Source organism: Poecile atricapillus, chromosome 1, assembly GCF_030490865.1.
Source record: "Poecile atricapillus isolate bPoeAtr1 chromosome 1, bPoeAtr1.hap1, whole genome shotgun sequence".
NCBI lineage: Eukaryota > Metazoa > Chordata > Aves > Passeriformes > Paridae > Poecile > Poecile atricapillus.
In genome coordinates, this window is record NC_081249.1 from 102,232,440 (window position 1) to 102,304,528 (window position 72,089).

Genomic DNA, 72,089 nt, shown 5'->3' on the forward strand with positions numbered 1-72,089 from the left:
ATTGCATGATTTCATGATTCGTGGTTTGGCATGTTGCCATGGCACAAGGAGGAAATATGTAATTTTTATTATATACAAATTACATACAAATTTTTGAGACTCAGATGAAAAGGTAGGATCCATTCAGTATTAAAGTCATGCTATTACAGAGGAATATTAAAGATTTTTTAGACTTTTTTGTAGCAATGACAACTCCACTTGAAAAATAAAAAACTGCACTATGGTATTTGAAGGCTTATAAAAGACTAAAGCCGATAGTGAGAGAAAGAGAAAGATTGTTTAATGCATTTTTTTCTGGAATTTTTAGTCCGCAGAATTTTTACTCTTTTGTAAAGACAAAACTTGACATTGTTGAGAATTAAGCTAGAGAAGTCAGTGGACCTGAAGAGTTAATAGGTTTCCACAAGCTTGTCAGCACTATGAGAGATGCAGTCTAGACATATGCCTAAGAGAAAGGTATGTTAGATAGATAATAAAGGGGGCTTACTTGACATTCTGAGATAGAGTTCACCAAATTTTTCCAGCTCTTTTTCATCTCTTTTGCTGTATTTTCTTTACCCACACAACTTCCCACCAAAGTGAATAAAGTTTTGAAAGTATTTCCCAATTGCAATGCTGCATCAGCCCCAGCATAGTGTATGATAATGCTCTAGAATGGCAAGATCCATCACATTGTATTTATGCACAACATTTTTTTCCTTTTACTATTATTGTCAGCCAGATCATCAACATGTTTTATAACATATATCAACATGTTTTGACCCCTTGGAAATCTTTTGTTTCTTCATACCAAAATTATTTTTTACCACTTTTCATGGATATATAAACAACTTAGATATATATGTGTGTGTTTGTGTCTGTGTGTGAATGCCCCAAACTGAATTATTGAACTCTCAAGAAGTCCACTACCTGCTGCCAGCAATAGCTATGGTCTCCTTGAAAAATTTGTCAGCATCTGGACTAAACAAAACTGGCCTAATCCTCAAATTAATAAAGAAAAGTAAGATAAAAACACTAATTAAGAGGCTGATCAAGTGTTGTGTTTCAGCATATAGACTCTTGAAATGGGGAAAATGGGAGAACTGAGGATTTGGAAAAGACTCACTGAAAACGATTCCTACATAAACTGGTCTTGGAAAGAAGGTGATCCTGAAACAGTGAAGATCTTTGCTGGAGGAGAGATCCTGTAAGTGAAGGAAGATCCTGAAAATCAGGGGGCTGTAAGAAGAACAAAACAAAAAACAAACCAATAAAAAACAAAAAAGAGGGATGCCTGGAATTTTGAGAGGAAACAGCTGAGACGGTTAAGGATGAGCAACAGCACAGAGGGAACCAACCCAGTTTTCTAAAGACCTTCCTGGGCCAGGAGGGACGTCCTGGAGTGAAGGGATGGTGAGACCTTAGGAGCACAAGAACTGCAGGGGAGGGTGTGACTGAATGTGTGAGGTAATCTAAAATCCCCTCATTGCCCTTTTCTTAAATAAGCTCCAGTAAACAGATCCACTCTGGTCTGTCATTTATTCTGTCTCACCTGCAGCACTTGGCACTGTCTCTTCCATGTTCACTTCTGCCCTGGCTTTCCCTATTTTCCTAGTACCTGCAGTAACTTTTTAATCTTTTTTTTTTCACAGTGGGAACAACAGCAGCTGGGGCAGAAACCAGTTCAGGTCTGCTGTCATCTGTTTGGCTCTGGCACAGAGCAGTTCCTAGGATAGTTATCCCTTTCCTCTTTCTTTGGTCCTCTTTAAAGTCCTTATATTCTTTGTTGCAATCATGTCCTGGCCATTCACCTGCATCATTATCAGCTGCTACGTGATCATGCCATGTGGCTTTATCATGAAGGGAGTGAAGCATGCAAAAGTAACTTTACACATGATATTAAAAAAATTAGCTGGTTGTTCTTTTTACCCTGAAGTGAAAAAATATAACACAGAGCTTTTGTTTCCAAGTGAAGGCCACAAGGACAAAAACTATAAAACCATTTGTAGCAAATAACAAATCCAAATATTCTAAGAGACCATTCATCTGAGCAATTTTCTGAGCAAATCAGAGTTAGTTTTGCTTTGACGGTGTCCTGGTATACATGTTTAAACAACATCTACTCTATTTATTCTGTGCAAATAGTTTAACTGGCTATAAGTCTGGGCTTTCAGTGACCTGGCAGTGACCTCTTGCTAATGCATGCACTAAAAGCAATCATGGAAGGTACACACAGAGAAAAATAGTTCAAAAATTCAAATTAATCTACTAAACAATTTTTTTTACATTCTGTATGCATAAAAGGCCAAATCAACAGCTATGACCTTGTGAGCCTCTAAATTTTCTCTATTTTTTCATAGTACAATTAGATACAACCAGTACTTACATTCCACAGAACTTCAGATTGAGGATAGCATAAAGTATATTAGCAAAAACACATAAAATTGAGTACCTTTGTTTTTCTACTTTTAAATAAATTCAATACTGTAATAATTCCAGACTGACATTCTGTAGAAATTTCAGGTTTTTGCACCATTGAACCAGAAGGCTGCAACAAGAACCAAAAAGAGAGTACAGCTTTTGGTTGTACTTTTTTTATACAGGTATGTGTCAGTACTATTTCCTCATACAGCTTTAACACCTGAGACATTCATAGTGGGAAAAAGAAGGGTGTGGATATATGAATACATGTGCATTGCAGACCACAAAGCCTGATGAGGCAGAGTAACCTCTGGTTACTCTCACTTCCAGATGTTTTTTTCTGAGGCCTGAGCTTGCTACTCTGGAACAGTTCAGGCACAACTGCTACTGTGCAATCTACACAATACTCACACCCATATTTTGGTTTTTTTTGTCCTGTGCCTAGGACAAAAATGAAGTTCATCCTTTTTGTCTCAAGCCTAACAGAAAAGAAAAAGGACAGAGGAATAGCTATTCTCACTCATTACAATCCTGTTTCTAAGGATTTCTAAGTTATTAGAAATGCCTCTGCCGAATTAAGGTGCAAATGAGACCATATCCAAAGTCAATAGTATGGATTTTATTTGATAGTAAATGTGAGAGAGAGAGAGAGAGAGAGATGAAAAGAGAGAAAAAGGAAGAGAAAAAAAATAGAAAAGAGGTGGGGGGACAGGAAGCTAGACAGATTAAAGAAAATATCATCATTCTGTGGATCCAATGGTGTCCTGATGATCCTCTCCAGCTGGTCTTGTTGGTGGTGAGGGTTCTTTTTCTCCAGAAAACCAATGGATTAATAAATATAAATATAAAATCCAATGGATTAATTTATGCTCAGACCAGGTGAGAATGCCCAAGTACCTCCCCTGCCCGGGGCAAGGGGAAAGTTTGAGACTGTCTTGCAGCAGACTCTGGATCTGTTGCATCACTTTGCATCACGTACAATGCTGTTGTTCAAGGCCTCACAAATGAGTCTACGGAGGACTTTGGGGATCTTTGATGAATTATGACACTCCCTCAGCTGCCTCTCACATGAATGTCACACGGATGTGACCTGTGGGGTTGGGGGTTTCACAGCTGGGCAGGTTTGTGTAAGGGAGGATGGGTGTTCACTGCCTCTGACCAGAGGTTATCCATCCAAAACCTTCTCTTCCCACTGCAGCTGTGGGGGAGTCTGTGTTAACCTGGCCTCTGTGGGCTGTGGTGTCCCCCACCCCAAACTCAGCCAGGGATGATTCTCAGTGCAGCTGGGTTTGGCTTTCTTGTGGATGCATTCTTCTCCCTCAGCCTGAGATGATTGAACAAGTATCCCCTTTATCTTATCTACGTGGCTTAACTCACAGTCAGGCATCTTCAAGGAGGGATGGGCTTCTGTAGTTGTAGCTTTTTGGTACAGATTTTCTTACAATGGGTAAAACTCCTTCACAACAATTTTTAAAGCATGAACCATTTGTCTCTGACATCACTGGAAAATTGAAACATGAAAACTCATTATGAGTTTTGAGTCCCAGAAGACTGTGAATTCTAAAAATACCTGTTATTTCAGATAGCATGATAGCCTGCTCATAAAAAACTGTAGCTCATGTAATAAATAATTCCAGGAATCTGTGAGCATGATCCAAACCACTGTATAAAGCTGTATAAAGCAATGCCCACATGATCTCATGATCATTTCATGTCATGAGACACAGAGACTCTGGCATTAGGTAATTTCCTTTAAAGTAGATAATCAAGCATGCATCAATTTAAAGTGAAAGTACCATCACACTCATCAAGCTCATTTTGTCCAAAAAAGTACTGCCCATTATTTGGAGACATCAGTGGCAGAAGGTGACTTTGACCCTCAAGCTGCCTGTAGTCTTGATGTCCACACTGACTGCAATCAATTTGTAGCATCCAACAGCAGCCTAGGCACAAGGGGAGAGTAAAAGAAAAAATATTTAAATTTTTGATTATAATTCATCCTTTAATGATATAAATGAGGGTTCTATGCCCACACAACTTCCAAAATGAAGGGCTATTATATGAATAGCCTATATCTGAATGATTTTTGTGATTCTTATACATCTAAACAAAAAGCTACAGATGTGAAACTCTCCTAATAACAAAATGGCATCTAGGCAGAAGCTGGATACTACCAAGCGAAAAAGAATATATTGGCAGGTTGTTGTTAAAAATTTGAAAAATTTTACTCCTTCAGAGGAAACTTTGAAAGATAAATATACAAACTTATTCAAATAATTAATTTTTATTCCTTCACTAAAGACTATAAAAACCTTTGAACTATAAAATTTAGTCAAAAGAAAAGAGGATGGTTAAAACTCCACATGTATTTATCAAGACTGTGAGATAAGCATTAAGATGTATGTTTCAATTCTACATAGAATTAAGCATGAGAAACAAAATGATGGTATATGTATGCACCAGAAGTTCAAAGAAAAGCTCATTAATGTCTTGTTGATTTTGAAAAGACAGTTGATTAAACCCAATAATTAATACATATTTTTGAATGCTTCATGGTCACATGAAATATTCAGCTAATGAAAAAAATGAGTACTTGGGGAGACAGAAGCAATGCAAACAGATTGTGAAGCTGCTAAACAGTGTAACACCAACAGAGAAGTATGCCAAGGTTGCACACTGTATATGTAACTACTCAGCACAGATGCAGAAAGTATAACAATATGCAGAAGCATCAAAAACATTCTAAATGAGACATCTGAATGAAGGAAGTGAATATTAACAGCACAGTGGGTGCTGCTGAATGTGTTTGAGTATCATTGATAGAGTAGAATTCAGGAATTCCCTGTGAATGGCATCTCAAAGGGTTTCAGAGGAGTGAAAAATGTTAAGAAAACAATAGCAACAACATGAAAAAATGCCAACTGAATAAAATCCTCAAGAGAAATTCCCAGATCTTGCTGGACTGACTGAATAGGTCTCTCTATTAATAATAAAATGATAAAAACATAAGGAAAATAACTTGACAAATCTCAAAAGGCTCTACAGAGTAAAAAATCTGATGTCCACATCTGCTTAGGATTGCCCTTGACCACGTTGTATGCTTCTGAAGATGCTTGTGAAATAAAAGCATTTGAAGGTTCTTCTAATAGGTGTGTTTTCTAGGTATTGATGTTAAAAATTGTACTTCTTTTTGATGTGATTGGTCTTATAACTTCTGGCCTCTCTCCTATTAACATCTTTACCAGAGTGCTTTCTAAGAACACACATCTTAACTGAGAGTTCTATGTCTTCAAAATATTGCACTAAAAATGGAATCTTCTCTTCTTACAGACACTGATTCAGAAATTTATTACTTTGGTTGGGGGAGGGGAGTTGTTTCGTTTTCTTTTGTTTTGTTTTGATTTTTTTGCTTTTTAATTTATGTATTATAGTGAATACCAGTGTTCTCATCAAAACTGCAGAGTGTTCAAGTTGCCTCCACAGTCCTAAAAATGTTATTCATTTTATTCCTTTCCATTTGATATTTGCCCTATTTATTAATACTACATAGTAAGAAAAAAGACTCTCTGAAAATCCTTATATTCACCAGTTTTTTTTCTTATTAATCTGTGTAGCTGCATTCATCAGAAGGAAACTCATGTCTAAATAAGCAGGATTCTTTTCAAATTGATGTTGAGACTAAAATCTTTAGATAATCTAAATGTCATAAATACACACTCATACAGCATGAAAGGCTACAGTAGCTGCACAAAATTTTACTTACTTGTCCTTCAGATTTCCATACAAATTTAGTTACTACATCTGATTGTAATTTGCCATAACTACTGTGAATAGCAGTTTCAACAGACACAGAAGTCAATTAGTTGAATTTATCACTTGGTGTACTTGGGAGCCGCAATTTTGCTTTTTTTCTTTCTTGTCCCAATCAAGCTTTAAGCTTGGATGTTTACATGAGCAGGTTCATTTTTATCAGTCTGTTTGGCTGAAACTGTAAGAGCTGAGAAAATGGTGCTTCTCCACTTGCTAAAGCCAAGTGAAAAATAAACCTTGCAACAATGACAATTTATATTAATGATTCACATAAATATCTCTATTATTAAATCAAAAAGTACAGTTGGCTTCATTTTACTGAAAAGACAGGAGGAAAATGGCTAGAAAAGCTATTTTAGATACAGTACATTGAAACAAAAAATATCCTATTGCAAAGTCAGATAAAAAACAGTGCTTTAATATTAAACAATTTTCATCTGAACATCTATAGTTGAACACAATTATTGCCTTATTATGCAGTATGTTCAATTCATGCAATGAATAGATTGACTTTATGCAGAATGAATCAGGAAGTTAAATTTGAGTATGGGAGGAAAAAATCTTACTCCAAATAAAAACACGTATTCAGGTACTTGTTTGCAAGCCTACCGATATCAGGGGTGGGTGTTTTTATCTCTTTCTTTAGTTGGCTTGGGGTCTTTTTCATTCTTTGTAGTTTAATAAATGAGATATATAAAATAATCTTGCCAAAAGGAGGTGGACAAAACGGAGGAATTTTGTAAAATCTATTGTCAAAACTGATCCATGGTATAATACCCTCTTGTTCAATTTCTAAAGGAGCAATTTGTGAGGCTCTGTTCATCTTGTCTTTCAACATAGTGCATATTTTAAGAAAATACTCTGTACTCTAAAGGTAAACCCAAAAATTAGAAGGAGCAGTTCAGTGCTCTATATATAAGAATTCAATATATATTTTTTAATACAGCTTTATTTAAAATCTTAAGAAGGAGGATAAAACATGAATAACTTCAAAATGTGACATAAACACTCTGCTTCTATTCAAATACATTGGTCCAGGTGATGTCTCCTTGATTTAAATATGCACAAAATTTATGTAATGAAAGCATTATTCTAGTCTATTTCTAAATCTATGTATCTCACACATTTATAGTTACATGTCAATTCCCAAGGTCTGCTAATGCAATAACCAAAACACTCTTAATGAGTAAAAAGAAAAAGAAATAGCAAAACACCCTACCCACAACACCCTACTTCCATAATTTAGTTTAAAAACCCTGTAAGCCTTGTACTAATTTTGAACCTATTTTTCAGGTATGAAGTGGAATTTCAAAGCACGAATTTTCCAAGTGATTTGTAGTGTATTATGTTCTGAAAATGAACCTTTCTGCAGATTAATACACAGTTTATAAGAGAGTGGCCTTAGTTTAGTTAAAATCCCAAATTCAGAGCACAACACACAAAGCTTGCACTGAATCTGTATTCACTATGGGACTGAACTAAAATTCATGATAAAATGAAAGTAATTTTACAGGCAGTGAGTCATTAAGTTATTTTAATTTTCACCCTCTAGTGTAGTAGAAAAACATCTGAAGCAGATGGATTTTGCAGGTAGTGAAACAGTTTAAAGGAACAAGGGAATTTAGGCATAAATGCTTTTGAGGGAGAAAAAGAAGAAAACAATAAAATTACTATGAAGACCAGAGACAGAAAAGAAATGAAGCAAACAAAATTGCTAGATTTCAAAAGCTGGCAACAGTGAACCGATGAAGAAACACATTGAATTTTTAAGACGTAGTACCAGCAAAGAAAGGCAAGTGTTTTGGGGAGGTGTCTCTCATGAAAATTTATTTTGTTTTCTTTTTTCTATTCCCCATTGAAGGAATGTTGAGTTGGCATTGAGATGCTTTTTGCAAGCTTCTGCAAGCAATTACATTACGTGTATCAAAAGTTGATAAAATCTTTTCACTTCTTTCTAATGAACACATTTCTCTTGTGGGTTTTTGTTTATGGAATTAAATTGAAATATTTTATTCCCTGGCACTCCCTTTATGTGTTTTGAATAATGCAGTAAATTCTCACACATTCTGCACAAGATTTCTTTTTTTTTTTAATTTCATATGAAGAAATCTTTCATTTCATATCCTTTAAACCACTAAAAATTAATTTAGGCAATTCTTTACTACTTAAGTTATCTGTCATGTTAAGATTAACTAAGCGAGTCTGCCCTTAAAACAAAGTAATCATTGGCAAAAAGACTATTTTTTTATTCAAAGCACAATTTCTTGTCATTGATTTTGGGAGCTAGAAAGAGACAACATCAGACTTAAAAACAGTTACAACTTTAATCTCAATCTCTCTCTCTCTCTCTCCATATATATATATATATATATATGTATCTCCAATCTAAAATTTAATACATACTTGGATAATTCATTTGTATAGGTTTCACTTTTGCCAGAGCACAATGCTGTCATGTCAAATCTGCATGTCAAACCATTGTATAATACGGATGCCTCTTTCTGTAATAAAATAACCTATAGCAATCAAAAGGATATATTCCAAATTATATGAGAAAACTTGATGACTTTTTTCATAATTCTTTCCTTTTACATATAAAGAGTGCAATAATTTGTCTTCTTGCATGAAATTTTCTCAAAACTCTCTACAACTTCAGAATAGATGTCATCTTGCAAAGAGGATGAAAATATAAAGAAGGAATTGAGGACTTTAGAAATCTTCAGTACATCTGTTCCCATTTCCTATCTGATTTGATACTGCCTCTTGAGATTTGGATAAACATTCCCTTGAGACTCATTTCCACTGAGACAATTTAAGAGAAAAAAAAGGTGTTGTCAGATAAGAATATCAATGCAGAGTTTAATTAAGCCATAAATTACAGCTACAGTTTGGGATTTTAACCTCAGTCTCCTTTTTCCCTCAGATTTCAATTTTATCTTATTTTTCAATGACGCAATGATGACATTTGATTGATTTTTTCATTGTGACTTATTGAGTATATAGAAAGGGAATTAGCAGCTATATTCAGGGTCAGTTCTATTTTGGAAGGACACATTTGTCAGAGTACATCTGTGCAGCTTGACAGTGTGTGGGCTGGACTATTAGCACAATGAAAAATAGGGTGTATTTCAGTCTAACCTCCAGCTCTCTGTTAAAAGGAGGGAAAAGAAAATATTGTTTGAGCAATAGAAAAGTAGAGAAGAAACTGTGAAAAATTAACTGTAGGCATTTCAGAAGCAGATGGAAAAGTATTTTAGCTATTTCTTGAAATCACTAGGAAGTTACAGAAGAGAAGGATGTTTGGGTGGATGGAACATTAAATGTGTCAACACATACGATTTTGTCTACCTTGCTTTGGTTTGGTTTGTTAGGTTTGTTAGGTTCTTTTGTTTCTTTGGGTTTGGGGCTTTCTTATTTTTGGGGGATTCTTTTATTGTTGTTGTTAAGTTGGTTGTTAGGTGGTGGGTTTTTTTCTTTTCTTTTTTTTTTCTAATTAATTAATTTTAATTTTTTTAATTAGTTTGACCATTTTTAGTTATGTGAAAAATACCTGAATCATTCCATCTGCATTTTACAGTAAGTCCAGTACCGAAGTCAGCAGAACACTAATAAGGAGCACAACAGTAATAATCAAGAGGCAATGGAATCAGGAAACAGCAGCTCAGGAAACTATAGGAGATATAGGTCCAAAATTTTGTATTTACTAGCTTGAAGTGGTTTAGGAAGAGACTGGGAGGAAGCAGCCCCTCATGGCTAAAGGCAGTGGGTTCCTTTTCAAGCATCTCCTTGATATACAAACTCTGAAAGCAGATAAGAAAAAAAAAACCATGGAACTGGCAATCACATAAGTAATGAAGGGTAAGCCCATGATCATAGAATTGGTGTGGGTTGAAATGGACTTTAAAGATGATTTAAAGATGATCTGGTTCCAAGTCCTCCTTCCCTTGGACCAGGTTGCTCAAAACCCCATCCAACCTGATCTTGAACACTTTCCAGGAAAGGGGCTTCCACATCTCTGGGCAACCTGTTCCAGTGCCTCACTACCCTCACAGTTATTACAACCCTGTCATGCATGATTTGCTTCCACCAATAAATACTCAGGCTTGTATATGTCCTGAGAAGCTGCTCAATCTTGTCTCTCCTTTGAAGAGCACAACTAAATATGGACAGGCTACTATAGGAAATGCTGCATATGATCAAAAGGCTTCTTTTTGCTTTTCAGAAGGAAGATGGGAAAAGAGCTTCTCTCTACACAGGGCATCTCTCTACGTCTTTCTACACTCTTTATACATTTTTCAGACTTGTGTAAAATTTTGATACTCATCAGTAAGGTCTTCTACAATTGGCTGGCATTCTCTTAGGCTTTGGATTATCTACATGACTTGGACAGTGACACTTCTATTCTGGTCAGTAGAAGAGGAGAATAAAGAGTTCAGTGCCCTTCTTGTGCATTCATCCCTGGAAGTGTTTAAGCCTAGTCTGGACAGAGCTTTGAGCCACCTGGTCTAGGGGAAGGTATTTTTGCCCACTGCAGAGGGCTTAGAACCCAATGATCTTTATGGTGCCTTTCAACCCACACAATTCCACAATTCCATGGTTGGGATCTAATTCAAGTTGTAAATACAAAATTATGCTTCCAGAATACCATTTCAGATTCTTTTTCCTAAAAGTAACAACAAACAGATATCTGAATTAATATAATAAGGTACCTTTCCAGATATAAACAAGTACAGAGGTGAATGCATAGTTTTGTTTTGATCAATGCATTGCTTCAAAATAATCTGTAGAGAAACATTTAAAACTTGCAGATTATCTCTCTGCAGATCAAGACATGATGTTTGAAAGTGCATGGTAGGTGCCTTGGCTTTTGGAGAGCAAAAATCACTTGATTAGCTGCACATTCCATTACTGTGTGCAACTGTTCTGATCGCAGTGAGATCCCTGGTCACTCACTTTAAATTAGTGTCATCAATAAAGGAAGTAGGTCATAAGTGTCAACTAGGAGCAGTCTAAACTCTGGAGACAGTAGTTAATACCTACCTTTCCATTCAGCTTTATTTTACCCAGTAGTGCAAACTAAACTGGATCCTGTTCATTCCACTTTCAAGTGAAATGCACAGCTGTTACTATTTTAAAGTAGGAAATAATGAAATAAGGAAGAACAGTTGGGGTTGATTCTATTGCGGGTGGAAAGAGCTGTAGTAGTAAATAATAAAATAGGAAAAAGTTTTGGGGCTGATTCTGTTGCAGGTTGAGACAGCTCTGAGCTACCTTGGCAGCACAAAAAGGTCTAGAATGATTTTAGCTAAGCACTGAGCTCATTAAATAGGCAGTTTTATTGGGATGGAAATATATTCACACAGGAGTTCTGGACTATGACATGTCTGCAAGCATTTTAAAATGTGTGCCTTGAATCACTTATCTATTTTTTACTTCTTTTCCCACACCATTCTCTTAGAGAAACAGGCTATTCATGGCTTGGACAGGTGCTATTTGCTGGGTAAAAATCTGTCTGAATTGCCAGGCCCAAAATATGGTGGTGAAAGGATCTAAATCCTATTGGTGGCTGGTCACTAGGGGTCTTCCTCACAGCTCAGTATTTGAGGCTGATTCTGTTTAATATTGTTATCAACTGTCTCAAGAAAGGAATTGAATGACCCCTCAGTCAGTTTGCAGAGAACACCAAGCTGAATAGGAATGTTGATAGGTTAGAGGAAAAGAAGGCTCAACAGAGGGATCAGGACAGGCTGGATCAATGGGTTGAGGCCAATTGTATGAGGTCCAACAAAGCCAGGTGCTGGGTCCTGCACTTGGGTTAGGACAACCTGCCTACAACCCAGAAAGCACTACAGGCTGGGGCAGAGTGGCTGGAAAACTGCCATGGGAAAACGGGCCTGGAGGAGGTGGTCAACAGCAGCTGAACATGAGCCCAGATGGCCAATAAGGCAAATGGCACCTGGCTTGTATCAGTGATAGTGTGGCAGCAGGATCAGGCCAGTGATTGTCCCTTTTTACTGGGCACCAGTGAGGCCACACCTCAAATCCTGTGTCCAGCTCTGGGCCCCCCACTGGAACAAAGGCATTGAGGGGCTAGAGCGTGTCCAGAGAAGGAAACGGAGCTGGGGAAGGGTCTGGAGCACAAGCCTGATGAGAAGCAGCTAAGGGAGCTGGGGAAGTTCATCCTGGAGAAAAGGAGGTTTGGGGGAAGCTTCCTGTTTTGCAGAACAATCTGAAGGGAAATTAAGGTGAATTAAGAGATTTGTCCATTCTCTCAAGTGAAAGGACAAGAAGAAATGCCTTCAAATTACACCAGGGGATTTAGATTGGTTATTAAGAAAAAATTCTTCATGGGAATGTTTATCAAGCACTGGAATAGCCATGCCCAGGAAAGAGGTTGGGTTGCCATCCCTGGAGGTATTTAAAAGACCTGTGGACATGTTTCTTAGGGATATGGTTTAGTAGTAGACTTCACAGTGCTGGACAGTTTGACTCAGTGATCTCAAAGGACTTTTCCAACCTAAATTATTCTATGATTCTATGACTGAGTCATTCTTACTGACAGAACATTCTATTGGGTCTATTTACAGATACAAAAAAACCCCAAATCTTTTAATAACTTCAGAATCAGGAATTTCAAAGGGACTCCTTCCCTGGAGCTGCATTTCATTTTCCTTCTCTATATAATGAGATGGGGTCTATATATTTATATAAATTAAGACATTATTGTAACCATTTTTTCTTTGGGATTTTAAAAAAAACAAAGAAAACAAACACGTCCAATTGGAAAACTTTGAAATTGTTTCTGTTTAAAATCATATGTTTTTAAATCTATTGAAAGTATATAATAACTTGGCCTGAAGAGGTGAGTATAATCATGTTATGAATTCTTCTCTATACTGGCATCTGAAGTTTTCAGTGTTCTGTGTTTTATTCTCACCTTTCCTTTGAAGTATTCAAGTAATAAGGCCATGCTTTACAGAGACTCAGGCAGAGATCATCAAAAGGTCTTGGGGTATGTTAATTAGTTCCCAAGTGGGTTGTCATCCTCATTTTTTCTTTGGAATAAATACTATAAATCCCCTTTTCCTAATGGTACAAGGTAACCACATCTATGGTTCTTACAATCAAGGGATGTCCTCTCTAACTGAACCTATTGCTCATATTATTATTATTATTATTATTACTATTATTACTATTACTACTAATAATAATATTAATAATAATAATGAGAGATACAAATATATGCAAGGGAGGTGAACATCCAGCCTCAACAGAATGGGTATGGACTGTGGTTTGAAGACTGCACTGATCGAGCAGTGTCAGAAGTACACATGAAAATAGCTAGTCCAGCCTGCTTCCACAGGAAGCAGAAAAGGAAAGAAATACAATGCAAAGCAAAGCTGCTTGATTGATTAGACACATCTTTGAAATATTTGCCAGAACAAGTGAATATTGAGGTTATCACTAGAGGTCAAAAGATTATACCTTATGAGTATGTTTTAAATCTTCTGTGACTCTTGACCTTTCAGGCAGCATGCTAAAAGCCAGTAAAGAGCATTCTCCTAAATTGTTTCAGTAGGAGATGTAAAATGTTATTTATGCATCAACAAGTTCTGTACCATTAAAGCAGAGGGCTCCCTCTGAATTTCATATTTCCTAGAGGCCTGAAGCTACTGCTTATTATTTTACAGGAAAAATTGAAGGAATTAAAGATGTTTCAACGAATTATGACTACTTCAAGTTTTGCAGGGAACCAGTGTTCTCTCTGTAGCTGTAAGGAGCTGGGTTTGTGCGAACTTTATCCCTTTATCTCTCTGAATGCATCATCTGCTGGTCCAGAATGCAAACTGAGACACTATGAAGGCAAAAGGCTCCAGTTCATGAGCTCATGATACACAGGGACTCATAAGCTAATGAGCCTAAATGTTAGCCTTAGTTTTACTGTCATTGAATCTCAAAAGAGAACTAATAATCAGTGAATGTCATCCCAAATAGTTAATACTGAATAGCATTTTAAAAACCCAGGAAAAAAGAGTGAAAATTGGTGTAATTAAAGTAAAAATGAATCTTAGCAGCAAAAAGAGAAAAGAACAATAAAAACACATAAAGAATTTTACTGATAGCTTCTTTAGTGCTGATAAAAACTATTAGACAAGATTAAACAGCTTTAAAAAGCTACTAAAAACGGCATGTTTAAAAAATTCAACACAAAAACTTCAAACAGACCTCACTGAAAGCTGCACTCTCATAAATGTTGTCACTTAATTACCCATTGATAAGGTGCAGTATTTCTTAGGAGTCTAGAAGACAAAACTGTTCTAGAAAATCACAAGATCCATGCATGGACACGTTGTCAGTAATTTCTTTTACTTCTGATCTTTCTCTCTTATTTTTTAAAATAAAGATTTTTAAAATAACTCTTCTGAGGTTCCTGCTTATAAAATTATTAATATTTCTAATTAAAATTAATTAAAGCCTTAAGTGTAATATTTTAAATGTAAATAAATTTCAGATAGTGATTTAAATGTATCTTAGGATAAAGTTCCATAAGAAAGTACTTGGATGTTCTTGCTTTTAGGTTTTTTTTTTTTCATATAGTAGTTAGAGTTGTTAGCAATGAAGTTCTGTTTCAAGAAATTGCTTTGTATTTCCCTGCCAACCATCTTTTCAGAGGTTCTAGAGACCTTGTACAAAAATCAAGACAACTGAACACAGTGGTAAGATTACGAATTTTATCAAGTGCAACATTACTTATCTCTATGTAAGGTCTGGATGACTGCTTTATACAAGGGCTTGAAAAAAGTGTTGAATCATAAGTATTCTAAAAACTAATCAACCAACCAAATAAAAGAATCCAACTGCCTATTTTTTCAAATGAACAGTTTTAGATTTCAGACTGACAAGAACTATACCTCATGAAAATGTGAACATTGTTATAAATGCCTATTATAATATTGGCTTTTTGCAAAATATTGAAACGGATATTAAATGTATAATGTTAAAGTAACTTTGCTATAATTTTTTCTGCTATTAACTAAACTTAGGTGCAGTAGTGAAATAGCTGTTCTTGTAGTAATTGAACTGCCTGCTTGGTTGGGATAACATCCAATGATTGTATGATGAAGACCCCTGCTACCGAAATGCCAATTATCAGCATCTGCCATCTGAAGAAAGTATGGACCAAAACCCAAACTGGAGGTGATAATAAGAATGGACTAAAACCACAGCCAAGGAATGTGCACACTCTAAAAAGGTGGTCCTGAGGAGGAGTCATACTAAACAGTTCTTAGAATATGTAAACTAGTGTGAGGAAAGGTTTAAATATGTATAATTGTTTATGAATATGCAACAGGCTGATGCAATAGAAAAGGTGTTGGGGCTGGTTACAGGGGTCTGTCCGACTCCCAGACACCGACACATTCCTGGATAGGGGTCCCATGAGGAACAGCCATCCAGGAGTCTCAGGCAGTTTCCAGCCAGGGGTAACCCATATGAGTTCAGCCTCAGGCTTCAAGTGATCAGCTCTTTTAGATGTGATTTCAGCTCTGTAGTGATCAACTCTTTTAGATGTGATTTCAGCTCTGTAGTGATCAGCTCTTTTAGATGTGATTTCAGCTCTGTAGTGATCAGCTCTGTTAGATGTGATTTCAGCTCTGTAGTGATCAGCTCTGTTAGATGTGATTTCAGCTGTTAGATGTGATTTCAGCTCTGTAGTGATCAGCTCTGTTAGATGTGATTTCAGCTCTGTAGTGATCAGCTCTTTTAGATGTGATTTCAGCTCTGTAGTGATCAGCTCTGTTAGATGTGATTTCAGCTCTGTAGTGATCAGCTCTTTTAGATGTGATTTCAGCTCTGTAGTGATCAGCTCTTTTAGATGTGATTTCAGCTCTGTATTGATCAGCTCTTTTAGATGTGATTTCAGCTCTGTAGTGATCAGCTCTTTTAGATGTGATTTCAGCTCTGTAGTGATCAGCTCTGTTAGATGTGATTTCAGCTCTGTATTGATCAGCTCTTTTAGATGTGATTTCAGCTCTGTAGTGATCAGCTCTTTTAGATGTGGTTTCAGCTCTGTAGTGATCAGCTCAGCTCAGCCCAGCTCCGCTCATGGGTTACCCCAGCCAACGCGTAGACGAGAGACAGGAGGCCGTGCAGCGTTCATTCCACAGAGTCCTTTAATAGCAGGCTTCTGTGAAGGGGGACAGTGATGGTCACATCCCCTGAACTGGGAAAAAGCTGGGTTTTATAGGGAAGGGGAGACTTGGGAAAGGGACCAATGGTTTAATACCGGGTTAAAATGATCAATAGTTTCCAAGGAGACAACATGGGGTCCCAAAGCAGGAAGGGGCCCACAGCTTAGTCACCATAACTAAGTACTTTTGTTTTATTTTAGGGAACAGATCTCCAAGGCAGAAGCCTTTTGGAGGACTGGCCTTCCTCCACAAAAAGGTATATAAAGGGTGCCTTCAAAATAGCAGGTGTGGTCTTAGCAGAACACCAAGCACACAACCATTAAACTTTGCTTTATTATCTTTGTCTCCTATTGTCCTTTATTAAACTTTTAAATTTTATAAGGAAAGTGAACCTTGTTTTTCACAACATGAAAAAGTGAATAAAAATAGAGAATAAAAATAAGTATGTAAATTAAATTCTATTTTTAGTACTTTACAAGTTAACAATTATTGAAATTGCAGTTCTAAATGAAACTTCAGATGGTGTTGGGATTTGTTCTATAGTGTTACAGGAAGTGAAGACTCGTGAGTAAAAGCTTGGATGAGATCATCAATTCCACAAGGTCACGCTAGTGGAACGGCTGACTGTTGGATCAAGCTGTACAGGGAGGTTCCTGATCTCAGGAAAACCCATGGGTGTGAGTCTGCTGATGCTTCCCCACAAAGAGTTATCAGGGCTGAGTAATTTGTGAAGAAAAAGGAAATACTTCTTAGCTTTGCAGGGTTGCCTCTTCTCCCTTACCTTATTTAACACCCAACTTGTAGCCTTGAGTGACACTGGTCAACTACTGCAAACAACTCAGCATTAAGAGTTCGTCAGAAATTATGTAGAGGGGAGCAGAATACAGAGTTTGGTTACACCCACATTGTGCTCAACTGACATTCTGCTCCATGACAGACAGCTGGTTCCAAACTCCAGTGGTGAGGAAACCCCAGAGGCCAAATATTCAAGCCCAGCACGCATGTAAAGGAGGGAGGGCATTAACACAGAAAGTTGGGAAGTAGGGAGAAAAAAAAGAAAATTAACAAAAGGAAGAGGAAGAGAGCAAATAAAAGGAAGAGGTTTCCTTCAAAGCCAGACATTTCCCCAGAGACGACCATCCCCACTCAGAACTGCTTGGTAGCTCTGGAGGCTAAGAAGACAACACCCAGCACACTGGAAGAACAGTCCAAGCTAACTAGAAGAGCCGTGAATAAAGAAATTAACAATTAGTGCAATCAAGAAAAGGTGCCATGTAATAGTAATTGATGACTCCACTTTAAGAGGCACTAAGGCACTCACCTGTCAACCTGATTCACTTTTGAGGGAGGTGTGTTGCCTTCTGGGAGCACAGATCAAGCATTTTACTGAAAAGCTGCCAAGCCTACTTAAACCTACCAATTGTTATCCAGTATTAAGTGTTTCATGTGGGTGCCCCTGAAGAAAGGGAAGGAGAAAGCCCAGGGAACTACAAACCAGCCAGCTTTACACCTCTGAGCTAGGCAAGATTCACAGTACAAATTCTCTTGGAAACTGTGCTAAGATGTACGGAAAAGGTGATTTGTAGCAGCCAACATGGCTTTACAAAGGGAAAATCATGCCTGACAAATTTGGTGACATTCTAAGATGGGTCTGCAGTGTTGGTGGATGGGAGCAGAGCAACTGAAATCATCTACCTGGACTTATGCAAGGCATTTGACACTGCTCTGTCCTGTTAGAGATATCCTTGCCTCTAACTTGGAGAGACTAGGATTTGATGGATGGACCACTTGGTGTATAAGGAACTGGCTGGATGATGTCACACAAAGTTGTGGCCAGTGGCTCATTGTCCATGTAGAGACCAGTGATGAGTGGGGTCCCTCAGCTTCAGTACTGGGGCTGATTCTGTTCAACAGTTTTGTTGGTGCCATGGACAGTGGGGTCACTGATGACACCAAGCTCTGTGGTGCAGTCACATGATGGAGAGAAGGGGTGGATCTAGAGGGACTGGGACAGGCTGGAGAGGTGGGAAGCTCGTGAAGTTCAACAAGGCCGACTGTGTCTGGGCCTGGGAAATCCAACACAAAGATAGTGTGGATGAGTGATTTGGAGCAGCACTGGGGACTTGGGGTTGTTGGTAGATGAAAACCCAACATGAGCCAGCAGTGAGTGCTCATAGCCCAGAAAGCCAAACAAATTGAGGGCTGCATCAAAAGCCCCATGGCCAGCCGGTCAAAGGTAGCGATTCTACCCCTCCATCTTCTCTTTTGAGACCCCACCTGCAGTGCTGCTTCCAGCTCTGAGGTTATCAGCACAGGAAGGACAGGAGACTGTTGAAGCAAATCCAGAGGAGGTCATGAAGTTAATGAGGAGAATGGAGAACCTCTCATATGAAGGTCAGCTGAAAGAACTGGGGTTGATCAGCCTGGAGAAGGTCCTGTGGAGATCTCAAAGCACATTCTGGTATTGGAGGGGACCTCCAGGATCTGTAGTGACAGGACAGGGAGTCATACATGCAAACTGAGAGGAAATTTCTGTGAAATATTAGGAAGAAATTCTTTACAGTAAGGGTGGTGAGACCCTGGCACAGGTGCCCCAAGGAGGTTGTGGATGCCTGAACCCTGGCAAATGTTCAAGGCCAGGTTAGATAAGGCCTTGAGCAACCTGCTTTAGTGGGAGGTGTCCCTGCCCATGGCAGGGGAGTTGGGACTAGGTAATCTTTAAGGTGCTTTCCAACCCTTAATATGCTATGATTCTATGATTTGTGCAGACTTTCCTTTTTGATCTCTTAGGACTGTCCAGAGGACAGCTAGAATGGGAAAACAAATAGGTGGGCTCTACTTCTTCAGTGCAATAGTGTCCCAGTTTGAAAGACAGGTGTCTGGCAAGGAAAGCAGGAACCTCCCTTGGAATGGAAAATGTGACCCCCACCCCTTCCCTCTGGATTATTATAACTTTGAAATTAAGGGGCTTTCAGGCAAAGATATGGAAAAAGGAATAACAATTACTTACTAGTGAATATACATATATAACAAGGCAAACAAACAACAATGGCAGCAACAACAAACAAAACAGCCTTCTCTCGGCTGTCAGGCACTTTCCCTTTGGTGCAGTTACAGCCAACAGAGGCACTGGTGGCTCCTGGCCAGGCACAGCAGGTGCCATGATTCCCTCACATCAAAATGATCTGTGGCAGGAACCCTGGAAGCAGCAAGCTGGGACAAGAAGATCCTGGAGCAGCAAATTAAGTGTATCAGAAACTCCACTGTAGTAGGAGCCATGGGATGGCCATTTGTTGGGTTCCAGTGTCGCAGGAAGCCCTGAAGCAGCAGCAGATGACAGGGGCTGGGTAAGGAACTGCTCCTCTGGGTGGCTCATCAGCAATGGAAGATCCTGGGGACGGGGTGTGCAGAGAGGGACAGCCCCCAGCAGTGGATGGGGTGTTCCTGGTCTGGGATCTCAGTGCAGCACACACTGGCTTTGGGCTCCCCAGCAGCGGAGAAGCAAGACAGTGGGCACAGTCACAGAGCCGAAGGAGAAGAAACAAAAAGAAACAGGCAGAACCCAAGACAACAGTATCTTTGGTCAGAGACACCACATTGAGTGGCCTTTGAGCCGAATCTCCCACTCAGAATTGTGCAACTACCCCTCACCTTCCCCAACTCTCACAGGAAATCCTGGACTGGCTTTCCCCCATCGCAGTACTCCTCTAGGTGGGGGGTGGGCCAGCGACCCACCAAGACCCAAAGCAATATAACTGAAAATGGTATGGGAAAAAAACCAAAACAACCCACCTCATCCCCAAGTCAAATAGCAAGGACGAATTGCCAGTGTGAAGGAGAAAATTATCTGTTCCTGATGGCAACACTCTCTGTAGAGCTGTTTGTATGCACTTTCACTGAGGTCAGAGTGTGATTTGAAATTTATTTATTATGTATTCTGAATATAAAGTTATTTTCCATACCCAGATTCAGATCAGTATTAAGCACACTTTGAGTATTCCACTAAAATCTCTTACAGCATCACTTTTATAGGCTGTTATTTGCTGTGAAACAATTAAAATTCTAGGTTGCTCCCCTTGCTTTAGAGATATAAACTATATTTATATTTAATGATCAGTAAAAAGTTGAATGACATTTTACAAACATAAGCATGAACACGGTGTAAGTCTTTCCTGTGTTAATTATAGCCCATACCTTGTCAGTCTCATCTGCTACTGAGACTAATTGTCTGCCATATAAAGAGACATGCCTATTGATTTTGTAAAGGCTGAACCAGACTAAACTGTACTCTCTTTCTATGGATATAAAAAGCATTGCCTGCCTGTATTGATTGCTTACCCCACAGAGCAATAGCAAATTGCTGTTGTGGAAACATAACGATGCTGAACATTTGTTGCACAGATGACAGGGTTGTGTTTAAATGCTGTGTGTCCTGTTCTTTGTAGATTTACTAACATCTTTAATCATCCCTCTTCAAAGTACAATGGATCCTGGAGCAGAGGCTAACCTAATGATACAACATCGTTTATAGACCATAGGATTTCATAAATTCAGAATGAATCAAATGAGCTATTTTTTTCATCATCAAGTAGACCGGATGCCAATTTTGCATAATATTTCACAAGACTTGGGTAGGAGTGAAATAAATTAGCTACAGCAAGATTCTTTCATCTCCTTTTATATGTAGTACTTACTTGGCATATAGTCTACCAAAAGCAAAATAATTACTTGAAGAATTATTAATTACATACTGTGAAAAAATACAACTGAATCTGCTCCTTGCATCCTTCTAAGGAAAAGTTTTATAACATTTTTTACTTAATTTATTTGGCATTGGTATTATGGCCTGATTAAATGATGCTTGATAACATTGATAAGTGGCATGAATTTTACTTAGCTGGTGTTAATTCTTAATATTGGAGTAATGAATATTCATTTGTACTGAACATCCAGGTAAGAACTATCCATTTTCTAATATTATTGAAGAATCACAAAATGGTTGGGGTTAGAAAGGTGAACAGGGTCACCTAGAGAAGGTTGCAAAGGATCACATCCAGGCAGGTTTGGAATATCTCCAGTGAGGGAGACTCCACAACCTCACTGGACAGCTTGTTTCCAGTGCTCTGCCACCCTCAGAGTATAGAAGTTTTCCTTATATTCAGATGGAAGTGTCAGTGTTTCAGTTCTCATTGCCCCTTGTCTTGATGCTGGGCTCCATTGGAGAATCTGGCTCCTCCTAACACCAGCCTTTAAGATATTTGTATGCACTGATAAGAACCGCTCTCAGAAGTCTCTTCACTAGGCTAAACAGGCTCAGCTCCTGCAGTCTGTCCATAAGAGAGATGTGCGATTCCTCATCTTCTTCATGGTTTCCACTCAACCCTCTCCAGTATCTCCTTGTCTTTCTTGTCCTAATGAGTATGCAGTACTCCAGAGGTACCTCATCAGGGCTGGGCAGAGGGGAAGGATCACCTCCCTCAACCAGCTGGAAATGTTATTCCTAATGCACATCAGGATCCCATTTGCCTTCCTGGCTGCAAGAGCACTGCTGGCTCACAGATAACTTGTCTACCAGGTCCTCCAGATTCTCTCCCCAGAGCTGCTCTCCAGCAGGTCAGTCCCCAGCCTCTGCTGGTACCTGAAGTTGTTCCTCCCCAGGTGCAGGACCCTGCACTTGCCTTTGTTGAACTTCATTAGGTTCCTCCCTGCTCCCTTCTCCAGCCTGGCCTGTGGCTGAATGGCAGCACAGTTTTCTGGTCTATCAGCTGCTCCTCACAGTTCTGTATCCCCAGCAAACTCTGTCCCTTCATGCAGGTCACAGACCAACAAATTGGAGAAGACTGGTCCCAGTACTGACCCCTGGGGAACACCACTGGCTACAGGCCTCCCACCAGACAGTGCTGCTGATCATAGTTCTCTGAGTTCTGACATCCAGACCGTTTCAAATCACCTCTCCCTCCACTCATCCAACCCACACTTCCTGAGCTTTCCTATGAGGATGTCATGGGACACATTGTCAAAGCACTTGATGAAGTCAAGAGACAACATCCACTGTTCTCATCTCCTCTGCCCAGCCAGTCCTGCCACAACAGAGGCAATTGGATTGATCAAGTACTGGTGAATCCATATTGACTATCCCAACAACCTTCTTTTCCTCCACAAGCTTAGATATGATGTCCAGGATGAACTGTTCCATCAGCTTCCCAGGGACTAAGGTGGAGCTGACTGGCTTCTTGTTCCCTGGGTCCTCCTACTTGCCTTTTTTGAAGGTAGGAGTGACTGGCTTTTCTCCAGTCCTCAAGCACCTCTCCTGGTCTCCTTGACCTTTCAAAGATGATGGACAGTGGCTTAGCAATAATATCTGCCAGCTCCCTCAGCATTCATGGGCACATCCCATCAGGGCATATGGATTTGTGGGTGTCAGGATTGCCCAAATGATCTTTAACCCAATCTTCCTCAAGAAAGGGAAAGCCATCCTTTCTCCAGACAAGGGAAGAGAGATCTTGACTCCCAGGTGTGGGATTCCTGAGGGCTGGCCTTAGCAGTTGTATTAGTTTGGCAACTGGGTAAGTAAGCGACTCTCATGGCTGCTTGGCATTGGGCCAGTGTAAAACCAACAGTTTTACCTCAGCAGTAAAGACTGAGGGAAAGAAATCATCCACCTTGTCGGTATCCTCTGTCACCAGGGCACCTTATTCAGGAGCTGCTCTACTTTTTCCCTGGTTTCCCTTTTGCCACTGGTGTACTTGAAGAAGTTACTCTTGTTGTCCTTGACATCCCTTGTCAGACGTAATTTAAAGTGCACCTTAACCTTCCTTGTCTCATCCCTGCTCAGGAACGTGACAACATTCCTATATTTCTCCTATGTGGCCTGTCCTTTTTCCCATTTCCATAAACTTCTTCTGTCTGAGTTTTGCCAGAAGCTCTTTTATCACCCATGTGGATCACTTGCCCCTTTGGCTTCATTTCATACTCATATGATGTATGATATCACTGATATGACTCAGTGATGCACTGACCTTGAGCTTGGAGGAAGTGATGACTGAATATTCTGACTAAATTACTGAATTCCCTAACCTATGGCATTATTCCATGGAGGTCTTTGAGGAGGCTGGTGTTAGCCCTGAAGTCCAGGGGTTTATTCCTTGTTGTTGCAAAGACAGAGAGTACTTTGGACCTGATTAGCATAAGAGAGTTGATAATCAGGATGCCTTGGCAAGAACAAATGGAGCTTTGAAGATTGCAAGAGGATTGGATCAGACTGGTGACAGGGAAGAAGATTGAATAAATTTCTGCAAGTAGAAGAGATGTTGCAAAAATTTATATGGTTGGTTGTATAATGTTTAATCCAATCATTGTAGTAAAAAATTACTAGCCTTCCTAGAATGGTATATAAACATATGTATCACACAGTAAATCTGGATTCTGATCACTACCCTGTCTCTCTCAATCACCGACAATTACTACTTATTGCTCTGATTCCTTCATGCAGGGTTCTAATCTCCACCACCTCATGGTCACTACAGCCAAGGTTGCTCCCAAACTCCAAGTCTCCAACCAGTCCTTGTTCCTCTGTTCATTCAAGGTCCAGCAGCACACCTCTTCTTGCTGGACCTTCACCACCTGTGTCAAAAAGTGATCCTCAATGCCCTGCATGTGCCTTGCTGTGCTGCCTTTCTCGCAGGTTTCAGAGAGGGTGAAATCTGCTATGAGAACCAACACCTGTGATCACTAGGCTACTTCCAGCTCTTTGTAGAGGACCTAATTGACCTTATCTTCCTGATCAGCTGGCCTGTAGTAAACACACACAACTGTGTCAGCCATGTTTGCCTGACCCTGAATTCTTACCCATAAGCTCTTGTTCTTCATCTACCTCTAGGTAGAGGTCAATACATACTCTTTGTTGTCTCACATAAAAAGCAACTGCACAACCTCACCTTGCTAGCCTTTTCTAAAAGGTTCATTAGCCATCCATGACAGCATTCCACTCATGTGAGCTGTCCCAATATATCTCTCAAGTCCCAATGACATAACAGCCCTCTGACCACACCCAGTTCTCTAATTCTTCCTTTGTGGTCCCCATGATGTATGTGTTGGTTAAATTTCAGAGAGGGAATTGAGCATGCAGGTTTCTGAGGAGGGGTCTGAGAGGATTTACCACGGCCATAGACACTTTGAGATGCTTGGCATTCTGGTTCTCGCCTTGGGAGGCAATTGTTTTGACAAAGATGAAGAATTCTTGACATGGCATTTATAAGCAATATAAATCCTGATATAATGAAGCAATTGTTTAAATGTTTTTTCTTGTTTTCTAGTTTACACAGAACCAAATTCAGGGTGTTCCTCCACTGCACTACCCTTTTCCTTTCTCCCATTTAGGAATGCATTAAATTTCATGTCTATATATTTTATTTTTATTTCCCTTGAAACACATATCTTACTAAAGAGTAAGATATGTATTTTATTTTAAAAAATTCACCCCACTTTGAGGCAAATTTTTTGGAATATAAACCAAGATATAGATTGCTAGAAACAATGAAAATTACATTTAGTTCTTCAGAGCAGTGCTAAATATTTATCTTTTCTACATTTTCTTTTTTTTTTTTTTTCTGTGATATATATCCTTAAAAAACTAAAGTAAATTTAAATTCATTCCCAACATGGTCTTATAAAGCATGAGTTTTCACAGTGAATTATTTAAAAATGTAGCAAGGAAACTATCTGGATTCTTAATATCCCTGGATCAGACAGCAAAAAGGTTCTCCATTTCAATGAGAGTCATAAGAAAAGACTTCAAAAAAGTGGAAGAGGGAAAGTGGATGACAAGACTGACAAAGCATTGCACAGAGAACGCAAAGATGTCCCATCACTGTGAAGCAGTAAAATCAGGGAAAAAGGACTAACTTTTTAAAGCTAGGGAGGGTATGTTTATTATTATTATGGCTGGACAACGTGCCGGAGCCATCTCCCAAAGGTGCACGCCCCTCACTGCCCATTATTCTCTATTTATTCCCCAAAGTATTACATATGCATAGGATTACACAATACACTATATATACATACATATATATACACTATACATATTCATTGCCTGACTCCACTTGCTCTCGTCTTGTATGGCAATGAGCTCTATGCCCCTCTGGGCATTCTCAGTTCATCTTTTAAAATAGGTCTGGGGTCTTTTTAATGAAATCTTCTTTTTCTTCGGGCTTAAACTTTTCAACTGTGTCCTGTTGGCAGCTTTCCTGGTTCTCTTGGACACAGTTCAGATCTCTTGCTTGCAGGTGTAGACATGGTTCTTTTCTACAATAGTCAATCCTTCTTGTCTCCTAAAATACAACTTAAGACGAGTGGAATGATATATATATATATATCTCCTCAGATAATTCATTTTATTTTGACAATTGTTGGCTACATTGTATTCTCTCCGTATAGGCTTGCCTTTAACAAAGCACTTGACCCTACATTGTTTCTATCTTAATGGTTTTTTTTTATTTCTTTTACTTTAAATTTTCTTATAAGCTGCTCTTACTTTAGTAAAAATCTTAATTCTCATATTTTTTAACTCAGCTGTTTGAATTCTAGGATCCTGCACAGTATATATTTATATGAGTCTTTAAGGATGACGATCTACCATGAGATAAAACAAAGAATCATAGGCATCCATTCTAAAGTGGTTTTTTTCCAGTTCCCAAATTGATACCAGATGAAGTCTGCTTTTCAGATTTTCTGAGCAATCCACTAACACAACTTTTTTGTATTCTGAGCATCTGCTGTAAAATATTTAGCTGTTCAAAATATCCAGCCATTTCAAATAGTCATGCCAATAAAATAATAATTTTGGACCATAATCTGCTCTTCACGTTTGTTCAAGAAAATCAATACTATTTTTCCTATTATGGAAATATACATATTAATCATAGGATTAATACCACTTAAAACAATTCTGAGGAAAAAAATCACATGCAAAAACCTTATTTGAAAATAACAGATCACTATTCAGTAGAGGGTTTTTAATATCCAGAAACAGCATGCAGGCCTTGTATAAAATGACAAGCTAAAAAAAGTAAAAAGTCATTCAGTAAGGACTGGTGCTTGCTGTCTTCTGAATGCTCGTCCTTGCAAACCTGGACATTGTTTCCCAAGGAATTCACACAGTGGTGGCTTAAGATTTTGGGTTGGTTGTTTTGCAGGTTTATTTTTGTGTGTCTGTTTTGATTAGTTAATTTGCTTCTGGTAGGGGATAGAATACTAGTGGCTTATTATCAAAATAGGAGGTGCAGCTGGATTCTGTATACAGTAAGAGATTGTATTGAAAGATGGTATGAAAGTCTAAAAGTTATGAAGACACAGATCCTTGAGACACTTTGATAAATTCAGTTAGATATTTTGAATATTTTTATTATTATAGTATACTATGATACCATATTATATATTAGTATCCATTTTATATATTTGATATATTGTTCTTATATATCACTGTATATATTGAATTTACCAAAAGCACACAGTGACAGGACAAGGGGCAATGCCTTCAGACTAAAAGAGGTCATGTTAGGACAAGGGGAAATGGCTTCAAACTGAAAGAGGGCACATTTAGATTAAATATTAGGAAATTTACTGGGAGGGTGGTGAGGCACTGGCACAAGCTGAGAAGCTGTGGATGTACCCTCCCTGGGAGTGTTCTAGGCCATGTTCTTTGAAGCTCTGAGCAATCTGGTCTAGTGGAAAGTGTCCATACCAATAGCAGAGGATTGGAACTAAATAATCTTTGAGGTTATTTCCAACCCAGGAAATTCTATGACTCTATGATAAGTTTAGCTCACTCATGAAGTCAACAAATAATGAGGACAAGATTATCTTATTTTTCTACTTCCCTGCAAAATATCATTCTACCACTATTACAATGCACACTTTTTCTCTGAATTCAGTAGATTTTCAAACAAAGCAATCCTTGTTGATTTAGTTTGCTCTTTAGACCTACACTGGCTCATACCTGCTTTCTGACATATTTCAAAGGAAAACCTGTGTCATCTATACAATCTTGCACTAAGTATAACAGCATAAAGGAAAAAGATTTACAGTTAATTGGATGTTTGCATCCAACATGCTGTTTCTTGCATTTTCATTTAGCAACTCTATCTAAAGCATGGGTGCTCTTAAACAATCTACAGCTTTTATTTTTTTTTAAGTAAAAGAAAGATACAAGATAGTTATGACTGAATTTTCTTTTCATTATGAAGAAGGAAGTCAAGCCAAATAAAATGTAAATTGACAAGAGTACCAAAACCTTTGCAACACTGGGATCTCTTTGTAGTAAAATTCAACAACCATATCCAGCAAAGAATTTCAATTTAGCCTCCATCTTTTGGCCACATATATATGTTTTGAAAAAACAATAACCTGTGTCAGAATGATTATTTCAGGTATAGATCTGGTCATATAAACAGTGCCACAAATACTCTTCCCACACATAAATTTCACCTGTTGATGCTAGCTCTACCAAGGTTTTTTAAGAGCCTGTGCTAATACAAAAATTCAGGTTTAAAATACCCTTTATGCCACATCTGTGCACAGGATGAATTTCACCCTTTAAGTTAAACAGCTTTCTTTGTTCTATCTTTCTTACTTTTTAAAGTATGAGTACTCATGAAAACTTGAAAATTAGAAATTAGGTTGCTCCTTCATGAAACAAGTTGATAAACCAGGCAGTTTTTAAATTCAATTTTTAACTTTTTAATGTTTCTAATGGTCTTCCTCCTTCAAAAAATCACCTTAGAAGATGTTTTAAAAATTGGTTTCTAAGCCATTTTCTCAAATTGCTTTGTTGCTCAGTTCCTAGTTAGCTCAACATTGTCTGAAACCTTGAGATTAAATTTATTTTACACTCTAGAAGTTAAACTTGACAAAAAAAAATCCTGAAGCTCTATTCTAACTTTCCTTTAAATTACAAGGTATTTCACCTTGTATGCATTACCACTCTTTCTCCCTGTATTTTTGTTTTTATTCAAATATGTCTTTAACCAAAAAAGTAATTTTCTTTCCATCTCCACCGTTATTTGTTTATTTTTCATTTGGTGTAGACTTGGTTTGTTTGTGTCGAGAGTTCATGAGGATCACTGGGTCTCAAGGACACAAGAGCAGTTGTTGGTTGCTGGAAAGATGTTTATTGTATAAAAGCATCAGTCTTGAAGGCAAGGAGTTCAGAGAGTTAAAGTCCTTGCTAAAAGAAGTCACGAATTTTGAGCAGCAGTTCTCTGGTACAAAGTCTCGATGTCCTGGGCAGTAGCTTCCCAACAAGTCTTGATGGTCCAGGACACAGAAGCTGTTGCAGCAGTTCTTCTTCTTGATGACAATGATGATGATGGTGCTGCTGTTCTTCTTTTTTGTGTGTGTGTGTCTGTGTGTATGTGTGTGAGATCCTTAATACAGGGGATTAAATTCGTAAATCATCTCATCAGCTAGAAACACCATTCTAAAACAATACTTTCTACACCAATCTAAGCTTAATTCTTAACTCAGGAAAGCAGTATTAGTTTTACTTGCATTCTACATACAGACACTATCTGCTTACATATATAGTTCTATCTATTCTATCTAGAAATGTAAGCTATGTTCTTACTATGTTTTCATTATGTCTAGGACTAAGTTAAATCTGTAAAAGGTAATATTACTGAACTTTAAACTAGGCCTTAGGGCTACCTAACTAGCTAACACAGACTCTTAAGGCACCTAAGCGATATTTTTACCTACTTAAAACTAAAACCTACACTCTTACTCTATATCTTTGGCTTAATATATTTAAATTTCTCTAAGGGCTTTAATTCAATACCTGCGTTTCTCTTCTCTTCCTGAGGGACTCAGAGAGGCTTTTGTTTTGGATTCCAACATGTTTGCTTTAGATTTTCCTCACCACAAAAAAGCTCTAAATTAAATTTAACAAATCATACCACTCTTGTACTTTTAAATCTACAGTTTAAATCCTGGATCTCATAGAAAACAAAAATATTGAAGAAGTGTAGATGCCAAATTAACCTTGGGTATCCTTCAGCTGTTAAAGGTGACAGTTAGAAAATATATTAATTTTTTCTTATATGCATTAAATGACACCTCCATGCACGCAGTGTCTCTCTTGCCACAGAGATCAGCTAGAAGTTTTGCTGTAAAAAAATATATTTATCTTTGACGAAAATATGCACAAATGGCAATTACCACACGCAGAGCAAGGAAAGTTTTCCCCAGATTTTCTGTTACCATGACTTCAGTTTTGTACTGAAAAATAATAATAAAAAAAATACATTGTCATGAGGTATTTTTTTCTGTTTAATTATCTTGAACAAAGGATCAAAGAAACTAGAACACTGTAGGTAATTAATCATAATAAATCACTATTGCCTCAATGGAAGATTAAAGGTTATGTTTTTTTCTTATATGAGGATATAGGTCAGCAGATGTAATACTTCTGAATATATGAATAGTCATTCAATATTTCAGAGTTTATTCTTCATCAAGAAATTCTTCTTTATCTTAGGTCCATACACAGCATATTTTGGACATCTTAAAAATACATAGGTTCATTGTGAATACTTTCAACTTGATTACCATAAAAAACAAAACAACTGTCATTTCTTCAAGGTATTTGAGATTCAGACAAAGCAGGAAAGTATTTATGAAATATTAGCCTCCTGTTAAGGTGAAAGAATTATTAATTATTCTGGCGGTGGGGTGAAGAGGGATGACAATGACACTGATATGCAGGGTGCTGACCTGAAACCTTTTCCTTTGTAATTTCTGACTCCCTACAAGTTAAGATATAAAATCTTTAATCCATTGCTAGAGAGTGAAGGCTTATCCATGCTGCAGACATGTGAGACCATCAGTAATTCTGTCTGTATTCTCAGGAGTTCCTAAAATGTATTGATGAATGTCATGTAGCAGGGTGGGAAGAGTTTTTGAAGAACAAAGCCTATTTAATTAACCAATATTTTATGGTATAACTTCTATATTATTACTGGTCAATTATGATTTTCTTTTTTGTCTGGGTTTTGAGAGGCAGGTGGGGAGGAAGAGAGGAAAAAAATATTACCCAGATGGATGTTTCTATTGGGACTGACAGCTACTTTTAAGTATTTTTTAAAAAATTATAAATGCAAGACTTATTCATGATGATTCCCTTGGAAAATGAGATTAAAGATAATTCAGACACTCTTTACCACTTTTTTATTATCCCAGAATGTCCCAGTTTTTCTTTCACTAGGACCTAATTAATGTGTTTACTTTGGGATTAATTAAATCAGTTACATTATTTGGAATAAACTTCTGAGAAGTGATTTATGGTTATTTTAGGACTTAGAAAGAGCAGTTTTCTTTATTATCTGGCTAAGCTGCCATTGCTCTCATTTGAGATATTATAGTGATGCTATATACACATATATAAACCCAAACACAATAATTTATCATATTTTTACACTCTATTTGAATATAAGAATGGAATGCAACTCCAGAATAGTTTGCATAACATCACATTTACAATAATTTCATTTAATCATTATATTTGCAAGTTGAGGGTGGAGTACTTGCTACTTTAAATCAGGAAGAGAACCACCATAGTGTTGGTGGATATTATAATGTGCCTGATCTCTTTTTGCAAGGCAGTTAGAACTACTTAGCATTAAATCAATGTTCATACTATGTATCTTCAGTGCACTGGAAGAATACTATACTATGAGCTGGGATGAAAGTACAAACATTAATTGAGGTTTGAAAATATTATCTTTAAGACAACTTTTAAAACTGATTGCCTAATAAATATTGAAGTCAACTTTTTTCAGACTGCTTGTCTAGTGAACCTGGAGGAAAATACTTTGATACTTTAAAATAGTTTCTCATTTCATGCGATCTATATTACTCTGATTTGGAATTTCTACCGAAACTGGGAGAGACTTATATTTCCAACCTGAAGGGGGAAAGAAACTGCATACAAACATGCATGCAGTTCTATAATTTCTAGATGATAAGAGGAGTAAAATTTCATTCTCCAGGCAACAGACCTGTTCAAGAAAAAATAAAGAATCATTCTCAAATTTGTCTTTCTGGAATAGCCAAATTTATGAATTATTTGAGTATTTTACTAGTAAGTCAGAAATCTGCTTGGAAGAGAAAAATTTGTTTCTTGACCAACCATTAGGTAAACAGGAAGTGCCAAGAAAACCCCAGGGCAGGCAGAAGGTGTTCCTAATTTAAAACACCAGGAGTATTAAAGCATTAAATGACACATTTGACCATTGCATTAATGTGTCCTATGAAAAAGGGGATGAGGTGGGAAGCAACCACAGGTATACACTGTTGATTTTCCTTATTTTTATTAAATTCATATTTTGTCTATTCCTTTTATGACATGTATATAACTTATCCAAATGTTTTTCAATATCTCCTGATGATATATTATTTTGCCTAATGAACACTAATTGTCATTCCAAAATGACACTTGCCTCTTACTAGGATGTGATGGTTATTGTCTTGCACTCTAATATTGGAAGGAAAATTTTCTCACTAAGACCATTAGAAAAACCCTAGATGTGTGCTGCTCTTCCCAATTTATCTCAGAATTTTTCTTTTCAATTCAAATTTCCTTGATGTTTTCATAGCAACCCACATGAAATAGAATCTAGTGATATAAATGTCCAACAAAAATCAAGAAGGAAAGAAATTAATACATAAAATGCTCTAGTAAATCTTGTGAGTTTCCTTATCATTACATTTTGAAAATACTCTAAGAAATGAAATTGAAACAAATCCAATTTGTATTTCTATGTTTAAATAAATAAATAAATATCTTGCACTATATTGTCAATATAATACTTCCACAAAAATGAACTTCATCTGGAAATTCAAAGCACTTTACAAACACCCCGTAGTTCATTATTAACAGCATAATAATTTGGTGCTGCAAAGATAATTTCCTAGAGAATTGTGAGAATACTGCAAACACCATAGTTACCATAATGAATGTTAAGAATTACCAACAAGCTGTACTGAATGACAAAAAAATCACCAATGTACTGTAAATTGTCTTTTGATTTGAAATCTAATGTCATCACATTTTTACTGTTTCTAGACCATACTATTAATTTGTTATGTTTATTTGAAACTAAATTTAAAAGAATAGGCATATATCCTCCCCTCTATCTCTGAGTGCCATTTTATAGAAGTGCAATTTTTAAAACCTGGATCAAGGGAAGAATGCAAAATATTGCACAACATAGTCACAGACATTGTGACTGATAGAGTCAGTGCAGATATAGAAGTATGCTAGAAAAAATAAGCCTTTTTAAAATTTCTCTCAGGAGAGAAAGAATCCAAAGTGCATGGTTTCCTTGCATTGTATCTTAATCTCAATTTAATACTTAAACAAAGTGTAATGCAGTCACTTCATTTGCAACATTTGCAGTTAGTGTCTTTTATCAAAGATTGCCCAAACCAAAGAAAGTTTATTTTCTTCTGGTTTTGGGATTTTTTTCTATGGTATGTTATTTTGGTATTTTTAATTTAAGATGGTGTACACAAGAAGTATTTTTTCTCATTGCTTATATATACAGTTTATTTCACTTTATTTTTTCAGTAAGTTTATGTAGGTATCTATCACCTGTAAAGCTACCATTGATTGACCTCATTTTAAACAATAATTTACTTTCTACACAAATCTAAATTTATTTTCACTTTCATCATTGTGAATTAAATGTAATCAAAACACTGAAATATGAAACTGATCACAGGCTGCAGACCAGTAGTATGAAAAATTAGTCTTTTTTATATAAGAAAGTATTTGTCACTGTGAATTCATGTTGTACAGTCTTGACATAAAACCAATATGCAATATTTTCTATACTCTGTTGTATATTACAGATTTATTTTTATTTCTTAAAGAATATCTACTGCCTGACTCTTGAGTTACATAGCATGAAAAAAATTAATAATAGCTAAATTTCATTTTTTAGACAATACACTGTAAGACATATTTTCAAAACACAAATCTATAGACAACATTCCATATAGGTAGCATGGGAGTTCTAAATCATAATATGATTAACAGAACAATTACTTCTGTGATAACTATATGTGAAATAATTTCAGCAGCAATGAATGTGGTAAAACTCTTAATATTGCTTCCATTATATCTATAAAATTAGCTCTCAACAAAACACCCAAAAATTTATATTGTCAGATATTTTATTTTTAAAATATATTTGATTTTAAAAGGTGCACTGAAAGTAGTATTATTGCCTGCCTCTCAATTACAGAATGAGTGATAATTGAATTCTTATTACAGTCACTTTGATTATATTCACTCCTATTTTTCTGCAACAAGTCATTCTGTCCTTTCATGAAAAATGTCAAAAAACATTGTCCTGTTTTCTCCTTAATTCCCATATGAAACTTTTGAATAACAAAAGAGAAAACAGGAAAAAAAAATGAAGATGTCAAATGTTGCTTAGATGCTACACCAAGCACAATTTTTCAGAAGCAAACATCTGCAGGAAAGGAAAAAGAGGAACGGTGATGGATTACATGAATAATATTATTTGCATTTATCAGTCTCTGTCCTGCTCTTCCCATCTGCAAGTATTTAAAATGAAGCATCTCAGATACAGAAATATAATATTTTCTGCCTGCATTTATCATCAGGGGTTGGACTAGATAATCTTTAAGATCTTTTCCAACCCCAACCACTCTCTATGATCTCCCCCCTAAATCCCAAGTGATAGTTGCATCTACACTAAAATCCACTACTACAGAGCCCATGCTCTGCCAAAACTACTCACCAGTTGCACTACCTGCCAGGTGTGCAGTCACAGAGGGGTGCACTGGTGAATACGAGGTAGTTAGTCACAAAGATCCTTGTGACCTGTAAAAATATGTTCAACTCCTCTCCCTTCCTTGCTTATACATGACCATTGTGGCAATCAATGGCATTTCTAGCTGTGTTTTGTCAGTCTGCATGGTAGTTCTACCAACAGACTTGTAGGATTAGGTGAAATTTGCCGATAAGAAAGAAAATTTTTACTGCCTTTCACAATAATTTGATTCTGCTCAATGAAAACAGAATTTTGGAGAGAATGAAGGATATGGCAGGTGGAAGAGATTTGCAGGAGTGAGCTGGAAAACTATAGCTCCTCTGAGAAAGATGTTTGAAAGGAACAGAGAAGGAGATCCGTAATGAGGAATCTGGAACTACAGAAACAAAAGCTTCACATGACGCAGGGGAAATGGAAAAGAACAGCTCTCAGAGGCACTGAGGTTAGTGAAACCAAGCTTGGGAAAAAAAGAGCTTTTCCACAAGGAAGAGGATGATAAGCTTGCATAAACCTCTTTTTAATTTCTTTTCTTATGTAGAAAGAATCAGCTAACCCAGTTTTGTACTTTTTCTCTTTTATCTCTATAAATAGCTAAATATTATAGCCAATATTCTACAAAAACGTGTTTTCTTTGAAGTTAAAAGCTTAAGGTGACTCATTATAAGAAGATGATTTTGGCCAACATTTCACATCAAAACTGTGATTGTCTCAACTATTCAAAGATTGTAGACACACCACATACTTGGAAGAAGCTGTCTTAGCATAAGAAGAATCTCATCACAGAACCTCAGAATGGGTCAGTTTGGAAGGGACCGCAGCACGTCACCTGGCGCGACCTGTCTGTTCAAGCAGGGTCATCCCAGAACACATGGACCAGGATTGTATTCAGATGGTTTTAGAATGCCTCCAGTAAAGGAGACTCTACACTCTCTCTGTACAATCTGTTCTACTGCTCGATTACTGCACAGGAAAGAGGTTTTTCCTCATGTTCAGGTGGAACTTCCTGTGCCTCTGTTTCTGCCCATTGTCCTTTGTCCTATTGCTGGGCACCACTGAGCATGGTGTCTGAGAGCCCATGCTCTGACCCCTCCCTGCAGACACTGACACTGACTCCTCTCTCTCATCCCTTCTCCAGGCTGACCAGGCCCAGCTGCCTCCTGCCTCAGCCTTTCCTCATAAGAGATGCTCCAGCCCCTTCATCATCTTAACAGCCCTCAACAAAACCCTTTTCAGTAGAAGAATAATATTTTATTCTGGCTATGTCTGAAGGACGTTTCAACAGTACTTTGGAGTATAAGCAATATAAGCAGTTCTGTTGCTTTTTCTTTCTGTTGGATCTGTTTCTTTGGACTAATTGAATAATTCAGACTCTCCAGAAGGTAAGTGTGATTATTTATCCTCACCTCTCTGTAATCTGTTTGTAGGTTTAAAGGACATGCACTCATATCTGGATAACAAAGTATGTTTTGAACTATAGTAATAAAAGTCTTACATAATTGTATGCCCGTCGTTAGAAAAAAAAAATACACACTACTCCAAAAATAGAGCAAATGTTCAGCAGAAAGATGCATCTATTGAATAAAGGAAAGGAAAGCGTCAAGAAAACTTGCAATGCAGTGACATGCATCAAACTCTAAAAGAGTTTTAAATATTTAAAGCAGTTCTTATAATACAAACCTTCATCTATGATGTATTTAACACATATTGGTACATAACTTAATCATTACCATTATTTTTAGACTGCACTAATATTCCAATTCCCAAAAGCTGAATCAAGAAACAGCACATGCATTGACTTGCAGATCACATTCCAGGTAAGAGAGACTTCTCGATATTATCAGTGTTCCTCACATAATTGGAAAGCTACTGGAGAAAAGAAGAATCAGCTGCTAGGAGTCAAGAAGCCTTTACTGAGATAACCTCTAAAATCCCTATAATAGTCATATATTAATAAAGTATTTAAACATAATATTTCATGTGCATCTTCTATGTTTGCAGCATTTGCATGGTTACAGCAGTATGTTTGCTCTCACAAAACTTACAGCGTTGCATTCTGTCTGTCATGTCCATGGTGCATGAAAATTTCTTTAGTATCTATGAATTTTCTCTTGTTCTGAACTCAATTCACAATGACAATTTTATATCCTATATTGCAGAAGAAGCATTAGAAGCATGTTACTGGCTTTCTTCATTTATTAGGTGATTTTGGGGTAGTCCTGGTTGCCAAGAGGGAGCAGAGAGTGTGGGCATGGCCAGATTGTTATTCTTTACCACCCACATCATCTTGGGGAGCATAGTTTTCAGGGGAAGAAAAGGTGAGCACACCCTGGAAGACTATTTGTGTAACTTAGGTAAATATGCAGTTTACCATTTAAACTCTTTGTGCTCTTCCATTCTGTATCCATGACTAGATAAAGCTGTTGTATATCTACAAATTTCAGTGCTAGACTACTTATATTTTTACATCTGATATCTTACAATCTGTTAGAGATATTATACCGGTATTAGACCATATTTTCAGGTTTATATCATCAAATGGTTATTAATTTCTTCTCAGCTGTACAATTGAGGAGCTGTCATGTCTTTCCTTAATGAGAAAGATTGAATCCCAAGTTTCTTTGTGATTAAAAGTACTATACAAATAAAAAAAATTTTGCTTTAATCTTGTCTAAAATATTTGTTCTAGTTTGGTGGATGTTTTTGGTTTGTTGGTTTTCTCCCTTAAAGGGAGAAAACATTCAGACAGGAAGAAAATGGTTAAAGATGAGATAGTGCTTACTGCATGTGTGTATATGGTTTTTTACATATCCTCACATGCATATGTACAGTTTTAAGAAAATGTAGGAGCTTATTCAAATGTTCGGTACTATAATTAAATCACATATAATACTACATGGTTTGGTGCAAAATTGTGCAGATGCAAAGTAATGTGAATAGCTTTTTGAAACCTTTCCAAAAGTTGTGGTGGTTTCACATTTATTGACATTTGAGGAAAAATGTAAAAAAAACACCCACGGAAGTGATTTCTTTAAGAGAAGCTGCTGGGAGCTTCCTCTGTGCCTAGAACAGGCCAATAGTTGGCTAGTTCTGAGAACTGACAACATTTTGCACCATTTAGAAATTAGATCTGCCTTTGTGAATTCCACATGTTAAAAACCACAAACCCAAGAACTTTTTATCTTGGCTTTTGGCCTCGAAAGGTAGCTGAGCTCTGCTGGAGCTGGCCCTGCTCCCCCACAGCCTGTTCAGCCGCGGGGAGGCTGTGCTGGACCCCTGTGGTGCCCAGGCGGGGGATGGAGGCTGTGGGGACCTGGGCCCAGGCTGGGCTGGGACACGGCTGCTGACATCTTGCTGACACTAAACCTCCCCAGCCTGCACGGAAGACTCCAGGCTGAGCCAGGACTGTCCACTCCACCCCTCCAGCAGCTGCCGGGCAGATGGAGGCATCCAGCATGGCCTGAAATGTGACTGTGACTGCTGTGGCCTCTAGGCAAGATATTAACCTTTTCACTACACAGATGAGAACTGCAGACCTTGTTCCTCTCTCCAGGGAGAGAAAATAAGTGATGACACATAAAAAAACAACATGAAAACACCGAAGTCAGTAAAAAAAGAGTCAAGCCTCAGATAAAAAGAGTATGATGCCCTAATAAGGCTTTTAAATTCTTTTAGTAGTACCATGGAGATAGACCATGATATACACTGTAAATATGAGCAAAAGCATCCATTGATGAAACCAAGCAGATGTTAAAGTAGCTGTGATCCCATGAGAAGCTTGTAGAGAGAGAGAGATGAGAGCAATAAAGGCTCTTTGCCCCCAGGGAGAAAAGAAGAACACGCTGTTCCCAAAAATGATCACTGAAACAGATAAAAAAACTCCTTTGCCTTTGAACAACTCATCCTTAAAATAATACCACAGGAGTTCATAGCCCATGGACACACCTCTAGGAGGGCTGTGAAAATGAGAGGAATGTCATGATGCAAAATTTTTCGCCCGGACAGCTGCTATTCATAGAAATGAAAAGTCATGAAAAAACTGTTTCTTATAGAAAAGTCTCCATAGCATGACAAAAAAAAACCCCAAACTCCTCTCCCTACAAAAACTGATGAAAAACTATTGTATCGTTAGTACTGCTTTAACATCCTAAGTTTTGTCTCTACATAGTCAGTTGGAAAAAGAAAAAGTTAAGTAAGGGGAAGAAAAGTATTCTGGAGATTTTATTCTAATGATTCTCATTCTTGTAATCCTGTTAATAAAGTTTCTTTATACCTTTTAAGTTTTAAACCTGCTTTGTCCTTCTCCTAACCCATATATCACAACAAGAATTGAGTAAGTGCCCTGGTGATTCTAGCCAGAGCTAAAACCCACCACAGAGTCGTGTGTATGCAGAATATTAATAAATACACCACAATTGAAACACCAGTGTCTAACATTTATGTCATTTAAACACTGGAGAATATAAAGTAAAAATGCATAATTTTTTTTTTTGGCTGTGATAGTTAGGAATTTTCTTGAGTTTTGAACTGAGTAAAAGTCAAGTGAGGTCATGTTGGAATTTGCCTCTGGACATGCTAAAATGCCAAAAGCACTTCAACTGTGATTCAAAACGCTGGATAGCTCTTTAGGTTTTAAGTTTGAAGCAATAGAAATAATATTTTATCAGAGATCCTAATTTTTTATCAGTTAGTTTTCAAGATAATTTTGCTACCATAAAAATTCACAACATTAATAAAAAAAGTAAATTTAATTAAAATAAAATAAATAGTTACACTTGAAACAATTCCAGAGAAAGACCAACTTCAATTATATAGCTAGAAATTCAGTGTGATTTACTAGGACCAAAACATTTCACATCAGTGAATAATTAATCGGTTATTGACAAAAATTGTATTGTGCAATCCTTTTATACATCTGACTTCAATTAAATTGGCTGTTTGTAGCTGCAGTGTTTTACCACGAAGTAACATTTAACACCATAGGACAAATCACTTTGGTCATGTTGTGAGCAGCAATTATTTTTGATTTCTTTTATTAATTCTGAAATACATATAGCATTATTTTAAGTAGTATTTGTATAAAAAGTGCCTATCCCATAGAGGTTTCTGTTTATTTATAATTCTTCTATCTTCCTTGCCTTGATCACCATGTTTAGATATTTTAGACTAAAATAAATGTCAAATAATATTTGTCTGTTTAAAAATTTCCAGGGTTCTTGTCCCTCTAAAAGAGGGAAAATAGGAAGAAGAGAAGGACATTTGGAGGGTTGACAAAGTCAGGTGGGTCTGACTTAAGGACAGTTGTCAGAAAGGAGTCTTAATTTATCTTCTGCAACTCTCAACCCCTTGGTAACACAATAGATGAAAATTGCCTGAAAAAGCCAGACTTACCAAACTCTATACCAGAAAATTATAAATCCTTAAATTAAAGTTGATGCTTCTGAAAAATACTTATCTCTTCATATGTGTTTATGAGTGTAGAAAATGTGAAGAGTTCTACAAAAACTTTTGAAACCACTTTGAAAACTGGCCTTTTGATCTTCTGTCTACTAGGAATTTAATACTAACATTTCCTAGTATTTAAATCTGGACGCCAGCTGTATACAGACATGATGTCCAATTTTATTTAGTTTCTCATTATTCATATATTAGTTTGCTGATTTCCAAACACTTAGAAAATACATGCAGTGAAAAACTGTGGTGTCAACATTGCAGTCGAACTACCATAGACTAGCTCTACAATATTTCACAGCTTTGTAAGATAATTGAAGTCCTAATGACTTTCATAAAGCCAGGATTTCATTCCATGTTTTTCATAATCAAAAAACAAAGTGTTTAAGTTGCAGTTTGACTGTGTTAGGCAGATCTGGTCTATACATTCAAACACCAGAGGAAAAAAAATACACTTAATCTTCTAACTTTTAGGGTTTTTTTTAATTAATATACTGGTATTGCAACTGTGTTTACTGGCTAAGTTCAAAAAAAGGGAAGACAGGTGACTATATTGTGCCTTGGTGTTATGACTATTAGATCTTTATTTCATGCCCCATTATAAGTTTTTCATTAAAAAGGTTCCAGATATGTTTCCTTACATTAATCTATATTTCTCCCTAATTTTCTTGGGTAGCTAAATACCTGAATTGCAGAGAAGTTAAGGACCCTGAAAGGTCTTTATTGTCTTTATTGTGAGTCTTAGAATTTTTGTAGAATTCCTAACTCTTTTGACTATCAACTAATTATAACTCACTGCTGTTTCATTTTCCTGTTATGATGTATGGACTCTAGATATGAGTCATGTCCTGAGTTAATAAAATATCAGTATACCTGAGAACATGATTCATGACACACTTTCCTAATTACTTTCCTTGCAATTTGTAGGTATATAACATATTTTCTGTATCATATTGAAGTGTGGAAAATTAATATTTTCATTTTTTAATTATTCTTGTCTATACTTTTCAACCTCTTAAAAATACTGTCATTTGTGGAGGGATGGCAGACATATCTGAGGGTGAAAATAATCCTGTAATAAATTTGTTGTAGAGCTATAAATCAGCTTCTGCCTGTGCACAAATAGCCAAATAATGGCATTAATGAGATGTCCTTAGGCAATAGTTGTTCACTTTCACCCATATTTCCCACTTTGGATTTTACCTGTCCTGTTTTTCCAAGTCCCCAGATTCACTTCTCTTCAGTTTCTTAATTCTTCCTTCTACAAACATACCATTGGTATTGTTTTTTTTTAATTAAATTTTAAGGATTGCAAAGAAATATCATTCTTGGTTCACAGCTTGGCACACAGCCTAATCACCTTGAGTAATTTTCTCAGCTACACTGATATTTTTATTAACTCAGGACATGAGTCACACCTACATTCAGTAAATCATGAAAATGAAAATAAAAAATCAGTGAGCTGTGATTAGTTGATATTCAAAATAACTAGGAATACTGCAAAGGTTCTAAGAGTATCAGAATAAAGGCTTTGCAGGGGTCCTGGTCTAAGCCTGTTGCCCTCAGCCTTCCCTGCAGTAGAGTCTATTTCTGGCAGCATCTGCTCCTTCTCCTTTTCTTTATCATGGCTCTAGCAAATTTATAGTCATTAAGAGGACAGGAGGCTGTGACTCCATATTCCCTTTTGACACAAGGTTTACAGTGTAATTTGTGGAACACAGGATGACACATTTTTTCCTGGAACTACTGACCCATGACTTTTTTACGACACTAGGAAAATAAAATAGAAAGCAGAAAAAACCCCACCTGGAATTACACTGCTCTCCACTGACTACTGACAGAGTGTGAAGGGTTTGAGGTTAATTTTCCAAAATGCATTTATTTCTAAATCAGAGCCTCTCAATGCTATGAAAATATATGTACCATATCATTTTAAATGTCTTACAGTAACAGTGATGACAGTTTAAAAGAGGATATAAAAAGTGAAGTAAAAATTATTAAAGGCTTCAAGTATGTCTCTATATGTGTGTATGAACCTACTACCACAGTTAATTGAACTCATACTGATAAACTGAAGAGGAGTCTTCCTTCAAGGTGCATGAAGACCGAAGAGTGAAACACCAGGGGTTATATCTACCACACTCAACATAAAAAAGTTTCTTCTTGAAATAAATGCTCTAAATTTCCCAAGCTTCTTGTGATTCTCCTGTTCCAGCAGCGTCATACACGGGTCATCATACCAACCAGCTGATAGAGTAGCAGTGATACTGCATTAGAAGTACTGATGCAAATACTCTGCTAAGTCCCATAAGAATCAAATAGATGCTGATTTTTCTCAGAAATGGAAACATGTTGATATCAATTAAACCATAACTTTTTTGCAGATGGGAATCTGCATTTGAATGTGTGTTCAAGAAGAATGATTTGAAGTATTTTTCACCGTCCCCTGAAATACTCAAACTACTTTTCAGTTGTTTTGTTGATTTATTTTTTGGGAGATCCGTGTATCGCTGTTGGTGTCATAAGTGGTAAAATTAATAAAGAAGATTTAATTCTTTCTTGGTTTTTGCACGGCCCGGATTTTGGTAGTGGGGGGGGTCACAGACGTGGCTTCTATGGAAAGCTGCTGGAAGATTCCACCATGTCCAGCAGAGCCAATCCCTGATGGCTCTGAAAATGCACATGCTGCTGGCCAAAGCTAGGCCAAAGCTAGGCTGGTAATGCCTCTGTGATAACCTATTTAAAAAGAAAATCAAAACAAAGTGGGGTACACAGTTTTAATTCCAGCCAGAGAAGATGAGGAGGTCAACCACATGAAGGAAACAACATGGAGACACCAAGGTCAGTGGAGAAGGAGGGAGAGGAGGTGCTCTGGACACCAGAGCCGAGACTCCTCTGCAGGCCGTGGTGAGGACCATGGTGAAGCCATGGGGATCCATGGAGGATGCAGAGATCCACCTGCAGCCCATGGGAGAGGTGCCCATGCCAGAACAGGTGAATGCCTGGAGGAGGCTGTGATCCAGTGGGGTACTTGGTGGAGAGAGGGCCCCTGCCCCCAGGCTGGAGCAGCCTGTCCTTGGAGGACCACACCCTGTGGATGAGTGACTCACGCAACAGCAGTTTAGGGAGGCATGTCTTCTTGTGAGATTGGAGCCATGCTGGAGAAGTTCGCAGAGAACTGTCTCCCTTGTGAAGGGACCCACAGCCTAGAAAGGGAAGGAATCCTCTCCCTGAGCAGTGGAAGATGATCTTGGGTGACAGCTGGCCAAAACCCCATGCCCTGTCTCCCTGTGGGGTGGGTGAGAAGGAGGGAGGGATTGGCAGAAGAAAAGGTGTTTTTAAGGCCTTATTTTACTTCTCATTCTCCTCCTCTGATCTTGTTAGTAATAAATTCACTTTTTACCTCTAAGTTGAGCCTCTTTTTCCCTTGGAGTGTTTTCTCCCAGTCCATACCTCAACTCATGAACCCTTTGTTAAATTTTCTCTCCTCTGCCCAGCTGCAGAATGGGATGGTGAGTGATCAGCTATAGTAGGTGATCATTTGGCCAGTGTCAAACTACAACAGCTATGCCAGTCAATTGAATTGCATTAAAGTAGTATCAGAAAAACAAGATGTCATTTCATATCAATATTAGTAAACTGGAGTGCCAACTATTGGCACAACTAAGCAGTAACAGTATTGCCTCTGATATTCTGTTTACAGCATTTGCTTTAGGACTCGTATACTCTCAGGAATATTTCCATCAGATAGTTTATCTTTTTATGTTATATTTGACACATTTTACAAAGGACATCTTTAACCATATTACTGAAGAATAAGATTACTTCAATTTGTTAATCTGTATATAATCAATCAACATACAGCTCAACAAAGAGCAATGATTTTGTTCAGTAGAGTTCCTCCATTTTGTCATATACTTCTTAAGCATCACTTATTATATATTACATATATACACATTTCATGTACTTCTCCTTCTTAAGCCTGACTATTATGATAGAAATGAGAATATGTGAGCAATCCTTTTAATATCTCCAGCTTTTTCTTCATCTAAATATTTTGCTCTTTGTAGGTGTGAAAAACACAGGCTGGTGGTGAGAGATTTCTCCAGGGTCAGGCTGTTCAGGTATAAGCAGTTTATTATTTTGGTAGAGAGTGAAAGAGATCTGTTTACGCTGACAGCCACAGCATAAACGTGGTCAGAGAGGGAGAGAGAGTGGAGCGAGGAGTCTGGGAACATGAGGGAAGAAGGTAATTGAGGGGGTAGAGAGAGAGGGGCAAGAGGGGGTAAGAGTGGGGAGTAAGAGAGAAAGTTAAGAGAGGGGAAGAGAGCAAGTTATGAGATTAAGAGAGGAGCAGTATTCTTGTTAGTTCTTGTTACATTATATCTTTTTCTATAGTGAATATTCTAATTCCTAGTGACCAACCAGTATACAACACACATCCTATAGAATTTACATATAGCCTATAAGAACTACTACATTACCACACAGCGTTACATTTTAAACTCTAAAAGCTACCTTTCAAATTCTTCACTTGCTGCTTGACCTTTGGATTCACTGTCAGCAGAAGGGTATTGTTCAATCAACAGGGATTCTCCTTCAGCTGGCTAGGCTATTGTTCTTTGATTATATAGCAACTAGCTCTCAGTATCCTATAGCTCAAAGCTAGTTTTCAATTCTACTTCCATCCTAGGTTTCATATTTTCAGAATCTTTTGCTAAACAATCATATTCATAAGATTTCCCTATTTCTGTTATCTAAGAATTTTGTCCTTTTTTTGTGCCTGCACCTTTCCCTGTTCAAAACAATTATGATCTCACACAAAATTATTTGATCCTTTGATTAACTTTCACCATCTGACTACCCTAAAATTATGTAAAATGTGAAAGAAAATCAGAGTGAAAGGAGCATACTTGGATTGTGGTAGTATTACTAAGTGGAAAGTAAAACATTATCTTTGTATGGCAGAACTCATGTGCACTATCCATATGATGATATTTTTGCACATCACCTTTTTTGAAAGACACATTGAATACTTCATATGTGTGGCAATAGAAACTGAGAATACGTATTGCATATCAGATGAATTATCTTAATAGGAGGGTGAACACAGGTCTTCTATAGTTGCAATATGAATACTATTTTAGCTACATATTAATATTCTGTTCATGAAGTTTAATTAGTAAGAAATAGAGCTGGAGAGTTTTTCATTACAACCAGTTGTTATTAATTGTCACCAAGGTTTCTTAATTATTCACTTTGGCTAGAAGTTAATTAATTTCACATTTTATATGCTAGTTAGCAAAGAAATATGTTTTCACCCATATATACCAAAAGGGAAGAAGTAAATTATTATTTAGAATTAATTCTTAGCTTTCATGGAACATATTTGTTTCAAAAATCACAATTTTTTTACTGGTTATTGAAAATCAATGCTTGAGTAGTGTATCTTGAGAAGGGGATGGGATATAGTTCTTGAAATATAATAAACAGTTTATAAAATTTTTCATTTCCCTTTCTTTTTGTCTTGAAGATAAACTTTTCTTATGCAAATCATAAAACCTTATCTCCTTTCCCACCTTGAGAGAGTTGGTTATTTAAAGAGAAATTGAGTTGCGTAAGAGCCTTTTTTGCTTCATATTGGATCATGCCAATGTCTCTCATTTCACACTGCTGTAACCAAACTTCATGTTTTCCTAATTTCTTTTTATTTTTACAGAAGGATTTATTCCTGTTAAATTAATAGCTTGTCACTTAAATAAGTTCCAAATTTATCTAATTACTTTTGAACTTGAAGTTCAAATGTTTGACTTATTTTGTAGGGTGTTCTTTCATGTCCATATTTCTTTAGGAGTGCATGTACCTTAGCAACTCAACTCAGAGATATTTTTGTGTGTGTGTGTGTGTGTGTGTGGTGTGTATGAGAGAGTGAGAAACTCCTTATGGTTTCTAGTTGTCTTCTGTTTTTCCTTTGGTCTCAAAGTGGTTTTGGTGTATTTTATTTAAATTTCTTTTGGAGGAAACTTTTTGTATGCATTCCAAGAAACCCACTAGAATGTGGCCCCCTACATACCCCCAATACCACCCATTTACAATTGAGATCTTACAGGTCATTCACATCATGAAAGTGTTCAATGTTGCATCTTCCTTTTGCATGCAACTCTCAAATCTTTTTAAACCTCTATTTCTATGTCATTCTGACCATATATTTGTTCATCCTTGCCTTTACTTAAAATTCCTAAATAACTGTAGTCTGTTTGTAACCTGGTTTCAGCACACAGCCCTTAACAGACTCTTCATCATCTTCCAACTTATTCATAGCTTTTAGTCTTCTTTTTTGTCGTTGTGTTCCAGATTGTGTAGAGGCAATACCAGAGAGGAGCATCTTATGCTTCTGAGCAGAATGCCATATGGAAGTGCTTTCCCATTAAAGGGCTCAGCATTTCTCAGGGACACAATCATCTCATAGCAGCTTTAAGAGGCAGAGAATCTTCCTTATGCTGTGAGGCGTCTTGGAGCCAGTAGTGGTTCAAATTCAAGATGCTGATGGCAGTCTTTTTGTGTAACAGTTACTGGTGGTGGCAGCTGCACAAACCTATTTCAAGATCTCAGTTAGATGTTTGTGCAAGAGGATAACCAAGAAGTTACCATTTTCACTCCAAGGCATACATAGGACAGTCTTCCAGGAAAGATATTGCACTCTGTTGCACCTGTTGGAGTGAATCCAGATGAGGCCACTAACATGATTAGAGGGATGGAGCACATTTCCTTTGAGGAAAGGCTGTGAGAATTTGTATTTTTCAGCCTAGAAGAGTAGATTTCAGAGCGACCTAATTGTGGCCTTCCAATAACTGAAGGGGGCCCACAAGAAAGATGGAGAGAAACTATTTACAAGGGCCTGGAGTGACAGGACAAGGGGAATGGCTTTAAAGAGACAGAAAAGATATTTAGATTAGACATAAGGAAAATATTCTTTACCATGAGGGTGGTGAGGCACCGGAACAGGTTTTCTTGAGAAGCTGTGGATGCCACATCTCTGGAAGCACGCAAGACCAGGCCATGTTTCATAGCAATCTCGGCAACCTGTTCTAGTAAAAGAAGTACCTGCTCATGGCAGGGGAATTAGAATCCTTAAGGTCTCTCCCAAACCAGACCATTCTATGATTTTATGGTCTTGTGTAGTGTTGCACTAAGATGTTTACACTGAATGGTTTTTCCCTGTGCCCCCTCCTGGCTTTGTGATGTTGGTTCCTTCCCCTTGCCCTTCCCCTTCAGTTTCACACCATTGTCTGTAGCCTGCTTCCCCGTCCCTTTTCCCCCAGGTTAAAAGTCCCCGCAATTTCTCCCTCAGTCTCTTTTTTCTCTGGAGTTCATTCCATGAATAATCTGGGACAGCGTTCCCAGAAGAAAGATCCTTCTTCTTCTTTTATCTTTGTCCATTGCCGAATCCTCCCTTTCCAGTGGACTGGTAGCTCGTCGAGCAATTCCCAGGGCTGGGAGTTGAGGGTTACAGCAGTCTTGAAACCTCCATTCATGGCTTCTGTCAACAACTGCTACAAAGAATTACAAAGAACTCATAATTACTTTTGCTGTTCACTAGGTCTTTTGGCAGTAGCTTCATGTGCTGCACCTTTAGTCAACACACTCACTTTCAATCAGGATAAGTGTCCATCTTTGATATAGATGTCCTCTGGCAGGGATAGATAGAAGGATATATATTAAAATAATGAGATCTGAATTTTGGGGAGCAACTACAGATTAGGAAACCCAAAGAGTCTTTAAAAATGTGTTTCCTGCAGAAAGAAGTGGCAGGAGAATTTTCCTGTCTATTCCTTACCTTTTTAGATTGTGCAGTTCAAATGAGCCATACAGGCAACAAGATATGATATCTGAGTCATCTTTAGCACTTCACAAGGTGGTGTACTGTAGCTCAGATCTGTAGAAGAACTGCAGATTCAAAATGTATGTATCATCACATGTTAATTGATCTTAATTGATTGTCCTGGGTGTATCGCCCTGAGAATCAGGCCTTTTGATATTGTTTTCATAATTTCTAGCCACTTTCCCAGGAAAGTAACTATAAACACAGATGTTTATACATTCCATTAAAGATGCACCTTTTGATGGACATCTCTCACGGCCAGTGTGGTTGGGAAGGTGGTAACCTGACTATCCAATCCCTGGTTGTTGTTGAAAACCTATAAATACTGAAAGAACAAATAAACCTTCTTCTTTCATCACACTTCAAACTTTGTCCGTGTGAATCATTTAGTGTCTGACAGTGACATGGGTGTGTATCAGTATACTATCACTTTATACTTGATGTTGCTAAAGATGACAAAGGCTTCTTAGTGATCATAGTTATCCTCTGTCATACCTAGCAAGGCTGTGTTGTGTTCTTTGCAGAAATGAAACAAGAAAACTACCATGGCCAGATGTGCACCATCACACATGAGCTGCATCCATAAGCAAAGAAATTCAGCTATTATTTCCTCATCAAACACATTGCCATGAGCAATACAAAAGCAGTCAAGCTGTAAGCCAAAGCTAGAGACAATCTGCTTAATTTTTCATGTTAGCACTTGACACCTCAGGCTTTAGAAGGTACTTTAGTAAAAACAGGTGTGGAAGAAACTCCATCTAAATTCATTTTGTCTCTGAGAGGCACGTAAATGTCAGAATGTCCAGTAATGTTCTGCACAGACTAAGCTTTACTGTTATATAGAAAGGTATAAACTAATCAAGTTTTGGTCACAAAACCAGAGTCTTGAGTCCACCTGAAGTATGAAGGCCCCCTCTGCCAACAATAAGCCGAGGGTGGAGAGCAGTGGTGCTCCAATTGATGCCACTCGCCCTGTTACCAGTCAAGACAATGTGTGCCACAGTTACTCAGATACAAAATTTCTAAATACTTCTTGTCAGCTTAAAAGATTATATTAACTGTACCCAGTTAATAGCAAACACACACCTGGCATCAAATAAACCAGCACTGGTCCAAAAGATTTCTGCATCTCTGCCCCTGCCTTGCACTTAGCAACAGCACCCCTTTAAGCGCTCTTAGAGGAAACCTCTGCAACCACCTGTGGATTCAAAGCCATTCACCTGGTCTCAGACATACTCTGCTTGAGAAACAAGGATCTAAATATTTGTTTGTGTTGGAAATCATGTATGTTTTTGCAGTATGACAATTAGATTCACAGACAGTTCTCAGCTGATGAAAGGCCCATGTTCCCTATTACAACCTATTCCTGACAAGTTAGATTTTGACAGAGTATTCTGTATTCTTTTGGAGTATTATGTTATTCAGAATTATCATTTAGAACACCAACATTTTAGCTACTGATTTTATCAGTCTTATCTACTTGTACAGTTATAACAAACCACCTGAAAATAAATTTATAGATTGATTGCATTAAGATTTGGGCTAAATCTGACTATTTTTCCTCTTACTTATCTTAACTAAACTTTTACTTTTAAATATTTTCTGAGATTTAAATATCTCAGAACTTTTTAACAATCTCTTTCAATGACATTTTTTGCCCTTTAATGTTTCTTAAACTACTTCTTCAAATATCTCATGTGCTAAATACACAGCCAAAACCACCAAAAAATAAAAGGAGATGGTAAAAACTATCTTTATTTTCTTGATTTGTATTTATTTAATTTAATGTCTGGTGACAAACTGGACTGTGGAGCACAGAGTTGGACCAAATGCCTGCCTAAGAATCAATCACTGTTTGAAAATTTGTTAAAACACTGTGATAACATGATTCTGAGGCCATGAAACATTAACCATAGATTTATACAACTGAAATGTGAAAAGGGAAGAACTGATGAAAATGTTGGCCTTCTCACTGGAGAATGAGAAGAAGATAAAATGGGAAGATTAACAAGAAACCTTGGTTATGGCAAGCATTAAATGTCCATGTTTTTCAGTGGAGTGGCTCAGGTTTTTGTTTAATTCTTACCTAGCACAGACACATGTACATGTTTAGGTGAGTTTCTCTAGAAATGTTTAGGCATGCACCTCAATTTCTATTTTGTCTCTCAAACACTTCTCTTTTTATCATACTTGTTATATTTCTGCTATTAAATATGGATAAGAATCTGTGATATATATTAATGTTAACAAAAAACACTAAATATTTTTTAAGTTTTCCTTTTTCCCCCCAAATTTCATTTGCTAATCTATTTTTTTAAGTTTCATTTTTCATCTTTTTTTAATCTTATCAGACTAATGTTGGTTTGTTCCATAGGTACTCTTATCAATAATAATTCATTAAAGAAAACATACCAAACTGTCAATGAAGGAAAGCCTTTAAAAGCTAAAAACAGTAGTGAAATATTGGTACTTGTCTTCAGTTTGAGAGAGGAATCAAACTGTATTTGTTTTCATGAATACAAATAGCTGCTTAATGAAATGTTAAAAAATAATTAATGAACAGAACTGCATTTTAACATGATAAGCTTGACTAAAGAGAAATTATGAGGTGTTGCACTGCCACCATACCAATTTTTTTTGCTCTATAAGAAAAATCACAGTAAAAAGAAATCCCATTAAAACAACATTATTCATTTCTTTGATAACTCTCTTTTTAGATTTCACTTAATAGGGATAACAAAATAGCTATGAATGTCCAAAGAAGAGTAAGGGACAAAGATTAAGGTACTTGGATAGGTAGACCTTATCAGATTCAATTTTATAAAATTTTATAGAATCCTTAATAAACCTTATATTACTACCTAGTTAAGTCCATTTATACTAATAATTTACTTTAATGACACTGAGTATACATCATGCTGAAAGCATCTGATGTATTTCCTCTCATGCAATGACACAAGAACAGCACTGTGCAAACAGACCTGGGGGTCCTGGTCCATGGCCAGTTGGATCTGAGTCAGCAGTGCCCTGGCAGCCAGGAGGGCCAACCATGTCTGATGTGGCATCAGGCACAGCATCACCAGCTGGGCAAGGAAGGGGATTGTCCCACTCTGCTCTGCTGTACAGAGGTGGCCTCACCTGAGTCCTTGGGGCAGTTTTGGGTGCCATGATACAAAAAAAATATAAAGCTATTAGGTAGGGAGTGTCCAAAGGAGAGCACCAAGGATGGTGAAGAGCCTTGAGGGGAAACTGTGTGAGGAACAGCTGAGGTCTCTTGTTCTGTTCAGACTGAAGAAGAGGAGACTGAGGACAGAGCTCATTGCCATTTGCAGCTTCCTCACAAGGGGCAAAGAAGGGGCACACACTGATCTCTTCTCTCTATGACCAATGCCAGAACCTGAGGGAAGGGCCTGAAGTTGTGTCCAGTGAGGTTTTGGCTAGGTATTGGGTAAAGATTCTTACCACAGAGGGTGGTTGAGCACTGGAGCAGGCTCCTCAGGGACATGACCATACCACCAAGCCTGACAGAGCTCAAGAAGTGTTTGGACAAAATTCTCAGGCGCAGGGTGGGATTCTTGGGGTGTTCACTGTAGGGCCAGGAGTTGGATTTCAGTCATCCTTGTGGGTACCTTGCAATTCAGGACATTTTATGAGTATACGATTATTTTCTGTTACAATTAAGGATATAAAAGGGAAGTGAGGCTGTAGGATAGGAATTAAAGGCATGCCTTTCAGGTTCTAATTCCTATCATTGATTTTAAATTTGAGCATCTGATTAAAAACCCACCTGTGTAATCTAAAAGCTTTGCATCAGCCTCTTGAAAAGATTCCTGTACAGCTGCCTTAGCTGTAGAGATTGGTTTATGCATGCACATTCCCAAAATGGGGAATAATATAGCAATTATGTAAAAATTCAAGACAGGAAAAAGGAAAGGAAAAATTATGACAAGTGGAAAGTAAAATGAAGGTAAATGACATGCTTGAAAGATAGCCTACAATGAGAACAAATGAATGAAACAAAAAAGAAAGAATATATTAGAGATACACATTCTGCAATAAACTATTAACACTTCAATTTTTTAAAATCATTTTTTCCAGTGTTAATTCAGTCATTTTTTATTTCTGATTTCTTAGCTGTTATTTCAATCACATTTTCATTCTTTTTTCCTTTATTTCATTTTATTTAGTCCTAGGTTTTTGTACTTTTTGGACAGGGAGAGGTGAGAGGCATTTTTGCTCTGTCTCCTTTATATTTTACCATGTTATTTTCTTTTATCTCCTCTCTCAAATATTTATCAAGATTTAGTTATATTCATTTATCTGCTTATGAAGCAGGTAGTTAGTAATTACCACTTCAAATGTCATGTTTCAAAACTATAATACCACAAAAATTCTTTCTCTAAGTATCAGGTCTCTATCTTATATTTATTCCTTTTGTTTTCATACTCTTCCTCTAAACATGTTAAGTGGTTTTGTTTTGGGGTTTTTTTCCCCCTGACAGGAAAAGCACAGTAGTATAATTCTGATCTCTTCTACATAAATCACATAAATGACCTGCTTGTTCAGAATCTAACAGTAGCTAAGAACTTGACTGAAAAGGATAACTAAAAAACAGACAAAATTTATGCAAAAAAGAATATTATCATAAGGTTTGCACAACAATATTATATCAGTTCCTTTAAAACATATGCTCACATGAGAGTCACTATTAACCTTTTAAGAAGTAAAATTTGTTACTTGTTTAACTCTGAAATGAAAGGAAACTTGAAAAGACAGTCCTAATACCTTCCTCCCTTTGGTTGTCAAACTTACAGGTTAACCTTCTGGTAATAAGGAAGCTATTGAGAGTTCAGCCACTGGATTCAACATGTTACAATTTTTTTTTACGGAGGTTTTCTGCAGCCTTATTTCTCACAGTTATGGAAACACAAAATATAGTTTTTGTTTCTCTCAAAAAAATTGAGAGAGCATCTAGGCAATAAAACTTGCCAAACCAGTTTAGGTTCCCAAATCCTTGAATATAGTCTAAAAGAATCCTTCTTTTTAAGCACAATATAATCAACTAAAGTCTTACCAAGCACATTTCTCTATTTTTCCATGTAATTCAGCATTACTTCCTCTGTGGAGTTCCCTAATGTCTGGTTTGGCAATATAGAACTGTAATCAGAAGGCAGTGTGCAATCCAAAATAATCAGACCATAGTAACACTTAAAACATGATCTTTTATACTTTGACTTGATGGGAGCTTTGGTCAGCAACGTAATGTAGTAGCTTGGCACTTAAGATGAAATTCAAAATTCAAGTATCAATATTTGTAGTACATCAACTGTTAAAACAGACGTCACAGTACATCTGCATACAACATTTAAATCACAACAGAAATAAAAATGAAACTTTTACATATATGCATATACTATTAATCTTTTCTTAAACAGAACTCAGTGAAACTACTTGCTTACCTGCTAAATAAAATGAGTCTCAAGAGTCCTTATCATACAGGAGTAGGATAATAGCAACAAAACACACTGTTGATGTTTGGAAGACATGTGCCTGCTATGGAAGGCAGGAGCATTCCTTGGAATGAAAAATGTAAACCCCCTCCTTCTGAATTATTATAATTTTGAAATTAAGGGGCTCTCAAGAAAGATCTGGATTTTGGAATAACAGTTCTTTACTAGTGTATATAACAAGGCACACAAACAACAATAACTACAGCATTAACAACAAAACAGAAGCAGGGACCCCGTGACAGCCTTCTCGGCCGAGACGGGAAGGGATGGAGGAGAGGCTTTGCTTCACAAACCCCTCGGGCAGTCTGTGCCGGTGCTCCTGCAGGGCTCTGAGGAACACTCAGCTGGAACAGCAGGGATGAGCTGAGATCCTGGGCTGGTGGATGAGGTGGATCAGCAGCTCCGCGGCCCACAGACAATGAAGAAGAAGGAGGAAAGAAGAAAGGCAGAAGAAAGAAGAAAGAAAGAAGAAGCAGTTCTCTCTGGGTTATAGTGAATTTCTTTCCCCAAGCAGCCCCAGCTCCGAATGTGTCCTGCTCTAAAGCTGAAGAAGCGAGCCAGCCAGAAGCCGTGTCCACCCTCCCTTTTACCTGCCCCCTGCCCCATGGGCCCAGGTTTGTCTTCTCAAGCACCCAATAAGTAACAGCAGCCAGGTTTCTCTGAAACTAATGGGGAGAATTCTATAGGTGAGAAGGAACAAAAGGAAGGACACCTAACCCCCAACACACACCTAAATGCAAGGGAAACAGTTAAATCATTATCTTTGCTGTAGAATTAGTTTTGCTCCAATTTACATATCTACACAGAACCCTGAATTATCTTAGACCAAATGTGCATAAACCACAGCAAAACAGTGGTATGTGTGATACATTGCATGAATAAATTCATGCTGAAGTTATTCTAATCTCGTCTGATAAAAATCCTAGCATGAATATTCGTCTGCAAAAAGTGTATTTCCAGGGGATTTTCATCTGACGAGATTACAGTGATGTGCACCAAAAACAGCATGAATATTCGTCTGTAAAAAGTGTATTCCAGGGGATTTGTTGGGCACCGCAATGAGGAGAGGAACATGTACCAACATGCAAAAGAAGACAAGACCAATGGAAGAAAAGGGACCCTCAAAGAGCCTGGGAACATATAAAAAGGACCTTGTGATAGTCACATTTCATGAAACATTGTGGAGTGGTGCCAGAGAGCCCCTCCCCGTTTCACCCGGTGCTGTTCACCTGGTTCAGCACCTATCTGATTTTTGCTTGTGGCTTTTACCATTGTATTTTAATTATGGAATAAATTCTTTTTATTGATCAAATTGGCTATCCATTTATAACAATATGGAAAGCCAACATTAATATAAACTGTGACTCCAAAAAAGTTCCACCTATAAAAATAATAAAAAATATTTTTATATTACTGTTTTTGTGGACAGTTTTATATAGCTACTTTATTGGTCAATTAGTCAAGGAAGACTGGGAAATCCCAATCATTCTGACTATCCTTATAAGGAACTAATAAAGCCAAACCCCTAATATCAGGATCCTGTCAGGTCTTTCAAACCAATGAATGGAAGTGAAAAGTTGTCATGGTTGAACCAACTGCTCACTATCTTGGCCCCCACAGTTAGAATGGGGTGGAGAACTGTAAAAACAAGGGTAAACCCTACAGGCTGAGATAAAAACAATTTAATAATCAAAATGAATCAAAATATAATCTAAAAGGATTTAAAGAGCCCAGTTGCATGTCTCAAACCCTGTCAAGGCAAGAGAAGGAATTTTCCATAACCACCACAGTAAGATCTTGAGATAAGCACAGAAGGGAGTTGTCAGGAAGGACCAAATTCCAAGCCTGGTGGAGGTTAGATGTAGTTAACATTTCCTGATTAATGTATCCAGACAAAAATTACCACTGTGGCAAACTGAGTGAAAGGAAGCAACTGCTCATACATGTGTCAACATTCAAAGTTAGGGGCCAGAAGGCATCTGCAACCACCAAAGCACCCCTAGACTCAATTCTGGGGTCTTCCACCAGAGGACTGTATACAATCCACAGTGTTACACCAGACAGTAAAAATCCTCCCCCTGCCAGGGGAGGTACCTGAGCATTCCCAACTGAACCTGAATGTACATTAACCCACTGGAGTCCATGGTATGGACTGTGACCATCTTTTCAACCAGTGGACATCAAAATAGCAAAAAAACAAGTATCACCAGTGGATACACATGTGGTGATAGCTTTCCTCTCCACTATCTATTTTATCCTTTCTTTCTTTTTTTTTTTTTTTCCTTTTCTTTATATATTTTAAGTGATATCTTTATAGTTTTATATTGTTATATTTCTATAGATAACAATGAAAGTGGCTAAATGCCTCCTTTCCACTGCAAGAAAATTGTTCTAAAATAAACCTGCCATGGTCATTCAGTGTCATTTTACTCTAAATCATCCCAAGGGATCTATTAACAAGAACCTCAGTTACCTCACCACGGGGGCAGTTTACAACATCATCATCATCATTTAAAGGAGAGATGGAGACCAAGTGGAAAAAAACCAAAGATAGACAAGTGATGCCCATTGCAATCACTCACCACCCTCTGACCAATGCCTACCCCAATGTCCCAGCAGGAATCAGCAGCTCCCAACCAAATCCCCCCAGCTGATATCTGGAGCATGATGTTCTGTGGCATGGAATATCCATTTGGCCTGTTCACATCACCAGTTCAGGTCAGGGTGGGATATGTTTCAGCTTTTTGAGCATCTGCTCCCTGGTAGAGCATGAGACTGTGAAAAGTCCACAGATTGGGTAAGCACGACTTAGCAACACCCAAAATATCAATGTATTATGAACATCGTTCACATACTGAATCCAAAACACAAACCTGTACCACCTATCAAGAGGAAAACTAATGCTATCCCAGCCCAAACCAGGACAGTTTAAGACTTTGATGCCTGCGAGTGAAATGCTCTGTGTACTTCTTGTAGGAAAGCAGAGAGAACAGCTCTGTATATCTGGGTTTACTTTTATGTGCACTACTTAAAAATTATATGTACACTTCCATCAGATAAAGAATTACAGACAAACCCATACTTTAATAAGCTAATATTATAAAATAATTAACATCTTTAGTCTCTCTCTGCCGTGTAAAATTATCCAATATGGCTTAGCAATTCATCACCACGTACAGAGAATGCAAGCTGTTTCTGAAGAGTTATCCCTTTCTTATACAGCTTAATTTACACATTATTACAGTGTTTTAAGAGAAAACAGCAGGCTTTTAACTTGCAATCACTTTTCATAGCTATTTAAAATTTCAGATACCTTTAACTTTTGCTGACTTCCTCAGCAGGAATTGCAATGCTCATTTAGTTCCCTTTTCATTAAGAATTGGGAGCTACATTAGCCCTAAAGCCTAAACAAGATGATGGCACATAAACATAAAAGTTTAAAAATCCTCTGTCCGTGGGACATTAGAGCCACAAAATAACAAAATTGTCCTTGGAAAAAAAGAAAAAAAGGTTTCTAAGAGGTAACATCTTTAATGCAGAAACTGAAACAAACATCCATATTTAAAAAAAAAAATTAGGTATGAAAAATATAGTTTTTTTGTTTTCAATTTATTCACAGGTCATTAAATCCATTAAACTGATTTTCTCTAGATTTTTGTTGTTACGAACGATTGCGTACATCCTCACAAAATTACTTTTAAAACCATTAGACCCAATATGATTTCTTTTATGATTGTTTTAATAGTATAGTGCACTTGGCACTTAGTTTTGAAGCATTTGCAAGAGTAATTAATTAAATAGTCTAAAATTTAATAAACTGGTCACTTTTTCTGGGTATATACCTGGCAGTCAAAATAATTCAGCATTTCAACAAAGGCACTTAGTAACTGAAGGCTTACTTAAATGCTTATTTATTCATTTATGTCTTTGCAACACTTGGAATCAGAGGCATTCAGAAAGCAAGAATGATTTCTTGCTGCTAAGGAAGAACAGTGACAGTGCGCAGTGGATTCCACTAAAGGAGATTAGCAGAAGTAAAAGCATATTCTTTTAAATTTATAAAGCACTTTATCCTAAATTCTGAGTGAATAAGTCAATAATTGCTTAGAAAAAGCATCTTGATGGTTTGTTTCATAAATATTCATAGGAGATATTGGTCTATCAAGAAGTCTCCATGACTTTGACATGCTGTCCACAGCAGATCTTTTTCCAAACAAGTTCAGCCTGCATTTTATTTAAACTAAGTAGATTTGCCATTGATGTGAGCAAAACTTTGATGACATCTCCAACAATTAGCCTTGAATCACGTTTGTAAATGGAACAGGATTTGTACTTGTTCAGAAACATGCAATCCTCTTCTGCCTGGAACAGCTTTTTAATTGCAGCTTTAATGAGTCTTACATGGACTAGACTTTCGTGAAAAATAAGACTCATAGGGATTCCATCAATTTGTCTTGTCATCATGACATGTAATTTCTTCTTCAGAAATTCTGCATAACCATGACTCAAAAAAATTTCCAGTTTTCCCCCATACCTCCCAAAGGAAGTCTGTTCATTTTCCCAGTTAAATTCAGCTAATATGACTATCTCCAGTTTAAAAAGTTATTTAAGTGCCTCTTTTTCACTCTTCAGGCAATTTGGTCCTCTGATCAATTTAGTGCCCAAACAATAAACACTGTTTTAGTTAGGAAAAAACCTGACTATACCAAGAATAAATATTTGGAATAATTTGCTTAAAATAATTTTGTTTGGAAATAAGATACAGTTATTTAAGACTTACATAAATTAAAAAACTGAATGACTTAGCTAGTGATTGAGCACATTTTTCCATCCTTTGTATTACTTTTGGAAAAACCCCTTTCAAAATGTTAAAACCCACATACTTTATAAATTTGGTGGGGGTCAGTTACTTTCCCAGGCAACAAGTGATAGACTGAAAGGAAATGGCCTCAATTTGCAAGAGAGAAGCAATTTTTTTATCAAGAAAAAATTCTTTGCTGACGGGATTATCAAGCACTAGAACAGGGTGACCAGGGAGGTGGTTGAGTCACCATCCCTGGAATCATTCAAAAGATGTATACACATGACACTTGGGGACATGGTTTAATGGTAAGCTTGGTGGTATTTACGGCTGCATCTCATTATTTAAAGGTTCTTTATAACCTAAATATAAATCTTTATATTTAAAGATAAATATAAATCTAAATTTAAAGATTAAATATAAATCTTCTTTATAACCTATAAATCTATTTTCCTGTATTATGAGTGTATAAGTAACTTCTAAAAATACTGATACTCACTCCCATGCAATACTCTTTGTGTGTCCATGTTGGAGGAGATAAGGTTGAGAAGATGAATAGATTATAGCTTAATTTTAAAGCATTTAATATCATACAGGTTCTACTGAATGTACATGCATATATGGCATATTATATATATGGTGTACATAAATAATATACATATGTACAGTTGTATACTGTATATTCATTCCATGAATAATATTCATTTCCATGTATAATATTAGCTGGAAAAAGAATGAACCCCAAGCATCTTTTAACCTCAAAGGAAGGGATAATTATCTTTAATAGTTCCACATAACAAATACACCAGTCAGGGGTTACTTACATTAAAGTTCATCAAAAGAGAATCTGGAATCAGAGGGCCTTCACATTAGAAGAAACTAAACAACATAAGTAAGTAAGACTGTGACTTGAATACAAAATTTCCAGTCTGTAGTTCAGAGAAGTATAATGAGAAAATAATGTGCAAGAAGAAGCAATCCCAGTGCAGTTTTTGTCTAAGGGATGATACTTACAGAATTACTATAAATGGCTTTTGTCCTGATTTACAGCAATTTAGGGAGGAAACTTCCAAAGGGGTCCCTCTTTCTGATTTCTATCAGATTCAACCAGCCCTTCCCTCAACTGGTTCAGGAAAAGGTTTCCTTAGAGAAAAGTGGAAAAAACTGTTTATTTAATAAACAAAGTATTCACAAGCATAAAAAATTAATATTAAACAATAAAACCTCTTGCTGTTCTGAATAGATGGAAAATTCAGAAAGTCCTTGTCGTGGGGGGGTAGCTCAGCTTGCTTAGTCTTTTATCAGTCCCTCTGGTGCTGGAAAGTGCCATGTACTGGGCTCTGATGTGCCACAGTATAGACATACAAAACACATGCTTGTGGTGAGAGATTTCTCCAGGGCCAGGCTGTTCAGGTATAAGCAGTTTATTATTTAGGTAGAGGGAGGAAGAGACCTGTTTACGCTGCCAGCCACAGCATAAACGTGGTCAGAGAGGGAGAGAGAGAGAGAGAGAGAGGAGAGAGGAGTTGGGGAGCATGAGAGAAGAAGCTAGGAGAGAGTAAGAGAGGGAAAGAGAAGTAAAGAGAGCAAGAGTAAGAGAGGTGCAGAAGTTAAGAGAGGGTAAAGTAAGAGCAAGTAAGAGCGGGTAAAAGTAAGAGAGCACTAGCTAAGAGAGCAAAGTTCTTGTTACAAAACATTATATCTTTTTCTATAGTGAATATTCTAATTCCCAGTAACCAACCACTACATGACACACATTCTATAGAATTTACATATAGCCTATAAGAACTACTCATTACCATACAGTGTTACATTTTAAACTCTAAAAGCTACCTTCCAAATTCTTCACTTGCTGCTTGACCTTTGGATTCACTGTCAGCAGAAGGTTATTATTTAATCAACAGGGATTCTCCTTCAGCTGGCTAGGCTATTGTTCTTTGGTTATATAGCAACTAGCACTCAGTATCCTATAGCTCAAAGCTAGTTTTCAATTCTATTTCAATCCTAGGTTTCATATTCTCAGAATCTTTTGCTAAACAATCATATTCATAAGGCTTCCCTATTTCATCTTCCCTAACACCACAGGTGTGAGCTCCCTATGTTTTTTCTGGGTTTTTTGTCTAGAGCAGGGCTGATCAGCTTCAAGAAAAAGAAAAGCCAGAGTCTGATGAACTTCTCTGACTCAGCTTGTTAAAAAACTAACTAAAAGCAAAGGGGAGCTCTCTCCCACTGTCCATGACGCAGACAATACTGTCCATGAGAAGGAATGTGGAGAAGCAATGCAGTTTCTGGAAACAAACTGCGTGCTTCTTTTCTCCCTCTTTGCTCTTGGAACCAGTCTTAAAGGTGCAGAACTTAATATCCAGAATAAACAGAAAAGACCATTGGGGACAGAAGCAACATAAAGTCATCCTAGGACAGCCTTTAAGGTTTTTTTATGCTGGGACATACCTAAAGTATTGCAGAATTGCAAAAAATTATTGCAAATACTGAAACATTATAAACCTTGTTCCACCTTTTATATCAAGATAAAAGACACAAAACACCACAAAAAGACCAAAAAAAAGTCCAGGAAGTATGGTATTTTAAAATCTGTTATCTTAACCGTACCAACTTCTCTCTGACATTTATCATGATTTGCATTGCCATGACAAAGAGGCCATGGTAAACAGGAATATTCACTCAAAGGGGTTGGACTTCTGAAACAAGATCAGCATGTGCAGAAATATAAAGATCAGCCTTTTCAAACTGCATCTGTTACGTATTTATGATTATAAAATATATTTTTTTCCCACTTCTAATTATTTGCCTATTTAAACAACTTTAAAGCAAATAGGCTCTTTCTTGTATTGCTGGCTTTGAGTGTCTGATGATATAAAATGTATTTGCTAAATTTTTCTTTATCAACAAACAATAGATAAATTTGCTTTTACTGGACTGTCACTATCAATTATTAATTTGACAGCAATGTTTAGTAGCCTCAGAGAATACTGTGTACTTTTTGTTCAAGGCACCAATACACAATGTCACATAGCTAATAACAGTCCAGAACAATCTAAATAGGAATGATGGGAGTCAAGCAGATGCAAAAGAGGTCTAAAGGCATCAATCAAACCATGGAAATAAGAAATCTAGCATTGCTTTTTTTTTTTTTTTTTTTTTTTTTAAGAGGAGTTTGTAGTCATGGTTCTGCCACCATGTGATTCTTGGAATCCTGCAAAAATGAGGAATTTAAAGCCTAGTAAACTTCTTGGAACACACAGGTTTCTGTGTCTATAAAAAAAAACCAACCCAAACAACACCAACCGGAAAAAAGGGATTTGGCTTTTTTAAGCTGCACAGGAAACTTCTTGGAGATGACTGGCACAAGAAAAGTTATTAGTATGTATGGAGTGCTTCCTGCATACATGCACTGGCCTGTTCTCATGCTGAGGTTCTCGTTCACTGGGTCTCAGCTGAACACAAATATGTGTTGGAATCTAAAGACACTCTGAAGTCAGAAAGCAGAGGAACACTAGGTTGTGTTCACTCAAGGCTAGAGAGAAAATATCATTAATTTGTCCAGAAGTCTGAAAATAATGAACTCAGTGAGTTCTATACAGCCTGATGATAAGTAAACCAAAATTTACAACAAGCAAGATCATGGTCATGAAGATAAGAAGAAGCACTAACTATCTCCTGCAAGAGAGGAAATAACATTGCAGAGGAAGTTCATCTGCAGTCCATCTGAACAACACACTGACCAGAGGGAAGGTTTTCTTCACAGGTTAGAGAAGAGAAGCTATTGACTGGGATATTCTCCAGTCCTTTTTCAGATGGACAACTCTATCTGCTACCACTAGGCATCCAGACTGTTTCTTGCCTGTGAAGACGATGTCTCTGCACAGCACATGTTACTAAATAGTCCTCATCCCTGGCAAGTGTTCAAGGTCAGACTGGAGGGAACTCTGAGCAACCTGGCTGAGTGGAAGGTGTCCCTTGGCAGAAGTTGGAAATAAATGATCCAACTCTTTAAGGTCCCTTCCAACCCAGGCCATTCTGTGTTGATTCTGTGAGGACATGGCACTATTGAATGCTAAAGTATGTCAACTAGCTGAACAAAATTATCTATGGTAAACATCAAGGTTTCTGTGCTGTCAAGAATTATCTTGGTAGTCAATCCTGCCATCAGATCACTAAAATGGATTTCATTTAAAGAGAATAATAAACTAATAGATGAGTGATTCTTACTCATCAGTTATTACAAATATTTGTTGAACAATTTCCTTGTCTAAGCTGCTTGGCCTACAAAAAGTAGTTATTTTCAAACAGTGAAAATTTCTGTGATGATTTAACATAGAATTTGAAACACATAAAAGCAAATATTTAACATAATAGGCAATAAGCTACCAAAAAACAACTCTTCTGGGCTTCTCAGGAAGACAAAGTGAAAATAGCACTTGGGATCTACACCCATTTGGCCTCTCAAGAAAAATGTAACAAGTAACCTGCCCCAGCTCAGAGGACAGATATTCTTGAAGTTTTAAGGTAAACTGATTTTTGAGCTGCTCATTCCTGCCCTAATCTGGCATGCTGAGGCCAGCCAAACTGATACAGACTGCGTGGCACCTCTTTCCACACATCTGCCATCAGGCTCTGCTGTCTTATGACTTTTACCAGATCTAAGGACAATTAGCACTCCTTACCGTGGCCCTGTGTGCTCTCCCTGCCCCAAATATGATGGAGAAGAGTGAAGTTACCAATGGTTACACAGAGTCTGTTGTTTCTTTTCCCAGTCAATAATAAATGTACCTACTCAGAGTTGATTCCATGTAGTTAGCCATGTACTCATGGCTATCTCGTGTCTCAGCAGTGCTGGGGGGCAGCATTCACCCCTTCTCACTCAGTGTTGGCAAGGGGCTGTGTAGAGCAGCACCACACAGTCCACTGTAAACACTGGCCACACTTCAGTATTACAGAAACCACTCCATGTCTTCAACAGTGTACTAAAGCAAAATTTCTATAATTAATTGTTTCAGTTTCCATGCCATTGACACATTTTTCAAAGGAGAACTCTAAACTACTAAAACAATGGCACACCAGGAACATAACAGAATAATATGCCCAGTATAATCAGAAAAAAATCAACAAACAACAACACAAAAAACCAAAAACAAACAAACAAAAAAAAACCCACAGCAAAATAATTCATTTCTGTATTTGACAAATTTACGATACTCAGGATTCATGAGCAGAACCCAGCAAAACTTGATTGCAGAATCTGTTAGTATATCTGTTTGTGTTTTTGTAAGTTAAATGCAAAATTAGTTTGTAGTAATTTGACAAGCCTTGAATGCTACAAAAGAGCTTGAAGGCATACAAACTACTTTGTGTTGAGTAGCAACAGTACAGCAATATAGTCAGTTGAATTCTGTTTCAATCATCTTCTTTGTAGTATTGGGTTCTCAGAGCCAGAGTTTTGGTACCATTTTTTTTTCATTTTTTTTTTTTTTTACATACCAGTTTTGGTAGCTGGGAGGCTACAGGGGTGGCTTCAGGGAGAAGCTGCCAGAAGCTTCTCTCATGTCTGAAAAATCCAATTCCAGCCAACTTCAAGACAGAGGTGCCACCGCCCAAGGCTGAGCCAATCAGTGAAGTAACTGATTTCTCAGGCAACACCTCTGAGAAAACATATTTAAGAAGGAGGGAAAAAAAAATGCTATTGCACAGGAGTAATTGCAGTCTGATGAGAGAGAAGTGAGAACATGTGAGAAGAACAGCCTTGCAGACACCAAGATTAGTGGAGAAGGAGAGGCAGGAGGTGCTCCAGGAGCCAGAGCTGAGATTCCCTTGCAGCCCATTGTGCAGCCTGTGGAGATGTAGCTGTGCCCCTGCAGCCCATGGGGATCCATGGGGGATCCACCTGAAGCCTATAGAAGAGGCACACAGCACAGCAGATGGATGCTGAGAGAGGGCTTGGGCTCCATGGGAAGCCTGTGTTGGAACAGGCTCCTGGCTTGTGGACCCATGGAGAGACAGCCCACCTTGGAGCAGATTTCATGGTAGGACTTGTGACACTGTAGGGGATCTGGGCTGGAGCAGCCTGTTCCTGAAGGACTGACCCTGTGGGGGTGACCCAGTCTGGACCATCCTCTTTGTAGATGTCATATCTTTGTTTTTCAGTGCAGAAAAAATTATGATATACTTAGTTTCCTGAGGTTATCAAAAAACTTGCAAAGATTACTTTTAATTCTACTTGAGGGAATTATAAGAGAATTCATACTTGTAATAAAAATGTTATTGCCTAAGCTTTGAATTTATGAGTACATGTCTATATAGATACATATGATACAGTACTGCAAAAAGACATATAGAGGAAAATATGGAATAGATAGCATGTGGTTTTCAACAAATTACTTTCCAAGTATTTGTGCATAGTGCATTAAGTGCTGTATTTCAGCACTTAGAAGTAAATCAGTTGTTAATATACAGGATCCATTTGTATTGAAATTGTCAGCAAAAAGTAGTAGCTGTGCATATTCAAGGTTATAAAAAATATGTTTAGCTGAAAAATGGAATTATCAGTATTCATTTGAAATAATTACTACTAACCAATGTGATACCTCATTAATAAAATGTGCAATTGACCTGGTTAAAGAGCACTATCATTAGGAAATTTCATGAAACTTTCAGTGACTTAAAAAAATTACATTTTGGCCAAATTCTAAGGAATTAAATAATTAATTTACAAATGATAGATTGTAATGTTTTTAAGTCTTCCCTAATAAATGGGATGTGCAGTGCAGATCATCCCATACCAGTGAGAGTTTTTATATTAAAGAATATTTCAATGGAATTCCCTTTCCAGTGATTTTCCGTGTAAGTTATTCTTCTTTGGTGCTATGACAAAAGACGTGATATAATCCTTTGAAAATTATTTTTTCCATCTCTTCTTCAGAGATAGTAGATTTTTCATTCTTCTGCCTGCTCAATTGCTTTCTTTTATACTGTAGAAACATTTGAAGAGAATGGAAAAATTTAGTCCTTCCTGAAACTAGATGTTGTTGCCTGATAAACGGAGACATGGAGGTGGTTAAAGTCAGTTTTGTATCTCCTGCCTATTTGTCACCTGGCGATTGTTGAACAGTTTTGAATAATGCTATAAGGATACTCATATCTGATATGCAATAAGGGAGATGAATAACAAAAGTTTACTTGTTTGGGTCAGAGGTGCAGAATACAGGCCCTTATCTATGGTGCCTGGCTCTGACACACAAGAGAGCACTGAGTTTCACATAACACCATGGAGACAGCTGTTAAAGTTAAGTAGAGAAACTGGGAATGTGAGTGTGTAAGAGTTTCCTTAAGTCACTCGATGAGAAAGTTAGAGTTCAGGGTTTAAGTTATTTTAGAAAAGAGACAAGATGGAGAATTTAAGACGTTGTCCCTTTCTCCTTCTTCCTTCTTCTTCATCTTCTTCTTCCTAAGGGTTTTTGGGTAATAATAAGGGATTGGATAGATGATGCTGCAGTGCAGCACACAGGTGTTGGGTCATTGGGTCACTAAGAAAAATAACTTACTTGACATTTGTTAATTGGATAAATAGACATATAAAAGACCTCTATCTTAGTGTATGTAGCTCTTTGTATTCTGTCTATATGTAATATAGATGAAGGAATAAGCAACTAAGCCTGAGAAAACAGTCTCTCTCTCGTCAATCTCAGTCCTGGGGAAAAGAACACAACACCCAATGTCACCATGATATTTCCTAAGAGTACTTAAGTGTTCATTCTTTCTTTTTTGCTGTACCAAACCAATTCTGCTTCTAAAAAGAGCTATGTGTTCTCTCAAAATAATAGAGTTTTGTAGGCAGTTAAATAATAATGCTTTTAAAGGCAGTTAGGATTATTTGACACCTTCTATTACAAACTGTTCTTTTCATTTGATTGCAACTAATCAAAATATAAAGCACCCCAGCTAATGTTTTCCATTTCAGATGTCTGAGATTGATTTAAAAAAAAAAAATCAATGTATTCATTCTTTTTAAAACAGGATTAGTATATCACAAATAGATTTTATGTATATGATTGAATATGTTGGATCTTTGTTAATGACATTTGAACTTTGTGAGAAATCTTGTTGGCTGCTAGTGAGAACTCAATACATATCCCAGTCTGTGCTGGAGGGACAGAGGTGCACACGTCTGCAGGGATTACCCTCGTTTTCCTATCTTAATGGAAAGGAATGAATGGAATTCTGATGAATATGGTCTTCTGTAGCTTGAAAGTCCAGCAAAAAATGAAGGATGTGAGCGTGTAATTGGAGCATGTATCATTATGGATATGCTCAGGGGTGTGAATTCTTGAATTTAACAAGCCCCAGGGAGGGGATTCTGCCCCACCCTGCTGAGACCCTACCTGCAGGGCTGCATCCAGCCCTGGGCTCCCAGCACAGGAAGGACATGGACCTATTCATCCATGCAGAGGCCACCAAGGTTGTCAGAGGGATGGAGCATCTCTGCTCTGAGTAAAGGCTGAGAGAACTGGGATTTTTCAGTCTAGAGAAGAGAAGACTTTGGGGTGACTTAATTGTGGCTTTCCACTTGGAAGCCAACAAGAAAAATGGAGAGAAACTGTTTATAAAGGCCTGGAGTGAGAGAACAAAGGGGTGGTCTTCAAACTGAAAGTGAATATGTTTAGATTAGATATTAGGAAAAAATTCTTTGCTGTGAGGTGGTGAGGCCCTGGCACAGGTTTCCCAGAGGAGCTGTAGCTGACCCATCCCTGGAAGTGTTCAAGGCCAGGCTGGATGGAGTTCTGAGCAACCTTGTGGAAGATGTCCCTGTCCATGACAGTGTGGCTGGAACAGGATGATCTTTGAGGTCCCTTCCAAATCAGGCCATTTTATGATTCTTGGAGAATTTTTTTTAATTGTGCTTATTTTTCACCTGAACCTGTAGTAAGGAAGATATGTGTTAGATCATGTTTTTTTAAGGAGTATATCCTAGCACAGATACTTTCTCTACAAGAAATAATGATTCTTGGAAATAAAGATTTATCAATCCGTTGCTATAAAAAATGCAGTTTGAAAGTGTACTGAAAAAAAGCTCTTGGAACTCTTAAATGAGTTTTATTAACAAATTGAACTTTGAACACGTGATTTAATAGGAAATTCTCTGGCTACCTCATTTCGGGAGTTGGTTTGCAACATGCCAGTTGTGGGTGGGGAGATGAAAACCCCACAGCTGGTGAACCAGATGCTCATGAGACAAAACAGCCTCATTTATTATGCAGAGCACACTTGTATACTCGATTCAAAACTCCTGTGCTTAGATAGCTCATTGGCTGGGATCTCTCTCTGCCCAGATCTCTGGCCAGTGATGTGCTTACTTCTCAGCCTGAATGGGGATGGCTGAGGGTCCCCTGTAACTTATTCAGGGACATGTTCAGGCATGAACCAGGCCAGCCAAACTGGATTTGTGTTATGCTCAGATTTATTTTGTCCAGGTCAGCTGTACTGTGCCAATACTGTGACATTTCTTGTCTTGTAGTATTACATATATATGTTTTTGCATGCTGGAAACTTGTCCATTTATTGCATGTAGCTTCCTGTGCTCTGACTGCCAGTGTTGTGTTGCAGTGCCTGAATTACAGGAACAGGGAAAACAGAAGTAGTAAACTTCATTTCCTGCCACAGAGTGAACATGTCTTGAATTCAGGAAATGATAGCTCCAGTGCAGTGCTCTCTATGAATGAGTAACTGATTTGCCTTGTTTGAAACCTTACAGAAAAAACAATGCAACAGAAAGTTTATATGTTCCAACTCTTGTTAGTAAGCATGGAAAAACACTATTGGATTAAACACTTCTTAGATTTAATATAGCAATAATTCTTTACATTTGTTAAACACACGTGAAGAAGCTCTTAAACAGGTTCAAATGTCACTTTTCATCAGGTAAAAAGTATCTTTTTTCCAAATATTTTATATGGAAGCACAGTCTAACAAATAGTGTTTCCCCACTGCAATCACAAGCATTACCAGCATGTGCCATTAATGTATATTTTTATAATTATTTTAAGTCCTTTTAGCTAGGACCATATCTCTGAATCGCAGAAATCCTTTGTATCCCTTTAAATAAAAATGTTCAGTGCCCTAATATTAGAAGTTTTTTTTCCTAAAATGTTTAAAATGTTCATAAGAATTCAATAATGAATCTTCTGTTGAAGTGTGTTTTCTACAGTTCTTCTAAAACAGATGCCTGTTTAGCACTGTAGAATAGAATATGATGTTCTCATTTTTTTTTATAGAATACAGTACAAAGATCTGTGGAAACAAAATATTTTCTAGGTACTCCTTGAGGGAAAGTATTGTACTTAAATGACCATTTTGTTTTCACAATACAATAATATTAATAATGCTCGATAAATCATTTAAAGCTTCCTCTCTGAACCAAAAACTATTCTTCTAAAAGCATTGAATTCCACTATTATGATACCTAGTTTTCAGATTGAATTTCTGCAGTAATCAGTATTTTCTGCCTTGCTTGTCACATTTTTTTCTTTATTGGTGTATTAACTTCCAAAGTACAAAACTGTCATTTTGCTGAACTGTCTTCAAACAGCAGAATGTCATCTGAAGTCCAAAAGTCTTTTTAGTATTCTGAGTACATTTTTTTTTTTTTTGTGCAATTTAATTTAAAAGATACTGTATTTTTGTAGGAAATAGTGCTAAAGATTGACTGAAATAAAACTGTGATAAAAATAATTAATGACCTGTGGTGGGGTGACCTTGGCTGGATTCTCCTCAGCTGGACAGGAATCAAGGCAATGGTCACTCTGGACAATGATCACTCATGGATCAATACTGGGGCAGGAAGAGATCACTTACCAGTTACCATGGCCAGCAAAACAGATTTAACTGAGAAATTAGTTTGTTACCAATCAAATCAGAGTAGAATAACGAGAGATAAAAACAAATCTTAAAAATGCTTTCTCCCCATCCCTCCCTTTTTCCTGGGCTCAGTTTCACTGCTGATTTTCTCTACGTCATTCCTGCCAGTAGCACAGTGAAAAAGGGAACGGTGGTTGCAGTCAGTTCATCACATCTCTGTTCCTTATTCCTCAGGAGGGGGATTCCTCATACTCTTTCCTTTCTCCAGTGTGGTGTCCTTGCCACAGGAGACAGTTCTCCATGAACTTCTCCAATGTGAATCCTTCCCACAAGCTGTAGCTCTTCACAAACTGCTCCACAGCAGGTGCTTCCCATGGGGTCAGTCTTAGGAACAGCCTGCTCCAGCGTGGGTCCCCCACAGGGTCACAAGTCCTACCAGCAAATCTCCTCCAGTCTTCACAGGTACTGCCAGGAGCCTGCTCCACCATGGGCCTCCCATGGGCTCATAGGCTCCTTTGGGCATCTACCTGCTCCATCGTGGGTCACCTCCATGGGCTGCAGGAGGGTCTCTGCTCCCCCATGGACCTCCATCAGCTGCAGGGGCACAGCTGCCTCTCCATGGGCTGCACCATGGGCTGCAGGGGAACCTCAGCTCCAGCTTCTGGAGCACCTCCTGGCCCTCCTCCTGCACTTCCCTGGGTATCTGCAGGGCTGCTCCTCTCACATACTCTCACTCCTTTCCTGCTGTGTAAGTTCTTTTCCCCCATTCTTCAACTACTACCTTTGCTGATGGGCTTGACCTCAGCCAGCAGTGGGTCCATCCTGGAATTGATTGGCACTGGCTCTGTCAGACATGGGAAAAAAACTGGTATCTTCTCACAGGAACCACCCCTGTAGGCACTCCACTACCAAAACCTGCCAATGCAAACCCACAACACTACCATAACTAAAATTCAGTGTACTGAATAGGCCACTATGAGTAGTCATCAAAAACCCTCCACATAAAATACCTGAATATTTAAATTGCCATACATGACTTATAGTCATCATGAGTTTTCTATTGATATTAGTAGAAAATGCAGCCATTAATCTAAGAATCTAAACAAATACAAGTATCTATCTGGCATTTGGACAGTATAGAATTATTAAACAAGTTTGGATTTGGTGAGATAGAATATATGAGGGTAAACTTATGGAATTCTATCATAGGTAGCACGTTGCACCTGAAAATTTCAAATATAGTCAGATTTTTTTTCCTTCAGTTTTCTCTTGTTTTGCTTCCAAAATACAAATATATATATATATATATATTTGTACATAGTTATATAAATATCTTTTTCAGTGGAAAAAGAACTATTTGTAACAGGATAATTTTCAATATTTGTGTTTTTTAATGGAAGTTTCTATTTTGACACACTGCTTTTTTCTTTTAATTTCACACTTTTTAATTACACTCCAATTTAGTGTAATTGATCTCTCATTACATTAGAATTTAGCATCCTCTGAATTTGAGTAAAAGTTCTATTAAATTTCTTTGTAACAAAAAACATATCTATATCTACATAATTAAATTCTCCAAATTATTTTAATGGGTTTCAGTCCATTTCCTGCATTTAGAAGTAAAAAAAAATTAAAGGAATCAGTGCCAACCATATGCAAATTATTACCCTAAATAAAGAGTAACTGTACAGTAGCTTTCAGACACTGTTGGATAATTGCACACAACGACCAACAAAACACATATATGAAATATAATGACTTAACAAAACAAAATAAAAAAGGAGAAGAAACTTTATTGCAAGGTTAGGCTTAGATTTATTTTTTCTGAAAAGAAAGGAAGGTATTTGTATTGTAATTGCTAACTTCTAATAATATTGTATTATTATAAGTCAAACCTGTTAATTCAAGCAAAATAATATATTCAGTAATCCATTCTTTGCATGAACAGATTGACCTTCTGTTCCACATAGAAGCTTTAGCTCTCATAGTGTTTCAAATTATCTGTTTCCTCTAGCTATAGAAGTACCACTACACTGAGATGTTACTTTATAACCTTTATAAAGTCCATTCAGCACATCTCATTAACAGTGAACATTTACTGAATAATGACCATTCATTTTTTATCCACAAAATATAATCAGTTGCACTCACGTTGAAGTGTTGACAGTACAACTATCTAACGTCCAAGAAGGAAGACAAACATCTATTAAAAACCATAAATTAAAGTCCCTGACACCAAAACCTAAGGAAAAAAAAAAAAATCTCTAGTGGATGCATCTGGTTGGGATGGTCGCATCCAGCTCAAATTGGCTTCACAAACCACAATAGCCAAGGACTAGTTTGAGCCATGCACACACTGAACCCCAATGCTAGTGAAGGTCTGACTCAAGTCATGTTTGGGAGACACTGACGGCTGTGGTCAGGATGCAGGTGTGGCCATGAGCCCATTTCCACACTCCATAAACAGCCTGGAGAGCCCAGGACACACTCAGCTATCTTGCATGGGATATGCGGCAGGATCTGCACTGCAGTAGGGACACCTCAAAAGGTTGCTGCTCAAATGTTGGTGAAGGTTTAGAGATTCCTTACCTAGACATCCAGTAAGCATTAAATGGCATGATAAGCTTTGAAATCTTAGACAAGTGATGCAAAATACAGATATTCAGACATAAACTATTTACCAACTCCAGGATTAAGTCTGGATCCTGCTATACCAAAACTCCCCTCTGAGGAGTTTAGAAGCTCATCACTCCCCCAAGTGTCCCCCTGACAGTTTAGTCTGATCCTGTCCTGTTAGCAGTAAGTAATCAAGAGTACCTTGCTATCAGATCTTGTTAAACTGCCATCAGATTAAGCACCAAAAGTCATTGATTCACTGGGGTTTTTAATAAACATACTGCTACTGTCTATTACAGGTGAAGTGCAGCACTACATTCACCACACTGTTACACCTTAGGAAAAGCAGGAAATGTAAAGCTCTACGTTCTGCTGATGACATTGATTCAATCACAGAAAAAAAAAAAAACAAACAACCAAAACACCAAAAAATAAAAGAGAAATTTAGATGTTGAAAGGAGGTATTCTGTATTTGAAAGGGGAAAGATAAATATACTTCCCCAAAACCAAAATATATATTTCTATGTTGTCTGCTAAATGAGGTTTTGGCCTTCACTTATGTGTTATTATGTCTTATCAGGGTCATGTCATGAAAAACTTTTAACCAAAGTTGTTTAGCACTGTGTGGCTGACTAACAACAAAAACTTATTGGAAAATAGTGATTTCCACTGAAAATTGCAATTCTTCCTCAAAAAAAATTGAACTGA